Source organism: Dermacentor andersoni, chromosome 10 (genome assembly GCF_023375885.2).
Source record: "Dermacentor andersoni chromosome 10, qqDerAnde1_hic_scaffold, whole genome shotgun sequence".
Classification (NCBI taxonomy): Eukaryota; Metazoa; Arthropoda; class Arachnida; order Ixodida; family Ixodidae; genus Dermacentor; species Dermacentor andersoni.
Window position 1 is genome coordinate 97766668 of NC_092823.1, and position 72089 is coordinate 97838756.

The 72089-nt window shown below is 45.2% G+C and overlaps 1 protein-coding gene and 1 long non-coding RNA gene across 2 annotated transcripts; one reads left to right on the top strand and one right to left on the bottom strand.

The window, feature by feature from the left end:
- Positions 1–1611: 1611 nt before the first annotated feature.
- Positions 1612–12997, bottom strand: LOC126543568 (juvenile hormone acid O-methyltransferase-like). Its single transcript, XM_050190679.1, has 4 exons — positions 12970–12997; positions 8965–9491; positions 3792–3948; positions 1612–1775 (listed from the first exon to the last, which is right to left on the bottom strand). The coding sequence occupies exons 1-4, from the start codon at positions 12995–12997 to the stop codon at positions 1612–1614; spliced, it is 876 nt and encodes a 291-aa protein (XP_050046636.1).
- A 40706-nt stretch (positions 12998–53703) lies between these two features.
- On the top strand, positions 53704–62538 carry LOC129380282 (uncharacterized). Its single transcript, XR_008608294.2, has 4 exons — positions 53704–53830; positions 55689–55760; positions 59344–59396; positions 62439–62538. It is a non-coding gene; the product is annotated as an uncharacterized lncRNA (long non-coding RNA).
- The last annotated feature ends 9551 nt before the right edge of the window (positions 62539–72089 follow it).

Sequence of the window (72089 nt, forward strand, 5' to 3'; positions counted from 1 at the left end):
AAAGAACATTATTGCTAGGCATAAATTCAGCAAAGTAAAACAGTAAATAAATACGTATCAAAATATAGTTGAATAAATCTTAGAAATATGCTTGTGCACGTACGGTTCAATGAATAAAAATGGGACTGCAGTCATACTATATGGTAAATCAATGATGCCCGTGAGACGATGAACCCACCATCTTCACTGTGTCATTGCTATTCCATAAGCGACCTATTATGCTCTCGCTGTCGTATACACTCAGTCATTTTGCTGCTATTAGGCACCCCACCATCTACCCAATACACCCACCATTCACCCAGCATGCACACTATTCACCGACCGTTTACACAAGTAACACAGTATGCATCCTACCATTAACCCTGCACACCTGTCCTTCACCCAGTATGTTCATCATTCACCCGCCATTTACACAGGTCATCTTGTATGTATCCCAATATCCACCCAGCACATCCACCATTCATGCAGCATGCCCACCATTGAGACAAGTACCCAGTGTATCTCCTACCAATACATCCTAGTGCACCCACCATCCATCACTGCAACGAGCATCCATCCACTGCATAACCATCAACCTAGTATACCGCCGATGAATTCCATCATATCCACCATGTTTCCCGTCATGCCCAGCACACTTTCCATCACGTCCGCCATAGAATTCAGATGGGGAATGCTGGGATTTTCAATAGGAAACCCACCTCCAGCTTTCAAGTTGGCCAACTCAGAAAATTTCAGTTGGCCAACCACAATTAAAACTTCCTCGTGTATTTTTTGAAGAGCCCTATGAATACCAATGCGTAAGCAGTCATAATTTCTATTTAATATTTAAATTTAGGTTCACACTTTAAGAACTATTAATCGTCTTAACTTCGCTAAGTATGCATATTTGCAGATACAAGGCGTTGCACTTTTCGCTTGACATGCTGAGGTACTCGCGAAACAATGCTCATGCTTCTAAAAAACAAAAAAAATGAACATGCTTTTTATCTTCCCGAAGCAAAGACACGGTGAATAAAAAAAGCCATGGTAAGGCATTCCGGACCCGCCATGGTTGCTCAGTGGCTATGGTGTTAGGCTGCTGAGCATGAGGTCGCGGGATCGAATCCCGGCCACGGCGGCCGCATTTCAATGGGGGCGAAATGCGAAAACACCCGTGTACTTTAATCTAGATGCACGTTAATGAACCCCGGGTCTTCGAAATTTCCGGAGTCCTCCACTACGGCGTGTCTCGTAATCAGAAAGTGGTTTTGGCATGTAAAACCCCATAATTTATTTTTTAAGGCATTCCAGAATTCTTCACAAAATGCAATCGTGAAAAAAAGGCACCTATGGCATTAATGAACTACTCAAATTAATTGGAATAACTGACATCTATATCTGATCATTTAACAACTATAAATGGCATCCTTGCTGATCGGTGTCTTTATGGTTTATTTTTTTTAATAATGTGCAGAATCAGAGACAACTTGAAAAATTGAGCGTACATTCGCATAGCCAGAAGACGCTGACTCGAAATGACTTCCACCTTTATTTTCAATTGGTCGCACTCTGTAAGGATGAAAGAAAATAGGGGCTTCTGCCGTCTCTCGAACATCCGTTCAGGTTGCAGCCCTATTTGTTCATTTTCGACGCCTTGATGACGTACATTCTGTAGCGAGTGCGGTCGATGTCCGGATGGTGCATTTTCATCGTCTCCTGCGCAACGTCTGCGAGTAGCTGCGGTTTCTCGTTCTGGGACACTACCATTGCCAACGGAATCAACAAGGCATAACTCTCTGCGATGCACAAAAATACAAAGGAAAGAAAATGTTGCCAGTTCGTTTAAGAAGGTAGATGAACAAAGCTATTTCATTACTTTAAAGTAGCCCCTGTAGACTTTACGGACAACCTAACAGCGCCAAACAGAAGGCAGGTGAAACAACCGCACAAGACTAACTCGCATCGCCCGTTGGATTCACATGACAGAAAGAATGTACATCTATGTTTCCCATCATACGAGTACTGTCTCTGCTAGTTCTAAAAGAAGCCTTAGTTAGCTTGAACAAAGCTCGCTTCCAGTTTTCTGCCTATTGCCTAAAAACAATGAATACAGAAATTTTACTAAATTACTTTGGTGCGGACTGTAGTTAGTTCATTCCAGAAAAAAGTTGCGTACTCCACAAGATACAGGAAGACGGGCTGAAGGAAGGATAGGACAGAGCGCAGACGGGAAAATGTGCGTTGCATGTAACGAAAGAAATTCATAATATAGGCAAAGCGCAGAAAATGCCGGAAGTGCAGAAACCTATACAGTCATTTTCAGAGAAGAGAAACACAAGATAGTTGCACAAATGTTCGTCCTATTCGTCCTATGTAACGTTATCCCACACGATAAAGGAACATGGTAAACAAGCCTGGAGATACATTCCAAGAAAATTTTGGATGCTTATTGGAGCATTCTCCCTTATTCTGTATGGGGATGATTGAACGAATTCGTTCTAACTTGCATGCAGCTGAGACTACGGCCTTTACCCCTCGTCTGCTCGCAACTTTCTTGACGTCATGGGAGAACCTATCTTCCACGCGCAAATCCAAGACATTTAATTCAAATCGGTCTGGGGTTTGCTTTAGAGATGCATTTATGCGTTGAACGTGTATCTGAACTGGTGGCATTAAAGTTGGCCCCGAACGGAATCTTCTGCTTAAGGACAAACTGGAACGAAACATAATTTAGGCCAAAGTGCATATAAAAAATGAGTACTATAGGCTGCTGAAGCAATCATGGCTAAGCTTCTCGGCTAGCAAGTGTATCTACCAACAGGCACTAACTTCCATTTTAGCAGACGATACTTTGCGCGTCGACACTGTAAAGCAGATCCCAGTACAGTGCCTCGAGAGCACCGGCATGCTGCGGGCTCTCCCCGGTTTCTGAGGCTGTGTCGAGGTGCCACGTTCGCGGTTGAAGTTTTAGGTTCTGCGTCAATTCGCACTAACGCTAACCAAGTTTTTCTTTAGTTTTAATATCGGTAAGCGTCTTTTTTGCGCCTTTTCGTTACCTGTTCATTCATGTTTGGAACGCAAAATTTTGCATTAAAGCTATTATTCCATACGTTTCTGTTAGACCACACCACTGCAGCAGACAGGGCAATCTAGTCATTGGCGCAATAGAACAAGGCAGATATTGAAAACCAGCGCCTTTTTTTTTACAGAATCCTCAATTCAAGCTTCATCTTCCACATGGCTTAGCCGGCAGGACAGGACGTAACCCTCATTTGCCCTCTATGGCTTGGTAGCTTCCAGTAATGCGTACTCAAACCTCATTTGAATAGCCACAAATCCGGAACGATCAGTGGACTACCCCTTTCGATGCCACCAAACGTTAGGATAAGCATAAGCGTTTATGCAGTCCTCTCAAATGTATGGCTATATCGATGTGCCTATAGGTAAAATTTATGCGTATATATACAGCCTACATACGACTAAAGCCCCTAAAAAGTTCTCCTACGGAATTTGAGAGTCGTAAATAATTGATCAAGTACTAAGGAATGTTCGATTATATTTGAATATGTTTCCGTGGCTCTATAGGGCATCGCTCTGAGCTGAGGCTGCTCACCGCGCTTGCGTAGTAAGTGTGGGAAGAATAGGAATGTGTTTGCTAAAGTTGATTTACGCGCCACAGGTATTACAGAAAACGGTATTTTAGCCATGAAGCACCAGAGGAGCGATCATGAGACTTCACCGAAAGCAACTACGCATACGTTAGGCAGGTTCTGCTAATCTGCCAGAGTGCAGCACATGCCATATGAACCTACCAGCCACGCTTTCGATGCTCATGTTGTCAAAAAACGTGCACACTGGAAGCTCTATAATGCTCGGTGAGAGTCCAGCTTCTGCCAGGATCCTGGACATGTATTCAATGCGCTCGTCGCCGTTCATGTCTTGCGTCTTCAGTACAATCTGGTTGACCAACTGGACAGTGAGAGGAAAGTGTCAGGAAACGTAGGCTTATGGCGTTTGTTTGCGCACAAAAAGTTTTAAGATGAATCTGTTCCAACTAGGCCGACTCGCTGTTACACAAAAAGTCTTTTGGCGTTGTTTCAAATCTTCTTTCACTTTGACCGCCGTATGCTCTCGTTCCGAAAAGGAGAATGGAATGAGGATACTGTTTTACTAGGTGTTGTATAAGGATACTGTTTAATGAAAATGAGAAGGGCCCCTACTTGGCATGAGGACACATGGGGAGCAAGGGACACACCCGTCAATATTCACATAGGCAACACGTAGGGCCACAAAATAAAACTGTGCTGAGTACTTTCGCACTGTCTACTGCTTTCACTCCTTTTAATTGAGGCAAATGAGCGCTATAGAGTTATATTTAGCTGTACTGGTAAACTAAGTTTGTCGAACGAAAAATGCATATGTTTGCGTCGTAAGAGAAGGCTTCGGGAGCCGGAAGAAATGCCGATAGGACAAAGGATGGCTGAAGATACCACCATGCACTTCTGGCATATTCTCCATGACATCATGCATTTTCGAGTGTGGACTTGCTTTAAATAAACGTCCGTTGATTAGGATTTGCAAAAATATATAAAGACGGAAAGACTCGGGATAACAAGTTTCGTAATATTTCCTTGGCATCTATACGATGCATATACGATAGCATGCTTTTGAATTTATACGTCAGAAGAATGCTCAAAATTTAGTGCGAATCTAAAAAAAGCCATTAGTGGACCAAAAATTTCTCCTGTAGCGATGTACACTTTGCCCCAAGGAAAAAAATACAGCTTGGAAAACATGTTCTAGCAAAAGAAAGCAATGGAGGAGTGATATTTTTTAGTTCTAATATTGCATACACGTATTGCGCCTTAGTTCCTCCTAGGCTTGACAAGACATTTGTTGAGATTTCTGTTCTTTTTAATGCATTTATCCCGGCCTGTAGCAGTAGGTTGCAGCACTGTTGTCAACCATTTCGGATTCTTTGTCTTTCACGACGACTGATATAGTTAAGGACGTCAGTCTTGCCACCTGCCGTGGTTGCTCAGTGGCTATGGTGTTGGGCTGCTCAGTACGAGGTCGCGGGATTGAATATCCGGCCACGGCGGCCGCATTTTGATGGCGGCGATTTGCGAAAACACCCGGGTACTTAGATTTAGGTGCACGTTAGAGAACACCAGGAGGTCGAAATTTCCGGCGTCCTCCACTACGGCGTGCCTCATAATGAGAAATTGGTTTTGGCACGTAAAACCCGATAATTTTATCAGTCTTATCAGTTATTAGGCGTGTCGTCACACTCAAAGGGGTCGCTAAACTTTCTATAAATTTGGCTACGAAGTCGATAAAGGCGTTACTAAAAGTGTCGCATCAGTTTTTAACTAATTACTATAAAACAGGCTAAAGTGGCGTCATGCAACCACCGAGACATATCATATTCGACTATCGTGTTTGTGCATAGAAGTAATAAATAGTGAATTTATCAACCGGTTGCATGGGGCTTTTACTTTACTAATATGTTTTCGAAACAGCGGATTACAATAGCTGAAATTCTGCCTTCGCCTTAAGATTATGACGCTTGCAGTCTCGCACCGACCAAAAGAACATGGTTTACCCGATTCCCCCGTCCCGAAAACACGCTTGGTTTATGGTATGCCGGAAAATTCTTTTGTATTCAAAGCTCGTGAAAGGAGAACCAAATTTTGCGACATGCGATTTATCATGCTTATATGGCGATTACAACTGCGTCACATTAACGCAGTTCAAATACTACGTTGCTTTCCCATGGCCCACGTGATACCTCCATGCAGAGCCAATTTCCTCGAAATCCGTGAGAAAGAGACCGGGGCTCTAAGATTCTCGCTATTCTACAAGCCCTTCAACTCCGACACGTAACACTTTGCTACAATTCATCAGTTTTATTATTCGCCTGCTGCATTCTCAATTTCAACATGCAGAATATTGCAATTGGTTTTCGCAATTCAGTCTACTGCGACTCTTGCGAGCATCCACCAAGCGAACCCATATAGTAAATCTGCAGGCCCAGCAGCAGTAATTGGTTTCATAGAGAACATGATTTGAAAACGCATGTGACGACATGCGTTTCCTAGGGATTTCATGAAATCCCTAGGAAGCGCGTTTCCCGCCACCCAGTGAAGTGTGGCTTGTGAACTCTGTCGTTGGAGACAGAGCCGCTTGAAGAAAACACTGCGCCTGTTTTCATCGCGGTGGCGACCAGCGTTTTTTCATCGTGGTCATGGAGCCCACGCTCAGTAATGCAGATTTCGACTGCCGACATGTAGCTTGCGTCTAATTCAGCGCCTTTTAGAAAGCGAGTTTCGAGGCAGCTATTGCAGTCGCTAATGTGTCGCTTATCCTTCTGTCATGCTACTACAAAAACAGCCGCCTGTGAATAAATACGAAGAAATGTCGTCATATATGCACAACTTTCCCTAAATCTTGTTAAGAAATCTCAAAAATGGCAACACTGTTAACCCTCTATAGCATGAATTATGAAAAAGTGATTTTAAAAATTATTTTTTTCAGCTTTTATTATTGATTGAATGAACAAACACGTATACAAAATGTTTCAGAGTTAGAACGACTGTATTAATAAAGATACAGCTTTGTTCCAAATATGGCACGCCATGAAGATGGCCGAGCGCTCTTGCTGCCATGGGCGGAAAACAAAGCTTCACGGACGGTGGTCTTTTTAGCGCGATGTGTGGAATGAAATGAAACAGTTTGCTGCGTTCAGGAAGAGATGAATTTTGCACTTCCTCTATCTTGCCGAAGACTTGTTTGTGCAAGATGGCCGCTTACATCTTTGTTTCTTCACATCAAATTCTGGCCAGTGGCCGAGTTGGTCGGATCGGTCATCTTTGGGTGGAATTCCGGCCACTGGTCCCTGTGCTTTTTTGACTTGAACTTGGAATTCGATGTCTTGACTAGAAGGCCTTCCTGGTCGCTTGTTTGGTAGGCACTTGTTATGCGAGGTAAGGCATTCTGCAATTTCTGCTTTGAATTGAGCCAGCGGTAGTACTTGTTTCTTCCCAAGCTGCTCCTGCACCCTCCTGTACAATAGCCATGCTGCTACTACCGATAAGTCTAGCATATGCGTAAAAATTCGAAAGTTCCATTTCTTCGACCTGATATGTATGCGGTAAAGTCCAAGCAGTGAGTTCATCAGGTGGACCCCGCCCATGTACATGTTGGGGATCTTTACTACGCTGGGCCAATCAATTTCGCAACACTCCTTGGCGAAGGTAAACCAGCGCATAGTCTTTTTTTTTTTTTTTTTTTTTTTTTTTTTTTTTTTTTTTGATGCGAGGATAAATGCCTCAGGGCATACAAGGGTATGTGATGGGGGTGAATAAGGATGATTAAATGAATGAAAAAAGATTTGCTGACTTAATGAAGTCCAAGAGGGACCGATAATGCGGTCCCTGCGTCCAAGCAGTGTAATGGCTCAGATTATGCGGCGAGAGTCCCGCTGCTGCGAGGTGCCGGAGCCTCGTCGGTTTGAGTGCAGGGCAAACCCACAGCAGGTGGTGGATGTCGGCTTCAACATTTCGCGACTTGCAGAGCGGACACTCAGGACGAGGATATAGCGGGCGAAAGTGCGGCCACTTCCTAGTCACGGCAGGAGTGAGGGCTACCCCGACCCGTATCCTCCGAAGCGCAACCTCCTCTGCACGGGTAAGACCGCGGGGGAGGTTTACCGCACACGGAGGTATGAGAGCACGTGTGCGGCGCCGGAGGTGCTCCTTTCTTGTTAAAAGGAGGGTGGCATCATCTAGGTGAAAGAGTTGAGGCAGTGACGATGGAGAGGTCGCTAGACGGGTCGCAGAATCCGCACGGCTTTGGAAGCTTAGAAGGTCGCGTGGGATCCACTCGACAGATATTGGCTGCGGGATGCGTGCCGCCAGAAGATGGATCTCTTGGCATATGTCAGGGCTGCGACTGACGCGTCGCAGAAGCCGCGTCGCCTGGAGGGCATCAGTGCGGATGACGATGCGGGCCGTGGGGACCATGGGAAAGGCGGCTACAGAGCACAACGCTTCTCGGATAGCAAGGAGCTCAGCACAAAAGGAGTCTTTTGGACTGGATCTCTCCCAACAAAGCTCGACAGAAGTGTCACGGCGCGGCTATCGTATACCACCGCACACACTATAACTCATCGTTATCTATCGCGCTTGTGAGTGCCTCTGAAGCACTACGTCCTCTACCTTTCAGTTCCTTTTCGCTTTTCAGGCGGCAGTTTGGTAGACGATTCACCCTCACCGTACCGATCGACAAAATTCCATCTTGTGATAGAGTGACCCGCAGCTTCGGGCTATTGAACAGATGGCAGCACGTTACCATATTTTGTGTTTCATGTGCATACTGTGCCAAATATGGCACACACCGATTTTGGGTTCTCTGCTGTAGTTAAAGACGAAATTGAGAATACTAATAACTGGCTTGAATGGGTGAAACCAAAAAATATGCCAAAATAATTTTTCTATTTTTTCGCGGTGGAAATTTTCAGAGAAAAAGAATACCACTTGCTCGTGTTTGCCCCCTCCGAGTTTCACGTCGCTTCCCAAAATCTTCTTCCCCTCTGTTTTGCGTATCGCTCAAGAGATGGCAGCACTTGCCCATAATAAGTGCGCATAACTATGAGAATTACTCTGAGGGTATCACATTCACAACTGGGAATTTCACACACGTGAAAAAAAATGGTAATCGATATGTGGCAAATATGGGACGCCATGCAATATAGGGTTGAAAAGACTGCACAACTATCAAGCGCGTAATCTTCGTGACAACGACGCTGACAGTACATTGCATTACTATGTGCACTACTGCCAAAGCCAATGCAGTATGTATAGATCGACAATTGGCAGACATCTTTGCAAGCGCCCGTCTCTCGCAGTAATATTACTATTTCATGGTTTATGCAGCTAAGCCGACTTAACTAGACTCTTAAAAGCGCTGTCGTCCGAAACTCACGTGAGAATACTTGCTCCAACGCTCCATTTTAAGCAGCTCATGGTTCACGTCGAATGACCGCAAGGACGCGTGGAAAAGCAGAAGGCACTCGCCGCGAGGCTTCAAAAGCCTGGCCACGTTCTTCAGCGCCTTAGCTTGGTCTCGCACCCAGGTGATAGCGTGGAACGAGTACACCCTGTCGAAGAGACCGTGCTCGTCGATGAACTCGGCCACGTCCTCATCGCTCTCGATGTCTAACTTCCGGAACTGCAGCTTGTCGTGGTGATAGTGTCGAGCGGCGTGGTCCACCATTTCGGCCGACAAGTCGACGGCGACGATGCGCCGGCACGGCAGGCATCGAGGAAGCAGCTCCTCTCGCGTCAGGTCTCCGATACCGCAGCCAACGTCCAGGAACTGCTGCGTCTCGTCCGGTTCGCGCCGGAACACCTTCTGGCAAAAGCCAAGCATCCACCTGGTGTGTTCCCTGGGCAGGCGCTTGTCTCCTTCATATTGCTGGGGCGTGAAAGTGATGACGTTGCAGGCGCGACCTTGCGGTATGGGCAAAAAGAAACCATAGATGTGGTTGTTAACGATGTCTCTTTGCGTCGGCCTCGCCAATTAGTTTGTTTTGAAAAGGATATTTCTCCCCATTTCAAAGGGGCTTATTCGCAGTGGCCCATACGTAATTATCCAAAATGTCCTTAAGGACGTTGATTGAAGAGAGGCACACACTTACTGGCACATACATACCTAGTGACCCTAGCTGACATCACGAAAGTTAGTGAAGACCAGCATAGGCCACCTGGTAGGTACTCAGTGCTCTAAAGTAGGCGTTAAAGAGTTTCTTCGAACAGCGGTGCCTACTCAGTCCCGCATCCACCATGACGCATATGGGCGTGAAGGAGGCTCGTTCAATTGCGGCACGTATGTATGCATTGCAATATGCTCAGTGACCAAAGCTGGTGCGATGGTTGGAGCAGGCCAGTGCTCTACCATGGGACCGCGGACAACGCAGTGAGCCAGGTAGGCGGGAAATGCCCTAGATACAAACATATATGACCCGAAACATAGACACAAACATGCATAGTTGGACCCCAGAAAGTGAATTAGGTGCCCTGAGAATGCTAGCGGATTAAAACCTTGGAAAAGAATTCAACCTCTAGTTGACGTCCATCAAATGTTGCTGCTCCTACGTGGCTCTGACAACAAATTATACCGTCCATACTACCCATTCTCAACTGCAACTAACCAAGCAAGGCAGCGTTGTTTCTTTTTCACTTCAACTTCACATTGCACCACCTTCCTATGTTTTTAGATTTACGGCGCTGCTTTTGAATGCATGGTCACTTTCATTTAGCAGCCGATACGACTGCATTACTTGTGGGAGAAATTCAAAACAACCGTGTACGTTGACTTAGGCGCTGATGAAAAAAGCGCGAGTGACCAATGGTAATCTGAAATTGACCGCACGGCGTGTCATGTAGCAATTGCAGCGTATAAACGCCACATTCAAATATTTCTCGTTATTAAGATTAACAGAAGAAAAACTGAGAACTGAGAACCACTCAAAAAAGCTTAAATACCTGTAATAACTGCATATGCCAAACTACGTAATAGGTTATAATCTCAAAATGCAAGATAATCTCCTAAAGGATAATCTCATCGACTAAATATGTATACAAGTTTTTTGGAAGAACATCACCATATTTGCACGTAAATACCGCGACCACTATTATAACACGATGGAGTGCTTCCTTTCTTTCTTTCTTTCTTTCTTTCTTTCTTCCTTTCTTTCTTCCTTTCTTTCTTTCTTTCTTTCTTCTTTTCTTTCCTTCTTTCTTTCAGAAAAACTACATACTTTTGTATAAGAATTATACACCTCACTCACTTCAATATAAAGAGAGGCACATTCTGAGGCTCGAAATATCGAAGAAGAATTCGCGTTTTACTTATGCTAATATGGCACCTTGCCTGGCGGCAAGTCTATCTTAAGCTGTATAGGCATAGTTATTAAAGTACCGCATAGCCTAGCGATAGATGCCGGAGATAAGCATGGGTGATAACTGTAGCTATTAAGACAATAAAATTGTGCTGTGTTTCGGCTAGATATCTTGTACTTCTGGGCGTTTCTCTGAAAACGTCGTCCTGCTTCCACATATGCTTTTTACTGCCCCGGTTAGGATCACCCTGTAATCTCTTTGAATAAAAATGGTTACAAAAAATTATGGGCAATTTGTCTCTTTTTTTTATAAATTTAGCGATGAGATCGCAACGACGATAGCTCAGGGCAACGTACCTACAATTAGGATAGTTTTGCGTGTCGTGGTTCTCTTTTGCGAGAAGTAACTTCATGGACTGCGCTGGTTTATGCCTTTTAACATAAGCTGCAATCCTGGCTTATTGATTCGGAATTATTCAGGCATGAACAAGCGTTGTGAAACTCGGTGACGTCATGTGGAGTTAGAGTAGAAAAGTTAGGATGGCGTCGGCAAGTCTTTTCTTTCTCGTTTTTCTGGCTGCACCAAACCGCTATTCGTGTTGCGAAAGATGTCTGTACGGTGTTCCAGAAATTAAAATTCTTCAACACTTCATTAGTAATCAAGCAATCACAGAAGGTTATATATAAATTGAAGACATCTAGGTTACACGCTACGTGTCATATCGGCCACTGCATACGGGTATTGCACCATGAATGCCGAAGTCATATTGAATTAAACACTAATTACGTCTTTAGGCACTGTATTTTTAATAACAAAAGTCAGCAGAAGGCCCCGTTACCTATGTTAAAGCTCTCCAGCCTGAGCTGCACGCAGTGACGTAGACGTGAACTGCGGTACTGTTCGCTAAACCTTGCGAGAGTTTATTAGTAAATAGTGCCGACAACATTCAGTGCTACCTTGAGTCTTGAGTCTTCTTATCTGCTGGAGTAAAAATAGCGCGCAAGCGCATAACGTTTTTCAAATCGCCGACAACGTAAAGGCAGGCCGAAGCTACAAAGGAAGCACTTTTAGATTACCGAAGAAAAGGTTGGCAGTTGGCGGACTTCAGTATGGAGATTTTTACTAAGCTGCCTCCACCGTGAGCTCCAAGCGCACTGTAAGCACGGGAAGCCCTACACCTTGTGCGTCGATACCTACAGTAGGCGTCTTAGAACGCCCGCCGCAAATGCGCTGCGATGTAAATCAGGTTTATATATAGAACAGTTGCACAGCCTCTTTTGCAGTCAGGACATGCCATTGAGAAAGCCTTGGCAGCTGCTGAGCTTAAGACACCCTGCGCATGCGCAATTGGTAATGAGCGCGAAGCAGTCGCCAACTCGAAGTGAACTATCCAGAGTGTAAATAGAACTGTCTTGCGCAATCTCGTGTGAAGCTACATTACTTGAATGGTAATCGCATTAGCGTCGACAGTTATCGAGAGGGGGGTTCTGCTGGAATTCTTTTTTTCACAAAGCACACTACAAGTAAGGAAACCTTTCACCATGTTGAGAAATGCGATAATATTTGGTGCTTGATTCGATATTCTAAGCTCACTTTTCTATAATACTCTTATTCACCTAAATTCAGAAATTTTGCTCCTTAAACACCTCATACCGAGCTTGAAGTATCTGGAGTGGTGTAGAGTGAATGAAATAAAAGAAACCGTTGAGTAAAAATTCATCATTGGAAAAGAGATTTGTGGGTTGAGAGGTGCCTCTCAGGTGACACTACATGTACAAATTTTATCTCGCGAGTAACTCTTTAGTTGCGGAAAACTTAAGTCCGTTAACTTGGCATTAATTGTTGGTGTAAATTATGTGTTAAATGCGCAACCTACACATGGCCACACAACAATGGCGACCCCCCCCCCCCCCCAAGAAAATGGAAGAAGTCGTTCGCCTTAAAAACAAATAACATTTAGGGGATCATGGGCACCGCGTGGGCTACACATTACACCCCCGCCTTAACCTTACATCGTAATCTTTAAAATACGTCGCAGCAACGACCCTATGTAACGAGTGATATTTAGCTCCAGCGGGGAACCTACCTTGGACATTGACAACAGGTTCTGACATAGCGCTTGCTGAAGTAGATCAGATTCCGCCTTCAGCAATCTCTGGGAGTCAATCGGATCAAACAGATCGCGTCCTTGTGCCAGGAAGAACCTTACCGACTTTGTGAAGCACTCGTTTTTCAAGTCAGCTAGGGTAGTGCTTAAAACGTTTCAGATGCTGGCACAACCAGTAACTGTTATACATTTGTGTCCTGGCAGTCGACGCATCAAGCACGTGCAATTACTTTAACATGAACGGAATATCTATGAGACGGATGCTTTACGACAAGGACAGCAATGCTGTACTAGCAACATGCTCTTTGCATATCTCTAAACCGCTTTGTCACTTTTTGCATGCACCGCGGTAGCTTTGTGGCTATGGCTTCGCTTTGATCCCTATGCATTTCAACAAAGGTTTGTTTACTTGGATTTAAGTGTACGTTATAAAAATCACAGTGGTCGAAATTAGGTGGGATTGCCCCAATACGGCGTGCCTCATAATGAGATAACCATTTTGCGATAACCATTTTGTGGGATTCACGAAGTTGGCGTTCCACAATCACTGTGGTAGACGTGTAATGCGGCCAAGGAAACGCATGACTTCATTTCCAGCGTCAGACTAGAAGTCGATGCAAGGTGGAATGCATTGGAATTAATTTGCTAGGTAGATGACAAAGTGGTCGGTGTGTGTGATGTAAAGAGACTAGACCGATAAGCGAATGAGAATTTTTTTGTCAATGGCGAGTCGAAGCCGTGTCCTCGAATACCTCGGGCACCTGTTACACACTTTTCCCTCTAGCATTCTACCTACATCTGATTAATCTTTTTTTTTTTCCATACAACATCCATATATACATTGTTCCGTTACTTATGCCTGTTAGGAATCCGGTCCTATAAATCCTATTACTGCTTTTTTTTTAGGCTTGTACTCTAAACTTGCTTATCATGGCAGCTGACCGGTTAATGCTCCAAGCCAATTTAAATCCTGGCGATTCTGGCAGGTGGGCATTTCCTACGTGGCTCGCTGGTTGAATACCCGCTGATTTTATTAGGATGGCCTGAGTTGTCTCTGACTTTAGCTGCAGCACACGCATGCCTCCTCCTGTTGTGAATATTTGCTTTGGCATATTTTGTCTATAGGCAATACGCTTGGGCCTGAAACAACAAGGCACAGCCCGTTCTGTTATCGTACAGATTTTGCTTTCTATATTCATTCTGTCCAATCTTGTACATCTCTATTGCCTTCTTTGTTTCAATCTATTTCGTCTAATTTACTGTCTCTGTTTTTTGCTCTCTTTCTGATGACCCTTGCGTTTCCATTTATCCTTTCGACTAGCCTGTGTGTGTTCTGTGTCCACGTTCTTCAGGTAGACATGTTTATGAGCTTAAGCGCCCTAGTAATTTCTATCCATGTAACTGAGTCTTTCTTCAAAACTAATTTAGCGCTGCAGTTCTCAGACCTAAGGAGGCGCCCACCCCATCTCGCGATTGTCTCTTTATCCTTTCAACTAGCCTGTACCTGGTTGCCATCAACCCCTTCCTCCATTCTGTGTTCACGCTTTTCAGGTTGGCTTATTTAAGCTCTTTAGCCGCCTATTTGTTTTTATCCATGTTCCTGAGTTTCAAAACTAATATTGCCTGCACTTCTCTGACATAAGCAAGGCGCCCCATCCAATCTCCCACAGCACTACTTCATTTGTGGTTTTACTGTGGGCCCCCAAGGTCATCCGGACTACCATCCTTGGCTAATTTGGAACACTGGCACGATATCTCATTTTAAGCACAGAATGGCATTTCCGAACGTTAGTGCTGGCACCATTACTCCTTTCCAGATTGCACTTACTAACTTATATTCATTGTAGCCCCAAAGTGCTATAGGTTTCTTCATGGTTGCACTTCACTTCCCGTTCATTCCTACATTTCCTTGGTGGATGCTTGCAGTAAGTATTTCCCCCTTTATGTACACACAAAGCTAGTTGTAATGCGTGACTGTGGGTATGGACTTGCTTTGGAATGAATTCATGCCATGACATCGCTCGTCTCTTTTATAAGGATAATGGGACGCTATTTTTCTACGCTACATTTAAGGCCTATATTTGTCTTTGTATTGCCCTAATATTCGCAAGTATCTTGCGTTGGCCACATCGAGAAAGTAGATGGCAGTGCCGCCCCTCTGCGGAAGTGCTCGGTCGTTTTGTCGACAGTCCGTGGCGATGATTAAGAAGCGTATGGTGGCGAGCAGTCGAGGGACGGCAATGTGATCAGCTCAACTCGGTTAAGTGGAGGAACAGCTTCGAGTCGAATATTGTGTCAGAATACGGGGCTCAGTATTCATTTCTGTTGTGACATCCGCGGAGGGGCTGTGGGGTAACAATGTCGACTGGAAATTTCTGTGCGATGTATTTGATTCCTGACCGATGCATTGATATGTTTCTTTGTATAGGATTTTCTCGCAAATCACTTTCGTATTCATGCTACGGCCATCGGCAGAACTCGGACCACATAACGAAGAAAAACTTTAAATCTGAACGCGATGACCCCTCCGCTACTGCACAACGCCCTTGCTATAGCTTGGCTGCTTTCGTGTGCTACGATGTGTCCGAGAGTACAGTAGCGTCTGCGCATATATTTAGTACGGCACAAAAAGAGCCCGCACTGCAGATGAGAAAGACGATTCTGTGCGCATCGTTCAGCAGTCTCAAAAATGCAGTGCTTAAAATTATCCGATGTCTATCGACTTCTACGTATGTCATGTTGCTTTTAAAGAACAAAGAATTGTTCTTCGCACTTTTGAGGCCGCAAATTTGCCCCATCCGGGAACGAGCATCGGTGACAGCGTTCTTCTGTTTATTTATAAATTCAGCGTCACTCACTTCTTTAATTTTCCGAAAGTGTAGAGGAAACCGCCAGTTTTACAGCAGGAGTTATCAATTATTAGGTTACCCGGAGACTTCATTTCAGACGTTCCCGCAAAGCAGCACGCTGTAATAGCCCCTGTCCCTGAAAGAACGCCGCCGAGCGTAAACCATAAGCTTTCACGTTACGTCTGAGAGTGCTTTCAAGCATTTCCAAAAGAGGCACCTTACAGAGCAGTTTTTCTATTACGATAGCAATTATATAGACACTCCAGGAGCATCTCCGCCGTCGCCGTCGCCGAGAGGTTCTGTATAAAGTCCACGGGCGATAAAATTGTCGCCGCGTACAGTATGCAGTATGTGCAAGCGAAAGCGCGCGAGTGTGAGCCGGCGATTGCAGCTCAATCTCGCGCACGCCACGGTGGAAAGAGGGGAGCAAGCGCGCACTTTTTTCACTCGCAAGGGTTCTGGAGGATGGTAGGGAGGTGGGCGTGTTCTAATCCGGTTGGCCCAAGGAGCCGCACGCGCGTGGCCGCACCGCTGGACGTTGCAAATCGTGTGCCACAAGTCCAGAGTCCGCGCTGCGCTGTTTTCGAGGTGTAGTTCGCGTTGACGCGAGCGGCTGCACGAAGATCAGTTCGCTCTCTGCTGCTGCCGCGTTTCCTCGCTGCTGCCTTTTGACAGCGAGTTTCCGCAGACATTGAGAGAGATGTGTTCATGTTGGCTTCTGCCTGCGTGACACCATGCTTGCTATTTTTTTATGCTCGCTGAATCTCCCTGTGGCTATGAAGGGAAATCTACGGAACCAAAGCGCGCACAAGTGGGAGCGCCTCAGAAAAGAATCCCGCGTTTTAACCGATGTTAGTTCAGGCTGGGGAATACAAAACCTAAACACCATATTAGCAACAGTTCAATAAGACAGAACACACCTCTGAGTTTAAATGTTTACTTATTTTGCGGCATTTCCCTTCCGCGTTTGGGGAAAAGCGAAATCGCCACACGTCGGAGCTGAGTCGATTCAGCGTCTGTTCCGAACAACCAAAATCGCTGTCAAACGCTGCCGGACTACTTGGCGCGGTAAGACATGTGCAGCAGCTACGCGCCCGTAGCTTTCTCTTCATAGCCACAGAGAGTCGTCCGCGAGAATAGCGTGCCTATACTTACAAGTTTATTTAGTTTATAAAGCTACTATCCTATATTCGTATAGCTGTCCACTAATTTGATATCGCAATCGATGTTTCTTCTGTCGGTCGAAACAGCGACTTTGTATCTATTTTCATTCTGCGCGCAAAGTGAGTGCATATATACTTTCTATTTTAGCACACGGAAGGTTCACCTACTCTACGCACAGCAACGCAAGCTTTCGACAAACTTGCTTTTCTTTCGTCGCAGACGCGGTTGTCGCTTTGCTATGAGTCATTGCTTGTTTTTGTCGCATACCTACCGCAAACGAAACACGTACAATACAGACCACCTGAGAGATATGCCTGTCGCTGCAAAACCAAGCACATAAAAGGCTGGATGCCATGAGAGGAAGCACGTTTTGCTAGAATGGCAATACGCGTATCTAACCCTGTCAGAACCTGCACAACTGAGGTCACTCGACGAATATATCTGTTGTTGCTACACTAAGCGAAATAGACCAGCTGTTGTTTTCGGGAAGTCTGTCTTTCTAGGTTACTAGTTAAGTGTACTGCGCCAGGTTTGCTGCAATCATCCATAGACCGTTTCTTTTGTGATGCCCTTCCTTGCCATGTCGCTGTGAAATTTTGCTGTTGTGGTCGCCATCAAATGTTGTATTACACCCTGCCAACGGTATTAAATTCTAGCCGACAAGAGTGCGTCATTTTTTCCTTGTCCTGATCAAAAAGATTGTCTCAATCAAAATTTTCTGAATCTCGTGTACTTACCTTAAAACTAATTCGCATGTCTTTCACATATCGTTTTTATCGTCAATCTTCCTTTCTCATTTTTATACCATTCACATGATTTCCAGAATAAAGCTTTTATTGATGGGATCACTGAGTAATCCAACTGGTGCTTTTTTTTATATGCTTTAATGCACAGACATTTCTGGGCGATGTATGTTAACAGGACTCTTGTGATACATATATCAGTTTCTGCTATAGACTGCATTCATTAATATGTTTCTAATGGTATGTAACTACAGTATCTGTACCTTCAGGGCTGCAGACTCACTCAAGCTGAATGTTCCACCTTTTAGCCTGCAGTCTATGCACCCGTAATTGTTGATGTCAAAATAAGGGTGATTTGATCTTGAAGCCCCCCCATACTCACCGCAGAAGACGGCAGCCCCTTTGTAGTTTGCTCACGCAGAGTACGTTCTGACAGCTACAAAGGGCCAAGGTTGACATGGAACCTTATTAGAATTAAAAGGAAAACGGGCGCTGGACCTCCCGTACAGTATATTGCAGTGTGAAAATAGTGTGCCACTTCACAACTTTGTAAAGTATGTTAAAAAAATTTCTTTATTTGTATGACATGCGGACGTACCACCACCACGGTTACGTGCCTGCATGTCATTTGCAACGTAGCAATTGCATACGAGTTCAATTCTCTTTTTTTTTCTTCTATGACTGACGCATTAATTGGGCCGGACACTGTACAAGATTACTCTGCCTATGCACTGTTTCGGGTGCATAGGCATCCATAGGGCACGGCAGCTGGCCGCAGGGGCACATGGATAGCCCTTTTGTGTTCATCGCACAGATAGCCGCAGCCCTGCTGCTGATAGCCGCAGGTCATGGCCTCGGTGAAACACCAAGCCTACAGATGGATAACACGCATGCTGCTCATCCGCTTCCGGACCGCTACACCACCGAGCCAGTCCTGCTGACATTGCACAGCAACAGCCTGTACTATCAACATACTTCGTCGGCCACTCCGAGCGCCAGTTCAGGCTTCAACTCGACACTGGTGGCGCATCAATCGCTTCGTGCTATGAGAAGCGATGACACATTTCCACGGGCCATAGGGCGCGGCAGCTGGCCGCAGGGGCTCATGGATAACCCGTTTGTGCTCATCGCGCAGGTAAGAAAGCACTTTAAAGGTTGCATGCATTCGAACGAGCTTTTTTTAGTTGTGCTTCCATGCCCTGGGCTGCTGTGTGAACTAATCTTTGACGCAGTGGATCTCGTCAAATTATTGCTACTAGCTGGAGATATAGAAACAAACCCGGGTCCTGATACAGCTGAAATTTCACGGCAACTACAACAAATCCTGAAGGATTTAAAAGAAATTAAGGAAGAGCGTTTAACCACAATAGACAAGAAACTCGAGCAACTTACAACCCTAGACAAAAAGATTTCTTCTTGCGCGGGAAAGGTCACTAAACTACAGAAAGTCGTTTCACGGTGGAACTAAGACTAGACGACCTTGAAAACCGCTCCAGACGATCAAATCTGATTGTGTGTGGTGTGCCAGAACAAGACAACGAAAATGAAGACACATTACAACTTACAGTAAATGAAAAAATTGTCAAAAATGTCCTGAAACTCGAAGCTGTAAGTATCGAACGCATTCACAGACTAGGCAGGCCGGATACCACTAAAGCAAGACCAATAATTTTTAAACTTCTCAACTTTCGAGACAAAACTAAAATCTTGAGAAATTGGTTCAAGCTAAAGGGGTTAATATTTTCCATCTCCGAAGATTTTTCGCCTTGCGTACGAGACTTAAGAAGGAAGTTATGGAATTCTGCCAAACCAAAGAAAGAATCCGGTGACTAAATTAATTTAATTTATGTCAAAATACGAATAAATGGCGATATGTTCTACTGGGATGAAGAAAATAATAATATAGTTCCCTTGAAACCAGGTTCCGTCAATCCTGATCCAGAAAACCAGCAACACGGCCCTCGAAGCCTACGTTCACGCCGAACTTGATATCCGAGTTATCCTTCTTGGACATAAATGCCCGCAGCACATTAAAAAAACAACGGATTCCCTTGAAGTCTTGATTCTTGCATATGAACCTGAATATCTAACACTAACGGAGACTTGGCTAACAGCTCATATTAAAGATGTTGTGATAGCCCCTGCCAACTTCGCTATCATCCGGAAAGACCGGACAACACGAGGTGTTGGCGTGGCCATTCTAGTAAAGAAAGAAATCCCGTTTTAATGTTACCGGATGTTGCGGGCGTTGAGGCTATCTTTGGTAATCTGCGCTTCGCATCCCACACTATTGTCGTAGGCTGCGTCTATCGCAGTCCTTCATCCGACCTCGACAATATAAGCCGATTGCATGAATATGTTGAGCAATATGCATCAGGGTCGAGATTAATAATCGCAGGTGATTTTAACGTTCCTGAAGTGAACTGGCAAACAATGCAGCATCATTCACCCTGTGCAGAGGTGTCACTTGTCTTTATGTTATCGTTCAACCTTACACAAATTGTAACTGAACCTACACGTGTACAGGGATCCAGATGTTTCATACTAGATCTAATATTCCTCAGCAATCACTTCATAAATGACGAAACTAGATTAAGCTTACTAGATGGTATTTCGGATCACAAAATCACCTATTGCACTATACCCCTTCATGACATCGTTACCCATCAGCAGATCATCGCTTACGCCGACTGTAGTAAAGCTAACGACACGAGTATACTTGTTTACCTGATTAATGAATACGACTCGTTTTTGCAACTTTCACATAACAGCAATATGGACATGGATACATTGTTTCTCGCATTTAACGTCATTATATCTCATTGTATAACCAATTACATACCAACTAGAAGAAAGAAACTTACTAGGCGTAATCCATGGATAACGCGTGACGTTGTACCTGCGAAACGTAAAGTAAACCGAATGCGAAAATTGCTCAAAACTAACCCATTAATGTTTTCGCATGAAAATCTCAGCGTAGCTATCCAACTTAGGAAATCAAAAATTAAGACAGCCAAACAGTTCTACTTTACTAATACACTCACAAGCTTTTTGAAAACTGCTCCCACAAAGTTCTGCAGCTACATTAAGCAAAAGAATCGTAACGACAACGGAGCCTCAAATGAAGATACGCAAGTTAGAAGAGTTTCTGTTAACGACTACTTCTGCTCCGTTTTCACTGAGGACAACGGCACACTACCACAAGCAGGCTTCTCTAGAAATAAGCCTCTAGAGCCACTCACACTAACCTAAACAGGTCTACTTAACCTACTACTTAACTTAGACCCAAAGAAATCACCAGGACCTGATAGTATTCCAAATGCATTCCTTCACAGATACGCTGAGTGGATGGCCAAGTACTTATTAATAATTTTTAACAAATCGATCTCCTCAGGCACCCTACCTAAGGATTGGAAAACAGCTAAAGTGAAACCAATTCATAAATCGGGAAGTAAAACAGAACCCGCAAACTACAGGCCAATCTCACTAGCGCACTGTCTGTAAACTACTAGAGCACATTATCTTAAAGCACATAACCAAGCACTTTGAACAGGAAGAAATACTAACAGATTGTCCGTATGGTTTTCGCAAAGGAGTTTTGAGATCTCAGCGCGCAGCCACTATAACCATTGACTTGAAAGACCTTCGGATTCAGCAACAGCTGCAACAGTATCACCGCTAATTACTGTATCTGCCGCTGCTCCCGACTCTCGCCTTACAAGAAGCATGCTAGTTATTTAAGCCTCGCCAAACTGTCGTCCTGTCGCCTCCCAAGCCTGCAGGTCTCGTATGTCTAGTGAAATAAAAGAAGGCCAAAGGGGAATGAAAGAAATACAGGTAACTGATTCACTTCATAACTTACTTGTCACCTTGTCATCTGCAAAGGCGCTGCAAACTTGCTTAAAGTGTAATTTCTTGCAAGAATATTGGAATTAGTAATAATTCCTATTTCTGTAAAGAGCTACAAACGTCAAGTTAGTGCCCGAGTGTGCGTGTATGCGCGCACGCGTTGGTAACATTGTTTTGAACGGACCTTTGCAAGAGTACGCATAGTGTACCGCTAGTTTCGTAGTCGCATTTTTGGTCGTAGTATTTATTGTTTACTTTACAAATAAGGTTGTTCTTGTAAAAATTATAAATTGTAGTAGGCGACACATTATCAACAATTACTTACACATTTTTCAGCGAGGTTATCGTGTGTTGGAAAGGTTTTTATGACTCAGTACGATAGCGAAGCTGTGAACGGTTTTCGGACTCAGTGGCCGCTATCTTGTACACGTTCGAAAAGCCGACGTTCGATTTCGCCTCGCGCGATTGTCCGGGCTGCCCCGATATGGCGACCTAGGCCAATCTAGTCCAATCGCGTGAGGCGAAATCGAATGTCGGCTTTTCGAACGTGTACAAGATAGCGGCCAGTCACTCGGTTGCAGTTGTGCGGTAGTTCACGCCTCGCGCTTTTTGATGAAAGATTCTTTTTTCTTTTCTGACATCATGATGCACGTTTTAGTGAAATGCTTTAACGACGATAAGTGGGACGTTTATCCGTTGAAGTCGTTGGCTTACCCAGCTACTAGTCTTCGGCTGATGTGCGAGCCTGGCTGTTTTGATGAATTGCGCGGCAGAGTTCATGATGGCTATTGCAGGGAAGGCACCCCGAAACAGTTGCAGGCGAACTTCTGGACATATAGGTAAGTAATATCGTTTTCTTAAGCGCGTAGCCTCTTTTTCTATTCATGACTTTGACGAGCGTGAGATGTTACGCACACCGTTCACTTCCTTCAGGCAAACCGCATGCCCCAGGGCTAAAGCGCGCGAAACTAACACTTGCTGCCGCCGCTACTTCGACTGAAACAATGGTAGGCGAAGAGGCAGCGGAGCCCAACGTGCGTCGAATTGCATTGCCTTATTTGTTCCTGTCTAATGACTTTTCCTCAGCTAACCTTAATTTGTATGAGAGAACATACTTGGAACATAAGGACCAGCTTCTCGAAAATTTTGTACCGTGGCCACGCCGTCTTTGAATGGGGCTCATGTGTGCGCCGTCTAAGCGCTTGTTACTGCGTTCCGATACGTGTGAGGTGCGCTGGCTTTCAAGGTATTTAGGCATGCTTTGAGAGCATAAGAGAACCGCGACAAATAATTTTGCAGGAGGTGTGCAGCTGTGCTACGCTTGTACCACACTCATACCGGAAGGCAGTGCTGCCCTTCACGTTTGCTCATTTCGTAACTATGGTGGCCGCCGTAGGAATTTGGGCCTGTTGGTAGCGCTCCGCCTTCACGGTATTCTCACGCACTTGCGATATGGAAAAGCTTTGCTATGGCGGCCGCGTAACTGATTTTCGTTGTGCGGGGAAGCTGACCTGCGGGTTTGCAGTCTTTATGTTAAATGGCCTCAAACTCGCGTCGGGCATCGAGCCGCATAAATGACACATTGAATCACTTCACACTCCTTCCTACGGACGGCATTGTGCCACATAAGTCATTTTATGTGTATTAAGAGGACCTTAGAAGCGTTATGCATGGCATGCTGCATCAATAATGGGGGCCAGTGAGAGACGGGGACTTGTTCAAAAGCACTTTTAAAACTAGCCGTTTATGTTTGCGCAGTCGGTGTAACAGCACCACTCCCTTATGGTGTTGTGGTGTTGTTACCTTCAGCCACAAGTACATCGATTTATGTAACATGGTTCGCGGCTATCTGCCACACGCTCGTATTTTGCATCTTAAAAGGCTCAGGATGGTCACGTAAGCTGAACTTTAAAGCCATCCTTCACACATAATATTTGAGACTCTCCTTTTAGTTGAATACTAGTTGAATATTGCATAAAATGCGGGCTTGAACGAATTTTAGGTGCGGTTTACATGCGTACCTTGTATATTGCGCAATGTCCTTCGTTCCCCTTTACGTCTAATAGTGGGCACCGCGTAATTGCTCGAAGAGGCTCAAAGAGCTCCAAGAAGAAAGTGAAGTCCTTAAGGCTAGTTCGAATACGCCTCGGCGACTCGTGGCAAGTCAATTTTGCTGTGTAATCCATAACGTTTATAAACCAAGGTATGGAGATAGGTATTAGTTATTCTTTCATTCTGTCTTAGATCTTTCATGCATGGCTGGCCTTGAAGTATGCTGCTTCTTGATAGAGACAATAAAATGGGAGAAAAGCCTCGTTAATGCATTAAAGTCAAAATTATTACGGAGTTCCCCACTACGACTTGCCTCATAATAAGATTGCTGTTTTGGCACGCACGGCACCATAATTATTTTTTTAATCCTTAGTGGCTCATCCTATACCATACGGTTAGTGTGATTACGTTTTGTGCCGTAGCGGCTAAGCGCGCCTTGACTTTCGTTGCGGCTAATGATGCGGCACACCGCAAAATTTATTTCGCCATTTCGGGATGTGCGGAGAACCGGTAAGTCGCAGCTTCCGCGCGGTGACTGTACACGGATACGGAGCGCAAATGAACAGAGGAGTGGTGACGACGTCGGCAGAGAACACAGCCGCCGAAACGGCCCGCCTAATCGGCTATCACCGCCACAACTACCGCAGTAAGCAACTTTATCTAGCGTAGCGTGTTGCCGTTGAAGGCGTACTACACACGTTTATTAGACAACCGAAACACACCACCGTTCTCTGCTGCCTCTTTGAGCTGGACCGATCCGCATGCGCGTTGCTTGCAGAAAGGAAAGGAGCGCCAGTCGGCGCATTGGCGCCTCAACATAAGCGCGGCGACTAATGACGCGTGCATGAAGCTCACGGCCCAGACGCTACCGGAGAACGCGCGCACGGGCGTGTACGCGACGTTCTGCACACAAATCGTGCGAGATGATCGGAGCCACCTAAGCTCGGATCTTAAGCTTCAAAGAAGCGGTACAGGTTCTCACTCGAACAGAAACGCTCACGCTCTCATCGCTCTCGGCGTATATTTAGGTCATTCGAGCTGCTGGACTACTGCCCAAAGATTCGATATCTGATTGTTATCGGCTGTGCGTTACCGCTTGGTCTTTGGTTCTGAGAGAGAGCCGGGAATAATTTTCATCGATGTGAAACAAGCATCGTTGTGCGTATCTTAGATAACGTTTGCTGTTGCAACCCAGTTCTTCCTTTTCTCGACGGCCCTCTTAAAGGGACGCAAATTTTTACTTGCCAGTGTATACTGTGTACTTCCATTTCGTGCATTGTTATGTGCAGTATGTGAAAGATTCTTAATCTGCGTAATCTCATCTTCTGTCCGCATTCTCTTTTCACAGGTTACACATGTAGCATAGGCCCGGGTGCTAAAGTGTTCTACGTAAAGAGCAGCTTGGCGCCGTAGAAAACGCACCCGTTGACATGCGGCTGATCCACTAAGAAGCTCGCATCTCTGTTGCCACACTCTATCAAGTGGGATTTTCAACTATTTTTTGTGCTACTCTCTGGTGTAACAACTGGCGCATGGACATTGTGCAGGCTTACTTTCGATTTGATCTACCTTTTAGTTGTAAATGATGGGCTACCTTTTGAGGGGAGGTATTTCCTTTTTTTTTGTCGGAATGTTTATTAGCCTAACCACGTTATACCTGCGTACTTGAAATAGCAGCGCAAACAGAGGAGGACGACGAAATAGGTAGGAACACACACGAGCGCAAGCTCAACTAAAAGTTTATTCTTGAAGACAGGTATTAAACACTCTGGTCAACTTGACCAAGGTAAAAAGTCATTCATGTGTACCAGAAACAGCCACGTGTGACAAGAAAAAAATATGGAAAAGCATTGTCATCAGTGGCATAGCAACAGGGGGGGGGCCGGGGGGCCGTGGGCCCCGGGTGCAAGGGGCCAGTGGGGGGGAGGGGTGTCATATACGTCTGAAGACATCCGAAAATTGTCGATATCCTCGCCTTCCTCGACTACACCCGGGGGGGGGGGGGCAGAAGACCCATGGGCCCCGGGTGCCAGACGACCTAGTTACGCCACTGAATGTCATGTAGAATAAACGTGCGTGAAAAACGAAAACTTTCTGACAAATCTCGAAAAAGAAACGGAAGATTTGTCCGACAGGTGACACTACCCAAGGAGAAATACTCTAAGAACTGCAACTCTTTCTCACTAAGGGCAACATATAACTTGGTTGCGCATTTGTTTCGTTTGTGATCCATAAATAGTGCTTCCTTAATTCCTCTGGCGTTGCGGTCCTTGTGATAAAACAAAATTGTTTTTTCTCCTGCATAGCGAAGAAAGAACGATTATTTCATCACATAGACTAGAACACAAGAGGAATTATGAAAGCATTACATATTGATCACAAAGATAACAAATGCATAAGCAAGATTTCTGTGACCTTTAGAGGGAAAGAGTTGCTGCAGCATTTCTCGTTAAGTATGATCGCTTACAGGACAAATATTTCAGTTTTCAGGCGGTTTCTTTGTTTGTTTTTGACGCACATGCTTATTCTACAGGGCATATCTTTCAGTCCTTTTTTTCTTGTACCCAGCTGTTGCTGCTGCGCATGCACGGCTTTTTCTTTGTGAAGTTGGCTAGTGTGTTTGAGATATTTCTCTTCATGAATAAACTGCTAGTTGAGCCAGCGTTCATGCGTGTTCATACCTTAATCCCTCCTCCTCTCCGTTTGGGTGGTTTGCCAAATATGTATGTACACCATATTGCCGAAGTGTCCGTAGAATCGATTCATGAAGTTATTTGCATAGTTTATTTCTGGTAGAACTCTATAGGGTCTCATGTTCTCCTTCTTTTTAACCCTGATGTACACTTTTCTAGATCAACTTCAAGGAGTCCCCTGAGGCAACCAACAAGAGGGATAGAAACTTTATGTTTATGAAAGATTTATGAATTTCATCGATTGAAGGCACGACATGTCACGTGCCTGTTTGTAGGTGTACAAGAATTTGTAGTTTTTAAACATACTAAGTCCTACTTTTCGGTTCTGATGAGGCTGCCTCATGCTGTGCTGCATTCTCTAGGTGCGGGAACATTTTTTTATGGTTAAGTGCACGTGTTCTTTTTGTATATATCGGGGAAAAAATTCTTGTGTGCCTAAATAAGTATGTGTGTCACTTTCGTTCCAATTTTTTTCAACACGGGTGCTTTAGCTCCCTACGTGTTTCAGTTGCTGCATTGTCCCAATTTTTATGCAACTTTTACGTATATTACGCAGCAAAATTCTCATGGCATTTCAATAAACTTTTCCCTACCTGTGTATTTGGAGTAATTGGTGTTTTGTACATGCATTTGTTTGCGTTTTTCACTGTCTCACCAATCTGGCTTTCCAGTCTATTCTTTTCCTTCCAATTCTTTTCAGTCAATTCCTTTTCTCATGCTTTATAATGGCAATTTTTGGGCCACTCGACGCTGAAAGTGCAAGCGTCCATTTATTTGCCCGTTGGGAATCCTCTTAGCTGTGTGTTAGTACCAATTTTCTGAGGTAAATAATCATTTTATCTCTTATCATTCAAAGTATTAGCCTTGCCTTATCTCTTTATCGAAAGAAGTACCACTTAATTGATGGCTATAGTGAAAAAGGCCCAAAAAGTGTTTTCCTTAGCTTTGTGCAAGTCCAGAAAAATTAATTGAAAATGAGCTCGCTAAATTGAGGAAACTCCACCAACAAACTCTTTGTACCCCAAATTAACCATAGAAATTAAATGGTGTACAGTTAGATATTGACTTGTACCAGGGAGATCAGCTGCGTTCAGTACACAAAAGCATTATAAGATTATTTCTGAAGAAAGCAAACCTGGTTCGTCAGAAACGCATGATTAAGATGTTGCTCACCATGCCCGACAACTTTCTAAATGATGTCTCGTCAATTAATAGCTAAGTTGAGATATGTTATTTTATAGAATGTTTGGAAAACATGAAAATATTTACATTTCGAGGGCAAAAAGCTCAAACAGACAAGTCTATTTTGCTACTTCATTTTATTTTAATCGTGGTGAAAGACGAATGCTACCGCTTGTATACATTTATGTGAAGTCATTCGTTTCCAGTGTATTTGTTATTTTGCCATCTCAGAGGCAGCCATAACTCCTCCTGTGATGTGCTGGTGTGCGAAAAATTTTAATGTAGCATATTCAGATGCCTTTTGTGTGTTCACACATGCAAGCCAGCTTCAAGTGTTCATGTGCTCAAAGCAACTTGTTGCAAAGGTATACTTAAGCCCTGCCTTTTGAGTCACTGCCTTCGAGTCATAAACTTAGGTCAGAAGTCAACACCACAATCATTGTTCTGATTAAATTCAAATGCATAGTTTTTTTTTTCAGATGTATTTACAGGGTTAAGAGTGCTGTAGGTAGTAGCATATGTCTCCAGGCTCCATGCAGTTTTGCCTTATGTATTGTAATAATGTTTCATGTGCCCGCATTTTTAGTGTGAATAAAGGTAAACCAGTTATATCAATGTCATCTTTTGCTTGTGTTTGTGTGTGGGAAAGTTATGATCAGGCACAGGGGCATGCAAGTGTGAATAGCAAAGCGATTTCGAAGTGATCTGAATAAAAATCCACTAGCCGAACAAAATATCAATCATATTTCAGTGGCGAATTTTCAAATTTCAATGCCATCTCCACTGGGCCACAATACACTTTTCAGTCATCATCAGCCTATTTTATGTCCACTGCGGGACAAAGTCCTCTCCCTGCGATCTACAATTACCCTTGTCCTGCGCCAATCAATTCCAACTAGCACCCGCAAATTTCCGAATTTCGTCTACCACCTAGTCTTCTCCCATCCTCTACTGTACCTCCCTTTTCACTGCTGTGGCAGTAATAACTCATCCACAGGTCAACAAAACTACTGCGACATTTCCATAGGGTATTAATGGTAACTCAACAATTCAACAAAACGAACACGAGTTCTTTAAACACAACGAACTTTCAATGGTAACTTAACAAGTATTCAACATTGAGACACCCAACGGTGTTTCAATATAATTTCAGTGGCTAATATTCAAAAACCCTCAACACTGAACACAATGATATTGCAACAAACTCTCCATGACTTCTTAAAACGAAACTCAACATCTACCAATGGTATTCAATGCCTTCTGAATAATTTTTGCAGAGGTGGCCATATTGACGACTGTTCAAGTGCCGTTCGAATGCGCGGACATGCGTACCAAGTTCGTATGTGCACCTAAACACAGCGCTATGAGCTGTCTGAATATGTGTACATGAAGGCCCGTATCTGCATGCCTTCGGTCGGCTAATCAACCCGATCTTCGCACATGTTTTCGCGCTTCCCGAAATAGGCGTTGCTTGTCACCGATCCCTCGGTTCCCATTGCAGTTTCCCTTTTATTTAGCTACTTCGGTCTCTTTGAATAGTTGGGCTATCTTTCACAATAAACAGTGGCACATATCCAATGCCTCAAGTTGTCTACTAGCTTATCAATGTAAGTAATAGCTGGCCTAGGCCTAGGCCAATCGCGCGCGGAGCAACCGAACGCGCGTTCCTAACAACAATCCCCGATCGCGCCCCATGGTACATATCCTGATGCGATCACGGAGTCGCGGAGCCTTACGGGCACATCAGTCGACACACGAAGGGGCAAACTCACTTCTCATGTGCGATGCCAAATATTACCAGGCCATAGTGTATTTCGTAATTACATTACCCTAGTTGAACCCCTTAGCTACTTCCAGTGGCCCACGTATTCTGGTAGGCACTTTGTTGGAATGGCCATCCATCAAGCGGCCGCACTTGATGCGGTGGCATCTGCTGCGGATGGGCGCTATCTGTTTACCACATCTACGGCTGCATACCCGTTGGGTCACATTGGCACATGCGTTACCGGTGATTAAAGAAGGCGCCCATGCTAATATCGCATTCACACTTTCGAAGCTCGTGAGCTTATGCAGCGGCACATGCTCAATGACCCAAGTTGTCCGCAATGCCACACAGGGGTGAGCAACATGATTATCTTTTGTGACACATACCAAGTGACCCACGTTTCTGCTCTGCAAGACAACCACCAGAAGTGGCTTAAGTTGCGCCTCCTTCCACAAATGTCCACAGACGCACAAGCTTCAGGGGTAAAAGGCCAGAAAGCTCTAGTCTGTTGAAGGAACTGTAAAGATTTAAGGAAGAATATCTTGAAGCATTTGAAAAAATATGCATTCTGAATAAGTAAACCTGTCAATGCTGACATACCCTGCCTACATTTCGCAATGCTTCACGAAACCAGACAAGAATCTTGGTGTGCAGGATTTATATCCTGCCTCTCGTCCACGGCTGGGAAATTCTTGGGCGAGGAAATGAGATCGGAAGCACACGTGCACGCGTTTCAGAAAGCAAATTATAGGCAACCACGACGTTTCATCCGTAACATTCATGGAATATATAGGAATATATATATATATATATATATATATATATATATATATATATATATATATATATATATATATATATATATATTCACACTGTCCTGTTTCTACACCGGCAGAGTGTAGGAAATTACTTTGAGCCGTCTTATTTCTTTCATATCGTCCACCGTTCACGGTCGAACACGGCTGAGACCACTGGCGAGACACGGAAAGTAATTGTAAGGGAATCGTTGTAGTGCCGCGACACCACAAAGAACGGCTACGCTACAAGCAGTGCCCAGCGTTCGCAGGCTTCATTATCCAGAAATTTGGAGCACATCTATCGCTTTCCAATATTTACCGTCTTAATTTTTAATGAACATATCTCTTTCGGTGATTTTTTTACCGTATTGCATCGGCGGATGACTTTTCGCATGAAGTTAACCTTCCTTTTTCGACGAATATCTAACTCTGTAGACGACGTAAAGTGCTGTTTCCAGATTTTGCGCTTCATCACTGTAGATGCAACCAATACAGAGAATAAAAGGGAATAACAAAGATATTGAAAAGCAGCATGGCAAGGGCACAAAGCCATAGGAAGATCTGACGATGCAGGGACTAGGAGCGTGTGCATTTCATGTTTTAGTGTAGTTAGAATACGACTGTGTCTGCAAGGGTATCCGGGTACAAAGCTCTATCGCGAATCTTGAAGATAAAGATTGGAAACATGCGCCACGCGACAGCCTTAGTGAACTTCACCCTCCGCAGTGGTCGTGCCGGAAAAATTCCACGGTATCCTGGCAAGGATTTCCCCTTTCCCTTTTTCTTTGTTGCCCCAGTGACAGCCAAAACAGATGCAAAGCAGAAAAACGCAGGCTTGAATGTGACGTTGCACTCTGGTCTGTCTTGCACTCTGCTGCACTCTGGTCCCCACCTTAACTCTTTGGTGAAGTGGCTTTCAACCACCTTTCTTTAGTTATAAACGAATTCCAAGAAGAAAATTTCAGCCTTCTTTCGCTGTTCATCTTCGGTTTACGTCAAAAAAACATTACCCATAGCTATAAGGCTATGACAAATAGTGCGTCTGTGTCGGGTGACTGCAGACTCTAACTGACACTTCCTACTGATACCCTAAGGTAGCTCAAGGGTACAAACGCTTGGCAAGCCGGTTATTAATACTGACTGGTGTGTTTCCAACGTGAAAAACTTAAACTTTTTTAAACATCCGGGTTATAGGTGAGGAGCAGGACCTCCACGTACGTGAGCAATGTGACCAAACGTCGCAATGTGACCCAACTCATCGTCGAGTTTGGTAAAATGTGCTTTTCTTTGGATATGTGCAGAGAGATGGAGATGCAACATTGAGTGGGAGGGTTGTCAAGTTTACGCTGCATAAAGAATTGTCGCGTCATTTCATAGCATTCAGAACCCACTTTATGGGTTGCTTTTCGACGCCCGAGACGACAAAAGGGCCTCTGTCAAACCAGTTCGAACATTATCAATAGTTGGCGACCGGAACCACCTTGATGCACTTTTGCCGACATCTCACTTGACATCCCGCATTAATATTTTGCTCATTTGTTTCACGAATAACTTTGACCAGGATTCAAGACAATGTGCAATGTACTGTTGGAGGGGACAGAGCACGGTTGACCTTTTCAAACGAGTTTTTCTCGTTTTCCGGATGACATATTTGCGTCCCATGTTCTGGCTACTTCAAGCTACGTCAAGCGAAACATAGGCACATTATATACACTTCTTACTCCTAAGTAGCGAGCGTCATGAACCAGCGTCATGAACCATAGGTCAGCCTATTTCAACATTGTTCTGAATTAATCAGCCTCCAGCTACCGAGACATTAAGCGAAATGTATGGAACGCTGCTTCGGCAGATATTTGTATGCAACAGAGAACCTCAACGGTATCTCTTCTTGTCGCAACGCACAACCTTCAGCAAAGTTCGCTGAAAACTTTTTGTGCGCAAACAAACAGGGACGAAGAATAGGGGCAACACAAGGACGAGACAAGGACGTCCCTGTTTGTTGGACGACACAAGGTCGTCACTGTTTGTTTGCGCACAAAAAGTTTTAAGATGAATCTGTTCCAACTAGGCCGACTCGCAGTTATGCTTCAGTTCAAAGTTCGCTGACTCAAATCTCACACTTGTGCTGTGATCGGAAGGTGCGAAGGAGAGAAAGAAAGGCCATGGGACATTTAGTTGCGTAATACAGAGCTCGCCTCAAGAGAGGTTCCGAGAATGTAGAAAAGAAAAGGTTGCTAGAGAGATTTGTCCTTAACAAATCACGATGTCCGTAAGCATTCAGAAAGGAATTTCATCAATACTCGCTGCACTCAATAATGCCAGTGCCTGTGACGCTTTCCTTTCGTTCAACGTATAAGGAGGCTGTGGGCGGGGATAGCAATCTTGCACTTCATGTCGATATATATCAGCGCACAGAATCCCAAGAGGACACATACTGTAAGAGCAAAATTGCTGTACGACGAATTGTCACCGCAATGAGACTTCCGTTGGTTGTCATCGCCCTTTTTCTGACCAAATCCCATGCAGGCAAGGTTTATGACATTTTTCTGCGAAATCAAAGCATTACGTGTTTCAGCGAAGAAATGCGCAAACTATGGAATTCAGACGGAACTGCTAGCGCTAAGAAGACATCCGACTAGAACGCGCAGCTAGAACGAACTTCCTTTTTAGATATCTCTTAATTCTTGAATACGCACCAACTAGCCGAGATTTCTACCCTAATTGTATTAACTCGTTCGTGAGTAGAGAAAATTGCCACATAATTTAAGCTTATTGGTCGCATAACAAAGTTACGACGCCCTGATTCTTCTCTTTCGAGCATTAGGACCATTGCACTTAAGACATCTATTATAATATATCTATTGGATTCGTGACAAGGAAGGACACTCTTTCAGGACACGGGCATAAGAAGAGCTAAAAGGACATCTTGTATCCATGTCTTCGACACGACGAAGCTTTCGTCAGTCCTTGCCAACCTGCTCAGTGTCCTCATTTTTAACAACCGAACTGCACTTCCATTTTGCGTCCTGTTACATGCCATGAGCTTTGGTTTGTCAATTATGCTGCCCTATACTTTAGAGTCGGGGGATGCAATACCTGGCATAGGGTTGTGATCATCTGAATTGATTGTATCAATTTGTGTTGTTAGAGAGATTGCCGATTACGTAGTTTTTTCTCACCTGCGGCTAAGTACGGCGCCTGTTTGAACGTCAAGCTTTTACTCCTAAGAGGTCGCGGGCATCGTGCTTCCCTGAGGAAAAGCTTCGGACCGGGGCTTCTGCGATCGAGCGGATTTTAAACGCATGCCTTTCTTTGCCGCTCTCGACCGTTTTTGTGGTTGGCGGCAGTCGGTGGTGGTCGGTGGTCGGATTGGCGTGCAAACGTACCGAGAAACGGCCCCTATTCTCGCACACGCAATTTGCGGAGAGGGGGAGGGAACGGAAGTGAAAGCAGGATTATCGCTCACTAGCTCCTTGGTTGATTTGTTATAACTGGCTGTTCGCTTGCCTTTACAGTCATCGTCGACGGTTTCTACAATTTCTTTTTGCCTACGAATGTAAGTCTAAAGTTTGGACTGCAGTCCGGATTGAGAAATTAGTACGAAGTTTGTATTACACTCGCCGATTTTAGTTTTGTGTGCCTGAATTAGGAAGAAACTGAGACTCTCTTTTTCTGCTTTGGCGAGCCTTTGGCTCGTATACTTTTGCTCACAGGTATACACTAAGTCTCTTTAGGACACGACAAAGTGGGTGAAGGCGAACGCCTGTGCGTTAAAGATACATTCGTTAAATTACTGACATTCTCATTTGAATGCGTTATTGGTTCTTAGTACTTGTTTTCTCCCACCAAAAGTCGGTAGTTCAAGTGCCTTACTTGACACTACCTTAATTACCTGCGTCTTACTTTGCCCTGATTAACGCCAAAGATATTGGGTTCCAGTGCCTTAATTAATTCTATATTATATACATTCGTCTTAATTAACTTCACTTTAACGCTAAAAGTCGTCGATTCGACTTCCACGTATGCCCGAGGGTTGGATACCCACCTGAGGTAGTGGGTTCCATTGCCTTAATTAACCCTATCTTCATTTGCCTGTTCTGGCACAACGAGCGGGAACGGAGCCAGCTGTGGAAGAAGACGACGAATGCGCGAACATTTCCACGAGCGCGTCACCGATGGAGGCGAGCTCACATGACTTTCTGTACCGCACGCCACCTTTTCAAGGCCACCGTCTGATGAGGCCTTTAAGCCGTTCGACTAAAAAGAAAACTTTGATTGAAGTGCTCAAATTTAACGATGGGTATCAAATGCTTTGCACATGTTGGATTGGGTTACCGAGTGACAAATTTTAACGCTATTTTACGTAATAGTGCAGACATTCCTTAAATATATTATTTAGCACAATATTCAGATATATTAGTCATACGTAGTATGACAGATTTGCTTATCACAGAGAAATAGCTATAGTAAACAAACAACAAAATCAGTATGACTAGAGCCTACCAATGTGAAGTTAAAATTGCGGTTGCACTATGAGATAGAAATTTCAGAAAGAGAAATTGGATAGAACGACCAAATGGACGGTGTGAATTTTCTTTTTCTTTCCTTTTTTGCAACGTGGGCAGTTGCACATGGCAGTGCCCTGTGCGGCTAAAACACAGAGCCACGACTGAGCAGACGACTGTCGTATATAAAAGCTATAGGAAAAGCCCGAGCTTTCGTAAATGGAGCATTAAGAAACATTTTCCCCTGAATAGACAATGGACATCAAAAATGGAAATTTTTCACTAAATTCAAGTTGTGATTGGTAAGGCGATGTAAGGGGCACAATGTTACTCCAGAAGCCCGCAAGTAACGTTAGATGGACAAGACGCGGCGTTGGCGATCTTATAAGCTTATATCCGTACTGTAGTTTCGGGAAGGTGGGGGTGCGGAAAGTCAGAAGTTGATGACACAGCTTGCTTGGCACAGTGGCTAGTCTGTGTTCTCGGTCTAGCTGTGATACTATGGACCAAAATCGACGGAATGGACTCTACACAACCATTAAAAGACGCTGCGACGAGAGAATTGGTCATCTATTTTACATAAATTCCGCCGACACAGCAGTCAGAATCATCGAAAGCTGCAACGGTGTTCAACATCTTTGAAGGATGATCAAATTTCATCGTTGTCAGCAGAGCTCCTACGTCGGAGTCCGTAGATTGTTGGTTTGACAACACTCGATCTGATAAATCATGCAGAATTTTTTTTTTAATTTCCAGTCCATTGCATGATCATTAGCGGCGATTCGTTGATGCGGAAATTGAATGAGGACAGTAACGCTGAGTTCGATTTTACTCCCCTTGTTTCTGACCTCATCGTCTGTGGGTTCCAATGAAAGTCGGCGAACGAACCCGATCGGTTGTGCATTCAATGTGAGGCAACGAAGTTCTTGAGTGACGGCTCACCGAAGCGCTAAGATTTTACAATTTCAAGTTTGTGACAGGAGGATATGTGACGAGCCGTCAAAGCCAATTTGATGAAGATGAAGTTGGGACCTCTGCACTGTCAAAACAGAGCGACACGCGAGAGAAGTGCCGGACATATCGGTGGCAGCCTAATGGCTCGTGGTCGCCAACGTTCGTCCGAACACTGATCTTAATAAACATGTGGAACTCAGTTCGCCTCACTAGTTCTCACAGGTAAAACATACTCTGGACGCCGCGCCGCATCACAAAGGAAATGGCCCCGCGTCGCCCGCGTCTAAGCAGATTTAGTTCACGCATTGTAAAACGTCCAGTTGAGTTCACAACTCACTGGCGAAGCAAGAGGCAGTGGCGAACCGCAGAAGGAAATAAACCAAAATGACCAGTAGGAAACTACAGACCGCTCTCAGTCAACCGTACACATTTCTTGCATAATGCCAACAACTATCTGCGACATTTGCATTCCGCAGCCATCATGACAGACTAACATGTGAGCGAGTGCAGGGCATCCGTGGGAAGTTCTGCAGGTCGCGCGCGCTCTCCGCTCCATGTCTTATTTAGTTTGCTGCAGTGTTCTAGCTTACACATAGCGTGTTCGCCGCATAAGATGGCTATGTGATTATGAGCACGGTTCCCTGCAACGGGAAACATGGAACGTCTTTGAATGCTCCCACGCTTGCACCACGAAGGTGTGGTTGCCTACTACAAAACCAAAGCGGAGATGGGGACCTGTCTTCACTGCCGAAGTTGTAACGTTTGTCGATTCCCGCGCAATTTCAGATCTCGTGAGCGCAAACTGTGCACTAAAAAGAGGGAAGCAAACAAGTGGGCCAGGCGGTCACCTACTAAACTCGCCCGAGTACGTCTATTTCTAGAGAAGGGGGCCGAGAACCAGCGTCGGCTGACTGCGGCACAGGGTTGTCGATATTGTGCATTGCGAGTCTCGTACTGGAAACGAATTCATCCGCTGTGGCTCATTTCTAATAAGACGACACGAATATGACATGCGTCTTGTCCTCTGCAATCGCAACATGTAACTGGACCAAGCAAACGGAAAAAATAGTTTTTTTTTTTCAATATAGGAGTTTCTTGATAACTTATGTAAATTATGTGACATCCACGGCGCTAAAAAGATGTGTAGGCGAAATGATAGCATCTATATTCTATTGCACTATCTTCGACCATTTCTTTGTCGCTTCGCTGGAAGAATCGATTCTCTAGATATATGGTGTCATCTACAGAATCGATTCTTTCAGGGCAGAAACCATCACCAGATTTCTGCCCAGTAGTCACTTACGGGGCAGAAACCTGGCGGCTTACGAAAAGGGTTCTACTAAAAATGAGGACGACGCTACGAGCTATTGAAAGAAGAATGATAGGTGTAACGTTAAGGGATAAGAAAAGAGCAGATTGGGTTAGGGAACAAACGCGAGTTAATGATATCTTAGTTGAAATCAAGAAAAAATAAATGGGCATGGGCAGGACATGTAATGACGAGGGAAGATACCTGATGGTCATTAAGTGTTACGGACTGGATTCCAAGGGAAGGGAAGCGTAGCAGGGGGCGGCAGAAAGTTAGGTTGGCGGATGAGATTAAGAAGTTTGCAGGGACAACATGGCCACAATTAGTACATGACCGGGGAAGTTGGAGAAGTATGGGAGAGGCCTTTGCCCTGCAGTGGGCGTAACCTGGTTGATGAGTATGATGATGATGATGATGAGTATAATGTACATGTAGAAGTACAGAAATATTCTTGTTGATCACTTGGGTAGCTGACATAGCATGTAGTCTGATCTGTGTATTTGCCATTTGAGCCATTCCACACACTAACGCTGAACACTTTAAGAGCACACATTGTGAAGGTCACTGTCATTTTTCTCATTTTCCTTTCAGATATTCTCGTGTACCCAAGGCTACTCGAAAGCAGGGCTACAAATGCCGATTTACTACTATACGTTCGAGCTGGCCTGACGCTGAATCTTCGTAAAAGTTCAATATTCGCAAAAGACTTCACCATTGCGTCAGGCAGCGCCCCGGTTTCAGAAAAAATGGTCGTAAGTTTCGCAGCTCCAAATGGCTCGGACATTACACCATCACTACTTATGCTGTATCGCTATGGTCTCCTCAACCTGGGCAAAGGTTGAAATAATTTTGCCGCTCATCCGTAGTGTGAATCAACTCTAATGAAAGGAAAAGTTGTAATACACCCGAAAGTAGCTCGAAGCTTCAGAGGAACTCCGTGCGAGGTTTTTCTTCTGACATGAAGCTTCGTAGCTTTAGGGGAATCCATCTAATAACGTGAGTACCACACTGCGACTACTAATTTCTGGGGCCGTAGCGTCGGTTCTGCTGCCATCGGAATGTTTTTTTCCCGATACGAAGTTTTCCCTCGTAAAAGCCAGAATGCGAGAGAAAGAGAGAAGGTAGGGGTGCTATCCGGAAACGTCTCTGGTTGCCTGTTACATTTTGGAAGAAGAAAAGAAACACGCTAATACAACGCACTTTCGGAATCTAAATGACGCAAGGTTGCTTGAATTCACGAGGTAGCAGCATGAGCTAGTGACAGGAGCGCAGCCTCGTTATCTGTACCCGTCAGATGTGTGCGTCACCGGGACGAATATGTGTATAATGCTAGTTGAGGAAACAACGTTGATGAGAGGTGTATGGTGCAGGAAAGTACAACGTACATCTAAAAACATTCGGCAAAAAACATCTCACGATGGCTGTCGACGGTAACCCGTTTGGCATTGGATCAATATGGCGAGAAAACGGGTTACCGCCGCCGAAACGAGTTATGTATGGGGCGTGTGCTATAGCGCGACTCCTCTTTCGCGCATCGCTAAGAGCACTCGGCGCCATCTACCGTGGCCGCCGCGAAGCCTGCAGGTGGCCTCCGAAATTCATGGCGCGCCGGTGCGTGCGAACGCTTAGAAACGCGTCATGCGGCGACCGGGCTCCTCTATGGCACTTCTTTTCGCACGCACTGCGCCATCTAGTGGCATTGCCGTGCAGTCCGTGCGTAGCCTCCGACACGAGGAGCGTAGCGCGCCAGTGGCTGCGCATGCTGAGAATTGTTCCCTCGCTGGCCACACACCCAGTAGCACTTGCTCAGGGAGTCAAGTTGGCGACAGGTTCTTTGTAAAGCGGCACATAGCCAGAGAATTTGTGCTGACTAGGGGGGTTTCTGTCCTTGAGGAAACCTTGTGACGGGGATTCGAAAATTTGGGGAGCTTTTTCGTCACTGCAGAGTGGCCATTCCCACTGGCACGTAGCTATTTACCCAAACTGGCGTCAAAGACGTTCAGTGAAGAGCGCGACGCACCTAATGACACATGCCCAGTAACCCAAGTTGGCATCAAAGAGGTTCATTGAAGACCAGCACAGACCGAGAGGCACATGCCCAGAGCTCCCATTTGGCGTGAAAATGTTTCATCGAACAGCGGTACCTACCCAATCCCGCATCTGCAGCGACCCATATCAGCGTGAAAGAGGTCGGTTGAAGAGCGGAGCATATGTACACAGCGTCACATACTCAGTGACCGAAGTTGGTCCTACGGTTGGTTTCGAACCCTGTTTCCTCATCACTGCAGCCCGATACAATATTCATTCGATCCTGGACTACCCAATGATCCAGGTATAGGCCGCAAAACGGTTACATACCCAGATAAATATATACAAACATAAATAGCCTTCAGAAAGGGCGCGAAGTACCCTAAGAACGCTAATGCCTTAAAACTCCTGGCAACGTTTGAAGGGCCCTTTGTTATCACTGATCACATAGGTGACAACATTTGGCATGCAGGCCACCCAGACAAAGAAGGGAACCACGAGAGACCGCAGAAGAACGATTTCGAAGTTCACGCATTGTGACTTAAGAAGGGAGTTTGTCCCGCGCCAGAACGAGAGCACAGTGATGTGAGCATCCGAAGAAATACGAGAGGGAAATCAAGCGACATACACGCCTCCTACATTACGGGTTTTGGTGGAGACACCACGGTGCGTCACTCTCACTGCGCCAAGCAAACGACTACTGAGAGAGGGCAATAGGCGTCTCGAGAGCCTCCTCTTTTGGACTTCTGGACATGAGCACAACTCTTACTAGTGGACGAGCAGCTATCATTCCGTGGTGCTTTAGGCAGCCTCGTAAAGTGTACAGAAAAAGTCAACTTGTCAATTTTCCCTTCCCGAAAACCACCTTTGTTAGCAGTGTACCTCATTCCGTACTTATCCCTTGGCTCTACATCTTTACTATGGTGCACTCAATGCCAATAATATTTTCATGTTACCACCTATAACAACGCAGAAAAGAAGTTAGGCAGATCGAATGCGCCTCCTGGCGTACATGTGAAGCGAAGCTCTCCTCATATGTTTCTTTGTTTGTTTATTTATACTATATAGTTAATAGATATAGTTAATCAAATGCTATAAATTTGTCAATTTTATGCCTGCGCTTCTGGCGCGAATCAAACAAGCCCGTGCACATGTTCCTACGCAGACTCGTGATAGGCAATGTTACACACATCGCGATCGTCTCAAATAATTGGCGGCCATTGGCCCGATAGAAGCATACTTGCCATTGTGGCGTAATGTTTGCAGCATCGGTCCCCTGTGCTGGGGCTACCGAGGTTCAGATCCAACCACGGACTATTTCCCAAGACAGCAACAGCAGACCACGGTCATGGAAATCCGAGAGGATTCATAAAGAAAGCGCGTGGCATTAACAACGTGGCGTCCGTAGTGCAGGGTTGACAAGGAAGTATTCATGCACTGGAGAACGAAGGGGGGAGGGGGTGGGGGGTAAACGTGTCTATGGTTCCCTGGACTAGACGTCCAGCGAGATCCGGCTGGCCTTGAGTGCCGAGCAGCACAGATCGCCTGCACGTTCCACGAGGGCTTCAATATTTCGACATCGCCCCCGGACGGCGAACACCGCGTTGTTTGCGCGGCGTGGTTCTAGGTATATTGTGACAAACCTATAGCTTTCGTCTCGTCTCCAATTGCTCTTCAGCTCAGCGGATCAGAACTCGAGGAGCACTTGTACCACGACAGCGAGCACCGTTCTTCCCTTCTAGTCAAGTCACGGGAAAACGGCGTAGAGGTGGTGAGTCATGACTTGTCTTAATAGGTGTTGAATATTGCTAACGCGCTCAAAAGCACTTGTGGAACGTGGTCATTTGAACTTTTATGCTGCAAACGATGACACTTATCAAGCGTTCGTCACGGTGAACACCTTCTGGCGACCCTAATCACTTATCAAGAATGACCGCATTAGTAAACTTGAAGGTCAACGCCGGTTACATTGTTTATCGCAAGAACGGAATTTTCACCATTAAAATATCCTAGGCACTTCCCTCATTCGCTTTATATGGCGCTATTGAGAGTTCGATTGTTCTTTCACAAATTTGTTATCAATATTTGAGTGCACACTGGTGATGCGAGCGCTCGCATGAATAGTTTCTGCTGGTCACCCTGGCTCGCGGCTTCACCAGGGAAGAAGCTGCACTGCTGCTGGCTTCTTCCAAAGCTGTACTCAGAAAATATTCAAGTGATCTACTGGCGTAAATGTTTCTGTAGCACCGTTCATTTCATTATAGGTGATCGTTTTGTTCATGGTTAAGAGGAAGGCGTAGCTCAGGGGCTGCTATACATTACATGAGACAGGAGAGATCTATTTTTCTCGGCAACTGCTGCACCAAATTTGATGAGGTTTATTGCATTTAAAAGGGAAATATCAAATATAGTAACTTTTGGTACCGAATTTTCGATTGGGCCGTCGATGTTTCAATAAAAATTGCTGAAAATCGCAAATATTCAAAAACGAGACTGTCACGCTTACAACTTTTTAACTCAACGATGAAAAACGATATAACGATTCCGTGAATTGCATCTAATAGTACATATAAAGCGGACATAATTGCGGTATTACGCATGATTCCGAAGCTTGCCGTATATAAGTGAGTGACACTTTTGCATAACCCATGTAAACAATGTAACAAATTCCTGTAAGATATACACTGATACATCAAATTTGTCCGCTTTCCATGCTGTAACGAGTGCATTTTACCGTACTGCGATATCCGTTCATGGTGCCGACATAAAAATTTGCGAACTTCGTGCTTATGTGTTCTTGAAACTTCCCAAGTTTCTAAAGATAACTTTAATAAAGCCAGACCCTAAATTCAAATTCCGCTACAAACAGTCACTAGAATTTAACTTTTTCTTTCAGATGCAACAAATTTCATTGAAATCAGCGAGTTCTTTTCTCAGGAAAGACTTTATGTGTTTTATATGTATTTTGTTAGGCGGCTTTGGAGTTGAGCCCGAGCGAGAACTTCCGCTCAAGAGCAGCACAAAGACGGGGACCGAGAAAAATATCAGCCTTGATAGGCGTTGAACTTCAACTACATTTTAATTATACATGAAATCGTTTACGTTTAGTTTTATTGCAACATCAATTATATGAACACTCCAGGCGCATTTCAGTCGTCGGCGTCGCCGTGGTGTTCCATATAAAGTCCAAGCACGATAAAATCGTTGCCTCGCGCGTATGGTGTACGTGGGAGTGAAAGCGTGCTTGGGTGAGCCGGCGATCGCAGCTCAACCTTCCGCACGCAACGGAGGAAAGCTGGGAGGAAGCGCACCTTCTTCCATTGCACGCTAGTCTCCGGGGGGAGGGGGGGCGGTCGCGCGCACCCGCCCGCGCCGCTGTAGTTTGAAAGCCATCTGAGACGGCCACAGGGTCCGCCCCCCGTGCGCTGTGTTTTCGCAGCTTAGCTGAGGCACTGATGCGAGAGACAGCACAAAAGTCAATTCGCTCGCTGCTGCTGCCACGTTTCCTGACTGCAGAGTTTCGACAGCGAGTTTCCGTGGTCACCGAATGAGATGTGTTCATGTTTGCTTGTGCGCGCGTAGCACCATGATTGGAAATTTAGTTAATATACCTACGTTTACAGCTTTATGCGTCCGATAAAACTACCATCCTTACTTTGTATAGCTGTCCACTAATTTGCTATCGCAATCTATGCCTCGCCTTTCGGGCGAAACTGCAAATTTTTTTTCACATAACATTAATTTCTGGAATGTGTTTCTCATTAAAGCTTTCGACAAGTATCTTGCGGTACAATACCGTGTAGGTTTTGTCGGTGTTTAACACACTCTTCATTGATGGTACCATGTTACTAACTGCACTTTCTTTGCCGACGAGCGCCTGTGCCAACGATACCGCGGACGTCACAAGAAGTAGCTCTTGATCACTGCGGCGTAGTTCAGCCTTTTTGTTTGTAATATTTTTTTTGCTTACTGAATCTTGGCGTTTTGCATCGAAGTAAACAATTTCTCATGTGACAAGTGGCTGTGGCAAAATCTAAAACAGCCGCTTTTTTTGCGTGCTGAAAAAATGCCCGAACTTGCGCTTAACTGATTCGTAACAGCATCCGGTAAAAACAGTAAATACATAGACGCAGTTTTGCTTTTGCAAATCAGTCTTCATTCTCTGCTCCGAGATTATGAACTTCGTCGGACCACAGAGGTTATAAATTTTATGAGAATCTTTAGGAGTTGTTGTGGTGCAGCCGTTTACACGCCTGAAGAAAATAAAAGGCGTGAGCGTATTATAAAGGTCGGATCCAGCTGCTTGTTTTTGCAATGGAGTTGTGATTACAATTATTCCTTGTATTTCGGCGAGGAATCTTGAACGGTCAGCAGAGGATTAGCCCATCTGTCTCTGCCCAACGTTCGGATGAAGGTCGCATTCCGCATGAAGTATTTTTGATAGAAGAAATATCACGAATGCCTTCGGATGCAAGTAAGCACTAAATATCACTCACAAGTATGCGACATTTCTTTGCGCGAAGGAACGCGGACTGTAGGCTTACCGCAGGCCTTCACTATTTTTCAGTGCCTCGACGCGATTCGGCGAATTCTAGGCTACACTACGATTTCCTACAAGCTTCTGGTAAATAATACGCACGAAAACAAGGTTAACTTGAAATTACAGTACGAGTGCGCACTTCAATCTTTTACCGGCTATTTCGCTTCCTTTGTAGCTTGGTCTGTATTTTCCGGTTCCCATTCGATTCTTAGGAAATCCTTTATGGAGGTTATGCGCAGCGCTTAAACAATAATCGAGTTCGATCCATTTCACTCTAGTGAAGGGGCGACTCACTTCAAGACGATATTAAAAGGGGGTTGCACCCTCATAGAAGGTACTTCACGTTTTATTAATGCGAATATCATTCTTTCCCTACTTCCGCCGTTTGGGCTTACCTGTCTGTCTGTCTGTCTGTCTGTCTGTCTGTCTGTCTGTCTGTCTGTCTGTCTGTCTGTCTGTCTGTCTGTCTGTCTGTCTGTCTGTCTGTCTGTCTGTCTGTCTGTCTGTCTGTCTGTCTGTCTGTCTGTCTGTCTGTCTGTCTGTCTGTCTGTCTGTCTGTCTGTCTGTCTGTCTGTCTGTCTGTCTGTCTGTCTGTCTGTCTGTCTGTCTGTCTGTCTGTCTGTCTGTCTGTCTGTCTGTCTGTCTGTCTGTCTGTCTGTCTGTCTGTCTGTCTGTCTGTCTGTCTGTCTGTCTGTCTGTCTGTCTGTCTGTCTGTCTGTCTGTCTGTCTGTCTGTCTGTCTGTCTGTCTGTCTGTCTGTCTGTCTGTCTGTCTGTCTGTCTGTCTGTCTGTCTGTCTGTCTGTCTGTCTGTCTGTCTGTCTGTCTGTCTGTCTGTCTGTCTGTCTGTCTGTCTGTCTGTCTGTCTGTCTGTCTGTCTGTCTGTCTGTCTGTCTGTCTGTCTGTCTGTCTGTCTGTCTGTCTGTCTGTCTGTCTGTCTGTCTGTCTGTCTGTCTGTCTGTCTGTCTGTCTGTCTGTCCGTCCGTCCGTCCGTCCGTCCGTCCGTCCGTCCGTCCGTCCGTCCGTCCGTCCGTCCGTCCGTCCGTCCGTCCGTCCGTCCGTCCGTCCGTCCGTCCGTCCGTCCGTCCGTCCGTCCGTCCGTCCGTCCGTCCGTCCGTCCGTCCGTCCGTCCGTCCGTCCGTCCGTCCGTCCGTCCGTCCGTCCGTCCGTCCGTCCGTCCGTCCGTCCGTCCGTCCGTCCGTCCGTCCGTCCGTCCGTCCGTCCGTCCGTCCGTCCGTCCGTCCGTCCGTCCGTCCGTCCGTCCGTCCGTCCTCTCACGCCAACCCGGTTGCCCAAGTTGCTTACCTGCTTAGGCCACTACGTATGTGCTCCTGGTCATCGTGCCGTTGTGGTCGTTCCACTGTCACTGTTCCAGCTTCGTGACTTTACTCTCGTCATGAATTCGTCGTCGCGCCTCATTTCCCAGCCCACTGACCCTAGTGATCTAATAGCTAAGTTATCTAATAGCCACTAGGTACAGGCATGGAGCCTTGATACCGTCATGGCCGTTGCATCGCCGTCATTCTAGCTTCGTTATCCGAACTTCTTCATGCCGTCGTCGCCATACAGTCATTACGCAGTCCCTCTCACACTGCCAATGTGATCCCGTCATGGTCGTTCACCCGTACTCACCCCAGCTTTATGATCAGGCTCTCATCATGCTGTCATCGTCGCACATTCTACTCCGTCCCAGGGATCCAAGTTGTACCAAGCTTGTACCACTAGATATGCGTTCACGGTCGTAGTGCTGTCGTGGTCATTGCATCGCCGCCATTCCAGCTTTGCCATCAGACTCTCGTCAGGCCTTCACCATCACGCCATCGTCGTCACACAGCCGTCGTCAGTTCGTCGTCGTCACGTTGCCGTCGTCACGCTGCCTCCTTATCACTATCGTCACTTCAGTAACGTCATCCGATTGCCGCCATGCTATTGTTGTCATTACGCATGCGGCTTTCGATCAACGTCAATCTTCTTTGGCACTGTATTGTTAACATACTGCGGTAATCTAATCACCATTGTGCCGCCCTTGTCATGCCGTCATCGTTATAGAGTCGCTACCAAGCCTCCATTGTGAGACCATCGTCGTAATGCCGTCTTGGTCATGCAATTCCCGTGAGCTGAGCTTCTTTATTTGGTTGAACTCGTACTATTAACACGTGTACCTGTTTATCCTTGTCGGGTGACCGCTTTTCACCGGCTAACAAATGTTAAGCGTTATCGTTCAGCGCAAGACGCGCCTGCATATGTCGGAATTTGCTCGAATGTTATCCATGGTTCTAGCCTTTGTATGGCTATCACCTAACTTTGCGTAATCTGATTGCATGCGCGACGCGACTTATCCAGTAGTTTCTGGAAGACACGCGGGCACCACCGATTACGCTGGAACCTTGGACGATTTTTGTAGAAAAGCCGACGCGCTTGACCCGTTGATATGAATTTCGACGATCGCCGACTATTCTGGCCGCTATGGTTGTGCTTGAGTGTCAATAGTTGTGACGGGCACAAATTATAGCAATAAGGGGCTACATTTGTAACTCACAGTTTTGACATTGTGTCGTTCTTCACTGCCGCTACCACGCGACATCACCGTCGTCGTGCCATCACCGTCATTCAGTCGTCGTCATCTCATCGCCCTGATGTCGCCGTCGTCAGGTAGTCGTCCTTATACCACAACCATATTTTACGAATCGACATCACATTGTCGTCATGCCGTCCTCGTTATACGCCTTTGTCGTTCTATCCATATGATTCCTTCTTGGAGATTTTATCATTGCGTCAGCGTCACACACTCGGTGCCATGCCTCCATGCTCGTGGGCGACCTTGGCAACCAAATCCGGCAGCAAAGTGGGACTGTATCGAGGTACGTGGCACATAGTCGAAGCAACGAAACCCTCAAGATTGCCACTACGAGTGTCAAATAAACGCGACTTCAGAAATGTGATCTGTTGCTACATCTCTCGGCTGCTATTCGCATTACCATCGACAGTCATCGTGAGACGAATTCGCTGTAATTGCTTATTGCACGCAATGCTTGCAAAATTTACCTAAGTGTGACGGAGTTGTCAAGACATTTCACGTTGACACCTAGAGTTATTGGCATCGGCGACTGTAACCGACGCAGCGCGACCAGCCGATTATCAAATAGGCGTGCGCTCTGTTCAAAGCCGGTTTCATACCTTCAGTTGCATCTAGCACGGAGGCTACAGGCTTTCCAAGCTAATCAATTGGTGTGCCAATGACAGTCCTTGGTGGAGTTTCTGATATGAGCCTCAATGAAAGACGGTTGCGCTTGTGCCACGTAACTTGCGTTAGCACTGTTTCAAATGCATAATTCGAGCCTCAACGCTATTTGGTTATTGGCGTTAACCTTTTGTAGAAACACGATAGCTGAAGCCATCAGCAGCAACGCCTGTAACGACACATTATGAACGAACGTTCTGCTGGAATCGGGTTGGAACAATTATATGGGGCCGTTTTCACAATATTTTCCCTTCGTAAGAGTTGTTTGCCTTTGCCTGGCTGCCTTTGCTAATATCTCCAGCATCAGGATTGGCTTTAATTTTCTCTTAAAGACAGTTCTAGTACAAGTAACGTTTTTTGAATACGGCTTCTGTTTAACGACGTGTATTTCTGAGTGAAAAGTGTAGCTATAGGAAGAATGCGTTCCGTGAGAAATGCTACACTAAGGGGTGACCCCTCCCCCTCCCCACAATAACGAATTTTTGTTTTCATGCCTCTCATAGGCGTATTTCCATGTTCCGCCACTAGGCGCACATAGCTAAGCCATCGCAGAAGCAAGTGATTCTGTGCGTCACTTTGTTTTGTATATGTTAAGTACCCCACGCCTGCGAAACCATCGTGTGCGATCGTAAGAAGCAGTGTGCCTTCATCAATTTTTTTTTAAGGAACTTTCACGGAACCTCATGGAATGCTTCAAGAAGCCTTCCAGATAGACCCACTGAACCGTACACAGGTCGACGTCTGGTACTGTAAAATTAATGGTGGCAGAATGAGCGTTGGAGATGAACCTCGTTCGGGTCACCCTCCAACCAGTGGGACAGACGATAATTACGATTTGATTCATGAAACAGTCAACCAAGATCACCTAATCGTAATCGAAAAATTATAAGAGACCACATTCGTTAGAGTGCACGTCAAGGAATTTTTACCGAGGATTTGCAGATGAGGAGAGAAAATATTTTGAAGGAGCCGCGCTTCGGTAATGCATCGGCTGTAAAAGCAGCTTAGCAGGTGGCCATCGAATGCGTCACTAATGAAAAATTTTCTACGGTGCATCGAACTGTGCAAAAAACGATTTGACAAGTGCATTGAAGTTCAAGGAGACTACTTTGACGGCGACTAAATTGTTTTTCCCTTGCAAGTGAATAAAAATGTTTATTTCAAAAAGGTTTGGTTATTTTTGGTTCACCCCCCCCCCCCCCCCACCCCTTGTACGTCTCGTTTGCATCACGCACCGTGATATATTTGACGCATAACGCCCTTACATCAAAAAGGATGTGAGTTGCAGATTTCTTTATGCCCTAATTCACTTTTAAGTGTTTAAATTATTTAACAACGCAGTCACATTACGTGACCAGCAGTCAGCACGATTCTATCGAACAACATCTAGTCCCACAACCATGACTTTGAAAAGCTAAACGCTGTCAAAACGGCGAGTTGGGAATCTAGGCCCATATTCAGAAAACATGTTACACTACAATTTCTCGTAAAAGACTATTCCAGCCAATACTGATGCCAGATATATAGTTAGGGAAGTCGGCTTCCAGGGGCAAATAGCACTTACAAAAAAATTCTCGAATTCGGCCTCCATCTGTGGGCCAATTGGGAAAACTCGTGCCCAGAAAGCCAAGCAACACTAAAATCGCAATGGTTGCACCGAGCGCAGTCGTCGGTCATCGAATCTAATCTCTCCGTTTTAGTTTGTCCGCTATTTGCACTAGTATCACCGTGCATTACGGAGTAATCGCCGGGGCTTGCGTGTGTTTCGGTAATCTGCAACTCTGTTCACGACATACGCGCAATCTATGAATGAACGAGTGCCTTGTTCGTCCCAGTCAATCAGATCTGTTTGGTCAATTAGGTGAACTAGGTAAATAAGTCAAACCTGTTTACAGGTGCCGCTATCGCTATAGAATTGCTGACAATAATGAGAAAATTTCGAGCCCTGTAGGCACGTCATGCGCAGAGCAACAACTTCGTAACAAGGGTAGTCCTGTGAAAACGAACACCGGCAAAAAGGTAAAGGAACCACGCGGGGAAATATTACCTCCACAACTGCGGATGGCGACATTTTACCATACCGGATGTCACGCTCAACGTAAATTTGAAGCACACGGCATTTCAATTTTTGAACACAGCTTGCGTTTTCGTCAAACACGAGTGCTTGCTGTACTGATGACATCATTTGGAAAAGAGAAAAAAAAAAAGCGATGTGCGACATACTAGAAGCAGGCTTTCTTGATACATTCTGTTCGCCCTGTACATGGTGGTCGACCTCCAGTTTACAAAACTATTGAGCCGAGTTAGGCTTCGAAACAGCGAAGGTGTAGGCAGGAAGAGATTCAAAAACAAGGGTAAACTATGGGGTGTTACGGCCAAAACCACAATCTCGTTATGAGGAATGCCGTAGTGGGGAACTCTGGATAAATCTTCAGCACCTGAGGTTCTGTAACGTATACCTGAATCTAAGTACACGAGCGTTCTAGCATTTTGCCCCCATCGAAATGCCACCGCAACTTTCCGAATCGAAGCGGAGACCTCGAGCTCAGCACACTAATGACAGTGCCACCAGGTCACGCTGGCAGGTAGAGGAAAATAATGCGGCTACGAAATCCGACACCCAATCGCAGGCACCTGCTTTCTGCCCATTGTTAGGGCAACCTCTGCCCTCTCCTGTGGGTCAAGCGACATTTGTGGGTAAACGCACTCGCAATATTTTGCATATTGCCTGTTGTGTCATCGAAACTCTGATGTCTGAAGTCAAGGCTTGGCAGTGGCATAGACATCGAAATATTACGCAGCAAGAAATGATCAGCAAAAGAGGAATAAGTATGCTGCGACGTTCAACTGGGTGAGCTGATTCGGCATGAGGCAAAGAGAGAGAGAGAGAAAACAAGGGTCGGAAAGGCAGGGAGGTCAACCAGAACAGCATCCGGTTTGCTACCCTACACTGGGGGGGGGAAATGGGAATAGAAAGAGGAAGAAAGGGAGAGAGGAAGCACTCAGTACGTGTGGGAGCGACACCATACACAAGGACACTATAAACGGTCTGTTAAGCCCGTACACTTCAAGTACCGCACTAGTGCACGAATCGCTTTTTGAGCCAGTGACGGGTGTGGCCACGGTCCGAGTATCTTAGGCAAAAAACTTCAATGACCAAATGGTCTAAACACGAGAGGAAAAACAAAAGCACAACGACTGAGTAGGAACTGGGCTTCTGAAAGTCGTCTTTGTTTGCGATTTTTTTTTTTATTTCGACGATGAAGCTTTACAAGAAATAAGCTCCTTTAACGCATTTTTCCGAGAATTCGGGACTGCGTTTAAACATGTTCAATTCCCCACTACTGTTTTTCGACCCAACAACCCGGTTACATTTATTTTCGCATAAAGCTCACTAAAGCAAGGCTGCATTACGTTTTTCTTTGCGATGGCTGCGTGCACTTTCCCACTGTGAGTTCATTATATCGTGCGCTGCGAGTGTCGGCACCCTGAAAGAACTTGCCAGGTATTTTAAGTCATCAGCCACGCGTTACGTATTTCTAGATTATTGCACAGTGAAAAGGCACATATAACAGTTTCTGATGTTTTGCTTCATCTTCTTTTTCTTACGCAGCCGCCAACACGGAAGAGCAAAACTACTTTGTGAATAACGCAACAACTTTCGGCAAGTATATTATCGTTGTCGTTTCCAAATGTCACTTAGAATGTGTTGAGCAGCCAGTTGCTTCTCAATGCTCTTCCTGGTACGAACTACTTGCAGCTGCCTCGCTTCACTTTTACGTATCGTACGAATGCGCGTGTTTTTCGCTGCACGTATTTAAAATACACTTAGAACTTATCACTGCTTCTTCATGAAAAAATTTCGCAGACAGATTGCAATTGATGGTCGGGATCACTCACTCTTAAAAAACATGTACGCACACTCAACCCAAGCTGTCATCTATATAATGCGAAACATTGATGGTTTGGTATGAAATGGCTTTTGTGAATTGTATAGGTGTTCTGTACCCGTATGGTTACTACTATTGCGACGTGTTGCGCACTGATAAAAAGAAGAGAGAGTAGACCGAGACAAATTCATATTACGTATGTGCTTCGTTACCTTAAATATTGTCTTACCATGAATTTTACATGTCTTATAAATTTACGTCCTCACAGACATGCAACGCTAACACATTAATAGCGGCATTCGCCCTATACCTGTTACTTTCAAATGTTTGTTTATATGAAATATGAAAGTAAAAGAGGCACCATCATTGAAGCAGTAAGAAATGGCTGGTCCGGTGGATCTCATAGATGACATCTGCAGCTGAAGTGCCAGCAAGTGCCGGTTTTACAACATAGTGTCTCTCTAATGCGTCATCAGCTGAGAGCTCGTAAAATGGTTGCTCTGTTCGTCGGTACGGTCGTTTCTTTTCTTTGAATGACGAACATATGCGTCACTTGAAACAAGAAACGTATTCAAATCGAGATCACGACAGAATCGCTAGTGATAATAATCACCAAGTGTGTACTGGAACAAGAACACCATGCCGCCTGCATATTTTTCTCTGAACGAAGTTATGCATTTCTCGTTGTCGTTTCAATTTACAGGATGTCAACCGCATTTGGTTTTTTTTTCCCGATTTTCTTGATTTTTTTATTTCTGAAAGCCACTTTTAGTCTCGAAAGCTTCCTCGGGACATTTATTTATTATTTTCTTTTTAGGGTCACTCCCGGACTAGGAGGGCTTTCTTGTGTCTTAAACAACAACTCTGCCTGACAATCCATGATGCACTAGCTTCACTGCTTCAGTCTGGCAGCGGATGTTTCAAAAGCCTTCAAGAAATATTTTCGCGGAATTCTCGATCAGAAAGTGATGTGCTATCAGCGAACAGTTGCTGAAAAGGTTAATGTTATGTGCGCACATGCAGTGACGTATGAAAACGAGGACAGAGCCCGCTTAGTCATCCTAATGTTTCTTGAAACTGACATTCTAAATACAAATTCCGCGAAGACATGGACATGCCACCGGTAGTTGTACGTGTGTCCTTACTGCGTTATATGTGTCTGATTACATGTGCGACGTGCTTGCTTCGTATTTCTTCGTCTTTGTTGGAAGTGTCGCAATGTCATTCACTTCTGCCTGACACGACACATTCTTGCACACGTGTCCGAAAGTAAGCCTTACTTTCCCTGTGCTTCTCTACTTGCTAACGTGCACAGATTCCGGCAACATGTATACACAGATGGTTCAGTAAAACTCAACAGCTCTGCTGCTGCATCATCCCGGCAAAATCAGAGGAAACAAAACAAAGAACTTCATGTGTGACCACATCGACGGGTGCAGAACTCGCGGTGCTCCGTGCTGCACTTGATTTCATTAAGCAGAAGTCACCGCAACAATGGACAGTATTTAGTGACTCTAAGGCAGCCCTTCAGTGCATACGAAGCCCAATGCGCCACTGAGCAAAATAACAACTGGCCTCAGAAATTCGGCACATATATCAAAGCCATGAGAAGGGACACAACATAATCTTTCAGTGGCTTCGGGACATTGTAACATCAGCGGGAATGACCACGCCGACGAAGCCGCCCGATCTGCACATAAAATTGGTCAACGAGTCTTCATTCCGCTTTCGCGAACAGGCACTGCGGCTGGCCTGCGATTGATGTCCCGTGATTGTACTTTGCCCCTGTGGGACTCAAATGTCTTCACCATGTGTCGGTTGCGTTCGTTGTCTCCGGAAATACGGATGCACCACCCGCCTGGGTTACCACGACGTGAACAGACCATGCTCTACCGTCTGAGGCTAGGCGTTGCCTTTACGAACTCATATACTTTCCTCATTGGAATGGCCAACAGCCCCACGTGCAACACATGCAACATCGATGAGACGCTCGCACACATTATCTCTGTCTGCCCGCGATAGAGTGCTCAGAGACAAGTGATGTGCAGAGTACTGGACCAGTTGGACAATCGTCCACTATCAGAACTAAAAGCTTTAGGCCATTGCTCCGAAAGAACATCCGCTTTGAAGGCCTTACTCGCGTTATTAAGATTCCAGCGGTTTACGGGGCTTCACGACAGACTCTAAGAATGCCGCCCCCTACCGCTCTGTGCCGCCCCCTACCGCTCTGTAGTGTACGCGCTTTGTTCGTGCTTGTCTCTCTTTCTTTCTATCCCCCCTTCCACTCTGTTTCTCTTTTTATCCCCCTTAACCCTTCCCCCTGCGCAGGGTAGCCAACCGGAACTACCTCTGGTTAACGTCCCTACCTTTCTCTACGTTATCTTATCTCTGTCTCTCCCTCTCTATCTCTACTTGCTATACTTTGCCGCACTGTGATGAGCGAAAGTGACCAGAAAATGTGCCGCGTAAGGAAACAGCAATGAGCGCGCAACAAAGATTTAAAAAAAAAAGTTTTAGCTACTTCATAAGCCCTGCATTGACAACATGTCGCTGTGGCTAGGTTCTACTGGAGAACGCAGCTGTTGGTCTGATCCTGGAATTGCAAATCCGCGATACAGGCTGGTTCATGACGCTGCAAATAGTTGAGTACGCGGCTTGCATGTTTAACGAGCGAAGCAGATAGTTGAGCACAGAAAACAGTTAAGCTGCGCCTGCGCACTGCAGCTCGATATACCGCTAGCTGTACTCACTCTTGTAGCGAAGAAAATAGTCTTTTTTTTTTTTTTACCACGTGCGCTGGAAAGCTTGAGCACTCGGCTATAACATTGCACGTGTGTACACTTCCTAAAGGTGGTGCACGCTGCCATCCGGACAACTGAGCACCGTGTCATATTGTGGCGTAGACCATTGCGAGATCGTCTTGCTTCAGTACAATTTTACACCTTATGTGCACCGGGTGATGCATCTCCTGTATCATGAGACTTTTGTGCGGCGTAAATGTGGCACTTATGCGAATTTTGTTTGCTCTGTATTCAGAATATTGCCTTTCTCGCGCTTTAATTATAAACCACGTACAGATTGGGCCGTTTTGAACAGTACACAGGCTTGTTTTTTTTCAGCTTTTTTTCTCTTGTTGCACGAACTTTTGCAGAAGCACCAAAGAAGTGCAATTTTACTGATAGATTCGTCGTCGAAGTCTGCTTTGTAGTAGGCGCCGAATATGAAAAGGCATTCAATGAAACTCGGGATCTCGTGAACTACCTAGCCGCGTTTCTAAATGCGGTAAGTTGTCAACAACGCATTCCTTCATTTTCTTCCCCATTTCGCGTCTGAGAGATTACTGTTTCTGCTTCCCTTGATCATAGTTCCGGTGCTGCTGCAGCCATACGAAATGCTTAATATCGCTCAGCCCATTACTGGCCCTCTCTGTATAGGTACAGCTATAGGACGAGCTTTTGCACTCTCAGAGGCACGCATTGCAACACTCAGCTGGCTCAGCTGTACAATGAAACCTGTTTACAAAAGTACATACAGTTATACTATGGTGGAGGGCGTTGTAGTCAGCAAAATAAATAAGAGATAAAAGTAAAGCAACGGCTTCCTGCGTCGTGTGCCATATTGCTCCAGAGTTGGTTTTCTGAGAGCAGGAGTGGTGGGATATGATAACAATGACACAGGAACGGTTCCGTCGTATTCTCCGATGATGTTTGTGCTTAGACGGCGGAGAATACGGGTACCTTCAGTTTAGCGGGCGAATGCGAGATCACCCAAAGCTGACCCCTTCGCACCCTCACATTTAGTAGCGCAATGCATATCATTCCACGCACCATATTATTAAGTGGCCCCGTATGCCGGTCGGCAAGATTCCTGACTTTAAAAAAAAGAAAGAAGGAACGCACTCGTAACCCCATTTACTTTTGTTCGTACGTATTTTCCGCTTTAAAACAGCATCTGGTCTTGTGCTACAGCACGAGGCAGCCTAACACAAAGTCATGCAAATTCAACTTCAAGACCGGCTCAGTGCGACACCAAGTTTCAAAGCAATCAAATGACCGGTTCGATTATAAAATGCAGCTTCCCTATGTGAATCCACAGAAAATATTTATACTTAACCTAACTAAAACCGTACTTCACGTAGCCGTATATTTGTCTGTGTGAGTCAAATCGTGAATTATGCATAATTTGATTATATGCTTAGTAATAATATTGATGTGTCCGATGAATGCACTGGTACCGAATAACCGCAGCCAGTTGGGCGAGTCGGTAAGATTGCAACTTTGCATACAGCGGGAAGGAAAAAAAACTGAACGGAAAGGCAGCACGACAAAGTATGAGCCCTGGTGTTGTGTTCTCCGTCTCTTTTATTCGTACGTTAAGTGAACCATCAATTGATACCCGATGCCTCGCGTACGTTAATTGATTATATTTTTGCAGCTGAATTTGCGAGCGTCGGAAACCTTTTTCTTTCACTCTTGGAAATAACTAACGCCATTCCCCAGCTCTGTTATCTGGTATTTATGGATTCAAAATTGTTCGCCATTTGAAATGAAGTCAGCGCATAACGTTAGTATTTTTTTTAATTCTATGGGCATAGCAGGTTGTAATTTACAAAGATGTCCAGAGAACTGCAAGAATCACAAACTTAAGTTGTTTCCAATGTGAAATTCTTGAATTTTAAGGTATTTCTCGCAAATATTGTGTCTTCTGCACAAGACGAGACGAATTTGCCCATAGCATAGTGTTGTTGCACGTTACGAACAATACGTGGCAAAGCTGTACGACAGGCTGACGATACTGGGCGACCAGCTATCTGTAGCTTCGTTTCAAAATTTCAAAGGATGGTATTTTTCAAAAGCTTGGGCAAGCGTTTCATAGCGAAAAATGTTGTAATATACGTTATTTATGCACTAGATTTTTTGCGTTAGCATGTAAAACTCATTCTCTATTTCACCGCTCTGAATGCTTTCGCGTTCACAACAGCACGTGTAGCAGCACGGGAACGGCAACACGATCTGAAATTTACTCTTTTAGACGCTGCGATAGAGCGGCAGGAATTACTGACGTCAGGCTCACATGTTCTACGAATGGGCGCTACTGACGATGTTCTTTCTTTCCTTCCTGTCTTTTTTCTTGCGCGAAGGTTGCCCTTTGGTTCGCTGGAATGACTGATCCAGTTATACAATTCCAGCTTAACGCAGTGATCAAAACTGAGGTGAGCTATTTTCAAGCAGAAACGAGAACTTTTGTTTAAAAATGCCGTACGACACTAAAGCTCGCGTGGTTTGTGATGCTTTATCGCTAGTTTTACATGCATAGCATCTATTTGCTTTGTTTCGGCACCAGCCTGCATTTCACCGAAAAGTACGGTTTCTGTCGACGCTAAAATTGCCTGTCACGATCCGTACACTTCGGGCTCAGGAAATAGCGAAGGCGTTTAACTTTGCGCGGCGATACTTCTTCCACTATACTTTTATGCACCCGCCGTCTCACACGACTTAGGAGTCTACAGCGGACATCATCATCATCATCAGCCTGGTTATGCCCACTGCAGGGCAAAGGCCTCTCCCATACTTCTCCAACTACCCCGGTCATATCCTAATTGTGGCCATGTTGTCCCTGCAAACTTCTTAATCTCGTCCGCCCACCTAACTTTCTGCCGCCCTCTGCTACGCTTCCCTTCCCTTGCAATCCATTCCGTAACTCTTAATGACCATCGGTTATCTTCGCTCCTCATTACGTGTCCTGCCCATGCCAATTTCTTTTTCTTGATTTCAACTAAGATATCATTAACTCGCGTTTGTTCCCTCACCCAATCTGCTCTTCTCTTATCCCTTAATGTTACACCTATCATTCTTCTTTCCATAGCTCGTTGCGTCGTCCTCAATTTAAGTAGAACCCTTTTCGTAAGCCTGCAGGTTTCTGCCCCGTACGTGAGTACTGGTTAGACACAGCTCTTGCTAAACTTTCTTCTGTCGGTCCACGTTTTATGGTCGGTTGACACCACCCGTTGCTCTCACTACACTGCACGGAACAATGGGGGACAAAACTCTCTGTCATTTGTGTTTCTTAACCTCTCTAGGTCATTTGTAACCGTCGTGCGTCATTCGATGAATAATTTACGAAGTAGCGCACGTAAAACGATAGCCGATTTGGAACCATAACATCTTCAACATACTATATCCACAGCTGAGCACGTCATACTGAACGTGTACATTCCTCAGAAGCACGCATGCAACACGATAGATGAAGCTAGGTCAATAGCGTTCAAAAGCGGTTGCTATAGGTAACTTTAAGAGGCTGTATAAGGCAACTGTTCCTTGCTATAACTCATCACTGAGTTTCTTTTTTTTTCTTCTCTGTTTAAGCTCTAATTGACGCCTGGGCTCGACGTTGGCTACTCATCTTTTCAAATATCTTAAATTTGGACAAAATGATGCAAACGCCCCCAATAAAGTTTAAGAAGACACCATTTCTAACATTTAACCACATTATAACTGTTTTCAAGGATACTAACATCCGGTTTTTTTATTAACAATACTCCACATCGCAAGCCTTTTACATTTCGCGGCGGACGATCGGAACAAACCTCATTTTAAGTCCGAACCCCCAAGTGACACACAAAACAAGGTCCTCTCGTTTAACGTAAGCCCTGTTTCTCTTCCTCGATTCAAACTGCTGCAGTTGGTAGAACACACCTTGAGATCGGTCATTGCAATTATATCACAAAATTTTCACTCGGGGCTTAGATAGGCGTAATCCATTATAAGAAGGCCAGCCATTATAAGTCATTATAAGAAGGCCTGACGACAACGGGGTGATGAGACTCAGATGACAGAGCTGCAATGACGACGAATTAACGACCACCACGGCATCATGTCCATGAGCACATAGCTAGTGGCCCAAGCTGCTGGACAACTTGGCCCACTAGGTAAGGAGTAAGAGGCTAGGTAGCTAGATAGGCTGTAAACGCCAGTAGTATGCGAAGAGTGCTAATCGCATTCAAACTTTCTCTGAGGCTTCGACTTTTAAAGCGCTGTCAATGATATCTCAAGCCCTACAAAATGTTCCTAGATGATCATAATTAAAAACAGGAATACTAGCGCCGCTGGATAAGCAAGACTTAAGCTATAGCGATGACACGCGTATCGTGTACTGATATCAGGATAGGCACACCACGTCACCCTTCAATTGCACGGCATGGCACCGTTGTTGGCCCCGTTAACCTGGCGAGGCAGCGACGCCAAACTCGAAGAGAGACGCATATGAAGCTTCGCTTGAAAGTGCAACTATAGACATCACGCCGCGCAAGGCATGGCATCGTGTGGAACCACAATCCTAAGACTGTCCACGAAGCGTTCTAAACTTCTTTCACAATTCTGCGCATGATTCTTCATGTTCTGCAATCTGGTGTACGTGGTTCTTATAGGACGAAACCAGCGCTGGAAGAAATATTTGCGGGAAGGCACTATATGAGCTTGGGGAACCGAACGTCTGTGCTGTGGACATACGCGCGATACGGAATAAGACGGCAGAGTTGATAAAGTCATGCCAGTTCACGCAGTGTGACCTTGTGGTGCGTCTTACCAGGTATGTAAATTTAATTGAAGATATTCTGGGAGAGTCCTCGGCCGAGTTGGTTCCGGAAAGCACACTTAAGTGATTGTGTTCCCTGCTCAAGCATCTCACCATCTTCTTTATTTTTTCTTTCTAGCTGTTCGTTTGTACTCCATTAGTAGTCTGAACGGACAGGCTTTACCTTAGAATTTCTCACATACAGGAGCCCCCAGGAAAGCGTGCCGGCTGTAGAAGCTGATGTCATGTTTTGTTTTCCTGTTTCATTCTTCCTTTAATATTAACAGCCTGCCCAGTGCCTGGAAATAACATCGTTCTCTTAGGGGTTTGCAATTCCTGAATAAGTTACACGTGTCTGTAATGAAATAATTTTGCTTCATTTTAATCACAAATCGTACGAAAGTTAAGAAAAACAACGTTTGATTATCAATTCAAATAAACGAAATGTTTATCACATCTAAAACATACAGGAGAAATACAGGAGATCGTGTGAATGCCTTGCGTCCCATAAAAAGCATGTTTAGATGATTCAAAACATCGCGGGCCATTAACAAGCAGAATTAAATCGGCGTGTCGCAACTAGCTAGCACCTACGCAGTTGCGTAATGAAAACAACAAAAAAATCTCAGTGCCATTCAAATCTGTGAAGGATGACCAACCAAGCTGTGTATGTGGACCCCTTAAGGGTTAACTGCACCTCCGCAGCGGGTCGGCGGGGCATTGCACTATCTCCGGGATCGACCCACGTATGGGGAGTTTTTCTTTGTTTGTTTACTACAACGACACGAAAATTGCCTTGGACGGTAAAGGTATACAGCTTCGCTGTTAAACCCTGCCTAGATGGCGGCCAGAAGCCCTTGGGCTCTGGCGGCATCCTCGGCCTGCTGGACTGCCAAAAGTTGGTCTTTGGGGGCCGAGATGAGCAGCGCTGTCTCTCACTGCTTCCCATCCTTATATTTTTGGCCTGGTCGAGGCGCCCGAGGGCAGGTCCAGATAATGTGATCCAGGTCCGCCCTTTCCTGACAAAATTTGCATCTGGCCGAGAATTGTATCATCCAATACTGCTGGAGAAAAAATTAAAATCTGCTAACATGGAGCACATGTAGAGGTTAAAAGAAAAATTTTTTTTGCATCATTGTGGGAGAACTCCGTAAAGCTTTTTCCTGAATGTGCAGACGCCTTTCAAACGGCAACTGGTGACATTATATGTTCACTCTTTCTAGTGAAGACCTGGCGGTAAAATTGAACGACACGTTCATCAACAGGAATATTCATGGTAGGTGATGCTGTTTCTATGATGTCAGACTAACCATTGCTGCAACACCAGTCCTCTAACTCTACGCTTATCGTGTTCTGGTTGTAAGCAGGAGGTCTCGGGTTAGATTCAAAGAAGCGTTGACCACACATCGACGTAAACAAATCTAGAAAATTGTGACACGCATGATTGTGACAACTGATTTATTTCCAGCATGCTCTCGCGTCATTCCATGTTACTATCCTATACTCATTCAAGCTTTTATTAATTGCAAAAAAAGATCCAGTGGCAAAATGCCGGGTATAATGGACAATTTTCGCGCATTCGATGGCGGAAATATCAGCTACGTAATTTTTTAGCCTCTTATTTTTGTGAGGTCTAAAGTGAGCATTGCAACACCTTAAGAAAAGTTCAATGCGAAAGAGCATTAGGACCAAAATTAAGTTCTTGTTTCCCCAAGAAAAGGCGGGAAGCAGATGGATGATGAAATGTCAAAAACTTCATACGCTACCATTAAATGTTGGATAGCCAATTTTCACACATGCCATTCCGGTGTTTGAAGTGAGAAGCACCAGAGGAAGACGTGATTCTGTCCCTGTATCTGCATATGTAAAAGCCCTCCATGACGTGATTATGAAGGGCTGTCGAATATCAGCCAGAAGTATTGCTACATACGTGGGAATATCCCGGAAGAGAGTTGCTGCCATTATCCATGACAACTTGCAGATGAGAAACGTATAAACAAAGTGTATCGCAATACTTTTGACGACTAAGCAAAGGAGGAAACGTATCGTGGCCGTTTTGTAACATTTTGAAAAAAATTTGTGAGGTTTCTTGGGTAAACTGGTAATGGGCGATGAGACATGAATTTACTGTTATGATCCTGAGACCAAAGAACACCCCAGAAATAGACGCCCACTAATTCCGCCAGGCCAAAGAAGTTAGGCACCACAGCAGACGCCAATGGAAACAGTTTTTTAAGATAAGAAAGGAGTTCTACTGGAAGACTACCTTCAAGAGGGCTCAACCCTTTATACAGAATATTTCTGTGCGTACTTGACCAAGTTTAGGCAAACCATCAAGGAAAGAAAAACATCGTGGAAAGACCCCCGAAGCTGTCATAGAGAGAATAAACTTTCATTGTGAGCAAGTCCAGTCCGCGCCACAATTGGGCGGCCTCTTTATTCCTGGTAGCCGCGTGCCATGGTTACCTACCGTGCCCGTTCTATCGGGCTGCGCTGTCTCTTCAGATCTGGGTCTGATAGCTTGGCCTCCCACTGCCCCTCGGTGAGTGTTTGCGTATCTAGGGTGTCGTGTCTTCCGCCACGTCCCCATATTCTATTGACACGTGTACTTGCTTATCTTTATCGGGTGACCACGTTTCACCGCCTAACAAATGTTCTTGCTCACCGCAGGACGCGTCTACATATATCGGAAGTTTCTAGAATGCTATCTCATTCTTCTATCCGCTCTCTGGTGTCGCCGAACCTTGTGCAATCTGATCACATGTATGCGCGATGCGAATGGTGTAGAACTTTGTGGTAGGCACGCGGGTCCCAGCGATTACTCTGGAACATTCGACGACTGATGTATAAAGCCCGACGCACTTGACCCACTCATCCGATTTTGACGATGGCCGACTGTGTTCGCCGTGTCGCCATTCTTTAAGTGTAGCCTGTTCTTGTGGGCACAGGTTGGCCTAATAACAGTTAGTTTCGTCTTTCACAGTATTGCTACTGTGTTCTTTATACGTCACTACCACGTGACAATATGCCATAGGGTGTCTGACATCTCAAAATACGTGCAGAAGTATGAATGTTGAGTGGGTGAGATTCGGTCCAATGGGATGCCGTGAACGTAGCTGCAGGCGTACAATTTCTCGCTGGTTACTGCCTCTTGCTTAGTTAGGCTTGGGTGAGATGGCGGTTTCTGTCTACCCTATAGGGTTGCAGAACATCGGTGTACATTTCGGGTACTTCCTCCGTTCTCTTTGGCGCGTCCTGTGAGAAAGCCCGAGGTGAACGTGATCTCGGGCGAAGGCGTTGGCTGCCGCATTCCCCAGCAGGAAGTCGTGCGCCAGAATCCGTTCGATGCAGATGTCTGGCGGGTGCTTCTTTGCCGTTCCTCTGAGAATTTGTGGGGCTTGCCTAAAGATTCTCTTTCTGAGAAATCATTTTTCTTGGCAACCACTCCTTCCGTATTGATGAAGCTTGTTGCATTTAAAGGAAGGACATGTCTAGCGAGAGTAGAAAATTGATTTTTTTTATTTCTTGTATCTACTTTTAATAAAAGTTGTTGCATTTCTCAAGATTTCGAGAAAGCTCACACACCAAGTTTACGACTTTGTCTCTCTGCAATAAGAAACCACAGCACGCCATTGTACACTGCACTTATTCATACATATACAACGATCTGAAATTGATATATAATATATAGGCCTAAAATATGTCTTTAATTTGTGCGCACTACTATTTCTACGCCTTCGAACACACGCTAACATTATCACGTAAGCTGGAAAGTTAGGTCTCAAATATGTCCGCTTTACATGATGTTACAGGTGCAGTTTCCAGAACGGCGACACCTGTTCTTGACGTACAGTTCTACTTTGTCAATTTCAGGCTTCAATATTTCATAATCTTACTGAATTTCGGCAATCTTTGCAAAACCTGTTGCTCGCTACATTTTTAGAATGCTACTTTAGTAGACCACAAAACTATCTCCTAATTTTAACAGATGTTCCTCTGGTTGGTCCAGAAGTTCCCTAATAAAAGATATTTTCTTGTCTTACGTGCATGTGAAAACGAAAATTGAAGTTTTTCCCTACCTAGAGCCTTCTATCCAATTTTAATTTCTAATTTCTGGTCGCTTGCCAAGTCAAAACTTTTGAAGTGTCGTAATGCATACGGGGGGCTCCCGAAATGCTAATGAACTTGGGACTATGGACAGGAATGACGGGAACCCTTCTTGTTTTCTTCTAATCGCAGGCATAATTGGCGACTATGATTGTGCGCTCTGATGAACTACGTCTCCTCCGCAAAGCTGTCACTTACATTGATTTTTCAGGTGTCACTTCCATTGCTGGCGTTTGCACGGACAAAAAAGTTGTAGTGGCAGAAGATGATCCACACAAGTTCAACGGAGTATCTGCGGTGGCTCATGAGATCGCACATGCGTATGTTGGCTCCCAATCCAAATCTAAAATGCATGGGTCATCATCGTCCCCAATTACATAAGCGGGATTAATGCAGCACAGAAGAAATACTTTCTGCGCTACAGTGGACACTGCGAAACACTATCACATTGTCGATTTCCGCCATATTTATGCTGCGAGCGAATCAGAAAGGGCATAGTCAGTTACTGAGCCTATAAAGGTTGCCGCTGTGGCGGGATTTGCCGGTGTCCCCAAGAGCATGCTTGCTCTAGTGCAAGGCGAAATTTTATTATTATTATTATTATTATTATTATTATTATTATTATTATTATTATTATTATTATTATTATTATTATTATTATTATTATTATTCGTGTGAGCCTTCGTGTAAACATAAGGATTGCTCAAGCTCTGTACCTATAGGCGGAGGGAAAGTGGCCCGCTGCCCAGGCTAAAGCCCGCCGAGATGCGCTAGCAATGCGCGGAACGTTTGGAAGTGGTGACGGCGGCAGGGGGCAGAGATAATGCTGCATATGGCGAGGGTGCCTCGGCTTCGGTGTGGAGAGGAAGATGCTAATGATGCATTCGGCTGGCCGGTTCCGAGAGCTCTGTGAGTGCGTTTTACATTAGGCTGGTCTAAACTGAGCACTCCGAGCACGTTCACCTCCTCGTTCTTTCAGAGCTACATAAGCCCTTCTTACCGTCAATTGAGAGCTCTCGGAGGCACCCTCACGTTCGACCTGAGAAGGCGACCGAAACCTGGCGAAGTTGCAGTCGCATAGCTGCGGCAAGTTTTGTTGCTGGAGTGGCGTCTGCAACTGTGGTAAAGCAGGTGCTGTGGCGGTCGCATGGCCGTGATTGTCCGACATATTTCTTTTTAAGGACAACGGCATACGTGTTCCTGTTTGCGGCCAGCGATTACTCTGAGGAGTGACTGTACTTTCGTCTCGGGCATGCTTCCTCGGCCTACGATCAAACTGGGCTCCGAATCATTGCAGTCCGAGTCCGAGAGCACTGAGAATTAAATAACCGAATTTACCATAGCTGAGAATGCCCGTAGCAAGAAGCAGAGATGAATAGGACCTTGGACATAAAGATAGCGCCGAACCTGCGAAAACCGCCACATATATTTCACAGAAATGTAACTTGAGCAACCTCCCCAGCCCTTTCTTTTAGGTAGCAGTGCTGTGAAATGCTTGAATTTGCATATGCATTCGCGGTGTTCTAGGCTGAGCACACAAATGTTTTGACCTTTTCTTTTCAGGCTTGGGGCAAGTCACGATGGCGTGCTTGCACCGTCCCAGGTGGAAGGTTATCCCCAAGGGCTTAACTGTTCGTGGCGAGATGGATATTTAATGAGCTTTTCGGGCACAGGCAAGAACATGTATTCGCTTTCAAACTGCACTCAGGCACAAATCCGTTTCGTTGTGAGGTATGTAAAGCCTTCTTCTTTCAATTGTTGCCCAGCGCAAACCGCTACATTCTAGCGCCCATGTATTTAGGCTTGTTCTTCAAATCGGTTTTGTGTGGTGTCGCATGGCGTGTTTCTCGTCGAGTTATTCCAAGTGTGTAGGTGCGTGTGTGTGCAAAAAAGAGGGAGAGTAGTGTACCTGGGGAAAGCTGTTTTGTTTACTTCTTGCACGTCGCTACCATAAGTCTGTTCGCTTACGGCCACGACAGAATCGACAGATAACTCGCATAAAGGTTACAAGGGAACTGTTTTGTGATCAATGTGGAGTGATGTGGTTGCGTTCTTCCCCAGGTCTCTGCCAAAATCTTGCGTCGAAGTTCGTACGCAAGCAAACTACTCGAACCGATTTTACCCCGGGCAAAACATGACGTTCGAACGATTTTGTCAAACAATGCATCCAGAGCATGTTGATGTGCAGGTCTCGGACGTGAGTAGTCATTCCAGTGCCTTATAGCACAAGTGTGGGATTATTTTATCACGTGCTTGTAAGACCCGCAACGAAAACTGCCAAAAAGCTAATCGGAGCGAAGCTGTTCTAGTCGAGCTGAAATACGGTTTTCCTTTTCATAAATTTCACGTTTTGAATATAGTAGAATTATAATGGCGCTGTGGACGAGGTGGTCTTAAGTTATGGCGGGACTTCAGCGAGAAACACTGAAATGCGCAAGGACAAATGTGAGGTTAACGGAAATAACACTGTGTCGGCTCTTCTTTCCGCTAACCTCATGTTTGTCTTTTTCGCACTTCGGTGCTTTCTGCTGCTGCCATGCTGTGAATATAGCGAAAGGTCATCGTCTTTATTAAAAGCTAATTAAACAAAGCTAGCTTGTAAATTACCAGCAGGAATGAATACTCAGGCTACGAAAAACGCGGTATAGGCGAGGGCTCCGGATTTGATTCTGCAAATTATTATTGTTACCGCGCGCCCAAAGCTTGGCGAACGAGTGCTTTTATTTTATTTTTTTCCTTTGGGTATGACTCCTTTTAAAGTCTTTCTGCCACGGCTGGGAATAAAAGCCACCGCACGAAATCATTTAACTCCTTTCACTGCATAATGACAAAGCAATCTCGGAAGCATTGTCCCATTGCTGCAGTATGCGAAGCTCTTCAACAACACTGTCAAAGCAATAATGCAGCCAGAAGTAACGAATGATGCACGTCCTCACGTGGCGATCGCCATGCTTATTGATTTCCATGCAAATGCTATTCTCTCCTAACTGCGAAAATTTCCTACTATATTGCTATGCAGAATTATACATGTGCTGTGCACATTGTCATTGTGAAACACAATTCAGGTGTTTGACGGCAAGCCTTAGATTATGCGAACTTCTCTATAACATAGCGAAAAGAGAGGGTCTACCACAGATGGAAAGGAACGAGTTCGGAGACGGTAACGGTCGGGCTCATACGTTTCCTTTCAGTCATAATAATGAGATTAGGTGGGAGCTTTGTCCACTCTGCGCTATGTCTTTGTGTATCTAACCGCTTTCACATACCCAGTGATTTAAGTTTACCACTAGGTATGTGCTGGCTGCTCTCTTGCCAAGCAGACATGGGCCAAGGGGTATGCGGCGGAATATACAACCTGGTGGTAGCTACAACGTTACCCAACGGGTCGTTGGGTAACCTCGTGCGTACCCACTGGGGGTATGTGTCTGAACATACAACACCGGCACTGCATATGCGATATTCGTACGTGCGCATCCTTGACCAATCCTCCAAAATGATTATACCAAACGGGCATGAGAGGTATCCAACTTAATATTTGCATGCAGCTTAAGGATATTCACAGTTTCGTCATAATGACGAAGCAATGAATTCGATAGCAACACCATTTTAGAATAGTACACGAAGTGTAAGCCTCGTAGCTGTAGTGGCAGCAGAAGCTTGATGTGGGCGAGTTGGTTTTGCATACTTGATGAAAAGAGCGCTATGCAGACGAGGACTAAAAGAACAACATGTACGACGGACAAGGCGCTATCAATTAGGAGTGGCAGTATGAATTAAAGGAAATGCGAGCTAAGTAAAAACGAGGTGCTCTTCTACAGATCCTCTGTTTGAATCGTTTCATCGGACAGTTTAGTTTGTATTTGCTATATAAGGCCAACGTCTGTCTTGGCGAATTTGACCACTTTTCCGTGCTGGGTGTGTTTCAAACCTCGTTCCCGGGCCGATCCCGCAGATAGTGCACAGCCGCGCCAATGACATTACATGATTTCCAGCTTTGAGATGTGTTATCGTATTTCACTTTTAGTATGTAAGTCTGAGAAGATTTAAGATATAGGGCATGCGCTACCGGGTGTTTTGTTTCGTGACATTTGTTTGTGGGCTGTTATTCTGAAAACTTTAAGGAATGATTTTGTCATGAATATGGGACCTGGTGGGAGCAACTGTAGGGGTAGAATAGTATGGCAATGCAGTAACCCGCATATACCGCATGTCATATACCATGGTATGGCATGTATAGCCTGCATATACCTAAATATATACGGAATCTTGCGGTGACGGCGGTGCCAACGGCAAAACTTCGCTTCGGGTGTGCATATAATCGCTATCGCAATCAAAGTGATAGCGTCCCATCCACAATAGACACCTCCACGTCGACAACGGTGGCCGCTGGCACTGATAGATGCAGCCACGACACTAGGGATACTAGGGAGTTTCAACTGGGGTACAGTGATTACAACTAGATATACTATAACGTGCTATCATTTGACACTGTGGTTGGCAGGGAGATTGCAACTTCCTACGACTGCGATGGCAACACAGTGTGTCGTTCCATTGCCTTAATGCTGAGCCCATCGTTGTTGACATTCATATTGAGATAGGTTCTGCGAGAAGTTGTTTAAAGCCTCACGGAATATTTTCGGCAACCACATACCTAGTGATACGCAAGAGGCAATATAAACATAGGCAGTGGGTTGCCGAATAAGATTTGCTGACACACTTCTACGTTGAGGTCAATGCTCCATCATATGTTGTTCTTTTTCCGGCTAAGATGGCAGTCGAAGCCACAAGGTTTCTGGACTAAAGAGCCTTCTCACATCATGGTGATACCGACCCTCGCTCGGGACACTGTTTCGAATAATAAACGTTTCTTTCTATCTCTTTCTTTCCGCGCAATCAGGTGTCTTGCGTCTGTAGCCACTACGCGCGCAACACGCATTGCGGTAAAGCTAATATTCGTATCGATCTTCCTTACGTTGAAACAATATGCTGTGAAGTTCAAGTAACAGACACATCATTCAATCCAGTAGGGCAATGGCTGGCGGAGGGATGGAGGAGAAAGAAACCATGGTAGCACAATGAAATGCGGTTCATAATCGCGCCCTATGTGGGTTCGGGAAATGGTAGACATAATTTACAGTTCCATTTGATTGTGTTTGTTTCTATAGTACGGGAAACATGATGCTAGTATTCGGCTTCTTACATGCCTCCTGCAAGAGTTCTCGGACTATCTGGCCCTGCTTTTCTTCCACCTCAGAGAGCTTCTGCTTTGAAAACTGGTATCAGTCACCTGATCATATTAATAATACTACGCCAAACTGTTCTGAGCTCCAAGTTCTCGTCATTTCACGGGTTGGGGCAAGGACCTCCAAGTTTGTGATAGATTACTCCCTAAACTCTCCGCAACCGTGCTGCATTTCCGGCAGGGAAAGAAGAGGTTGCGTTATAACATAACTCCCCGAGTTTATAAAATAGCTTCATAAAGCGATATAAGGTTTGCATCGAAAGATAAGAAATCGCATCCTTCACAACTGCAGTTCAACCTGGGAAGTACTGCTAAACGAACCAAATGTGCTACCGTTGCGGTTTACGAGAACCATCAAGCGCAGTGCGCAGAACGGAAGTCGCAGATTCCACGCGTTCCACGATTCGCGACCCGGGGTTTACGAACGCCCACAAGTAGCGAGTGCCGAACGTTGTTAGCGAATTGTGTGGTCTCTAAGATTCGCGGACGCCTCGATTCTCGTGATTCCGGCTTCCTGCGTATCTGAAGCGGCACCCGCAGCATGTGGATAGGCTCAGAAAAGTGTTACCACGCATCCATAACTTCATTGTCGCAAATATGTGCCAGTAGAAGGCGAAACACCTCCTTACGCGTTATCCTCGCACCTTCGGAGAAAGGGGGCGGCAATTGCCGGTCAAGACTGCCGGGCTAGTCCCGCCAGTCGTGAGTACCTTATGCGGTCAACTCATCAACCCACAGTGCTCTTTCTTTCAAGCCGAATTCCCAGAAGAAGGGGTGCCGTCACAATATCTGCTGTATGTTTGTTTATTTCGCATACAGAGACTGACGTCTTTATTTCAAGACATCGCAGGAGCAGGTTCGCAATCAAATATTAAGTGCGAGGTCGAACTACTGAACGAAGTAGCAAAACTGCAGAATAAAGAGAAAAACACCTACGCAGCAGTATGGCTATTATTATTATTATTATTATTATTAGTAGTAGTAGTAGTAGTAGTAGTAGTAGTAGTAGTAGTAGTAAGAAAGTATAGGCTTACAAGATATCAAGCACGGAGCTAAGCGTGAGATGTACTGTGGGACATAGTGCTCGTTTTTTTAACGGTACCACCCCCCATATTTCACCCCCCCCACAACCTCATTTCACTTCCCCACAAGAATGTAAGGTTGGCTTGATCAATATTCCTTACGTCTATTGCAAGCTGTTTCATTTTTTCACTATTTACTTTTCTCTTGAAACAGCCCCAAGGTCATACCTATGAAGAGTGCAAGATTCGCTGTTGCTGGAAGTTAGACCTAAGTATCGAAATACGAAGTGGCATTGATATTAATTTTGACGCCTACGACGGTTACGATTACGAAGATCTGAAGGAGTGCCAGGAGCACAGCATGCTGGAAGCAATGCCATGTAGAAGTGGCAAGGTGGGCATCGTTTAATTTTCACCGCATGCGTTTACTCAGAGGCAATCACACAGCTTTCTTTTGTTGTTTGGTCTTAAGTTATTGAAAGTCAGCATAGGAATGTAGCTCCCAGAATTTCTCGAGAAACTAAAAGGGCCATTCCTTTCCCAATTGTCATTTGTATGCCTTCAGCGCCGCCATACATTGTGCGACGACCCACTTTGTGTGACACTACTTACCGACACGTTAAACGAATCGCCGTTCGCGAAACTGCGAGAGCATTTTCAAGAACCATGTGCGGCAGTTTCTCGAATTAGTCTATCTTAAGGGAAAAGCCCGAGATTCAAATACCCAATTCGGAAATGTATCTGAATTGTTACGCCATCTGTAACAAGCACAAACCTCGAGCACCTCGCCTCTCGCAATGTTTTTTGGCTCGTTTCCTTTTCTCCCACGCTTCGATCCGCTTGAGCAAATGATCTCTCTCTCTCTCTTTGAGGCGAGATGGTACGAACAAGTGGCGGAAACCCAAAAATAAAAGAACCCGCAGACACAGGCAATTTTTTTCGTTCACACAATTACACGGGACAGCAACAATGTGTCAACCCCTACTCAGTGAGTTTAGAAAATAACAAACCACTTTATTTCCAGGATTATCATTCCTCCGGCCCCAGACACTCGCGAAAAATGTTGAAAGAACAATCGTGGTCGTAAAATGCAGGGTGTGAGATTTCTAATTTGTGTAAAAAAGTACAAGCATGTAGGTGTGGCACATATTTTTGCAGTTTAACGTGCGGCGTACAAAAGCGTCTTCGTGGGCCGGTGCTCACCCGATGATACTTTCCATTCACACAGAGCTATCTGCTGACAACAGTTCTCCACAATAACGCTTATAGAGGGGTTAGTTGGTTGTACGATTCTTTATAGCAGTCAAGTAAGAAGATACACAAAAAAGTTAAACAACCTAAACAAATAGGTGAAATGAGTAGGGTCAAGCAAACATCTTTAGTCCGGCATTTCTGGCGTCCTTGTATAATAGCACTCTATCCACTTCTCCTTGCGCCACTTTTTTATGTAATGAGTACACTAGGTTCACAGCTAGTACATATATTTTATTGCAAACTTGACTACAGTGCCTACATTGTCTATGTACGCGCTGTAGTCAAATTTACAAAGCCTTTAGAGCAATTCAAAAAAGACATGGACGTGGAAGAGACACAGGACACCGCTGTCCCGTGTGTCTGTCACGTCCCTGTCTTTTTGAGCTGTGCTAAAGGCTTTGCCATTATGAGTAAACCGTACGGACTAGCCCAGGAATCAGCCTTGCTGTAGTCAAGCTTTCAATGGAATACCTACTAGTCCGTTCCCAAACCCTGCGTCAACATATATTTTAATTAGAACAAGCACGTCCTAGGTGTAAATTATAAGCCGTGTCCCTGAGAATAACGAAACCACGCTGAACAGCCTAGTTTTACAGCGTAAGCTCTTAAACCTATCAGCCATTTCGCTTGGCGATGTTGTCCGCCACCCCCGCCTCCGGTCTCCGTCGCAGTTATTGCAAGGAATAAGAGAAAAGATGTGCCGGAGAAGCTACTCTACCACCGCGCCATGCCAGCGCTTGCTCGCTGTTCCAGAAACATGCTCTATAAAGGCGTCCTAGCGTGGGAGGAGTCACGTGATGTGACACGTGCGCCGCCTAGCGTCGATGCGCGCAAACTTTGAATTGCAGTTGCGTTGTATTCCACCGTCTGTCACGACATGTAGTAGTTTCGTCGTATCGTGCCAGCTGTCAAGGAATGTGACATGTGCGCCCATTAGTATCGATGCCTGTGTTTAGTCCTCGGTACACGTTGCGACGCCTACTCTCAAAATACGAACCACTGCTGAAAAAGCGAATCGTAGAGCTATGTGTGCGCGGCTGTATCCAGGCAACATCGGGCTCAGTAGGCCGCTGTGCAGGGAGCAGCACGAGCCGCAGCTAGCCGTCGACGCCGGACTGACAGTACATTTCGCCCTCGGGAAAACGATGCAAAAAGGCTGTCTCCTATGGAGCCGCTCGTCCAGCGTATACGCTGTGACTGTGCTGTGTGTGCCTCGCAGGCATGTCAATTTTTTTACTACCTCTTGTGGAGAGGCTATATAGTCTAGCTATGGTGAATCCGTAAAGCTTGGTAGTCCGTCGCAGGCCACCGAGAGGCACCCGGCCATACAATATGGTAAGGGTATTGAGTTACGTGCTCACGTGTTCAAAGGTTAGCGTACCAAAGAAAGGCGTAAAGAAGGAACTGGGTAGCATTGCCACTTCAACGTTTCCGAAAGGATGTTCATATTGTCGTAGTCGTCGTACACATGACCTTTTTTTCCTCTCTCTTACAGACGTGCTGGCGAGGTGTTTGTGGAGAACACAACTGGACAGAGATATACAACAGTTCGCATACTTCCCGCACATTCCAGACTCTTTAATTTCGGTGACGTTAGGAATAGGACAATTTGATGTACACATGGACGACGTATAAGATTGAGTAACTAAATCTGCTTTTGTGAATAGAAGCCGCAAAGAATCAAGTGCCGCAGTATGTCGAGCGCGGTGGCGTATTTTACCACTTTTATCATCGAAGGAGCGAATAACTTCAAACTTCATTCCAGAATAAATCGATAGCTCATCAAAAAGAGAGCTTCGGGGGTGGAATGACGAGTGCAAGGAGACGCGGATAAAAGAAAATAAAGCGTGGGCCATACTGCGCCGATCCGCAACAGCATGAAATTTGATAGAATTTAAAAATAAGTCACACGGAGGGCGAACGCGACGGCAAGCTAAGAAGACAAGCTGCGAGAGGTTCCTGTACGGTACTAACTCATACACACAGTAGGCAAAAGTATGGAAGGGGATAAGGAGACTTAAGGGAAAACAAATTCATCCATTGCCCCTTGTTGATATAAATGGAAACAAGTTGGAAGACGAGGCAGACGCTCTTGGTGATCACTTCGAGCGCGTGTCTAGCTCCACTCACTATTCGAAGAACTTTTTGAAACATAAAGCAATAGAAGAACTGAAGCCACTGATTCGGAAACGTATCCCAAACGATCCTTATAAACGTCCTTTTACCATTGCCGAACTTAAAGCTTCCTTATCAACATGTCAGAGCTCTGCACCGGGCTCCGATAGAATCATGTACGATATGCTTAAGCTCCAGCACTCCGACACACAAATCACGCTAGTCACGC

What these genes read in the sequence shown, in the direction of transcription:
- LOC126543568 (XM_050190679.1), bottom strand. Translation starts at nt 12,997, where the DNA reads ATGTCAGAACCTGTTGTCAATGTCCAAG. An exon ending in ACCTGTTGTCAATGTCCAAG is followed by an intron (nt 9,492 to 12,969) that starts GTAGGTTCCCCG and finishes CCATACCGCAAG; the next exon opens with GTCGCGCCTGCAACGTCATC. An exon ending in GAGCATCGAAAGCGTGGCTG is followed by an intron (nt 1,776 to 3,791) that starts GTAGGTTCATAT and finishes TGTGCATCGCAG; the next exon opens with AGAGTTATGCCTTGTTGATT.